Source organism: Zingiber officinale, chromosome 4B, assembly GCF_018446385.1.
Source record: "Zingiber officinale cultivar Zhangliang chromosome 4B, Zo_v1.1, whole genome shotgun sequence".
In the NCBI taxonomy this organism is placed as follows: Eukaryota; Viridiplantae; Streptophyta; class Magnoliopsida; order Zingiberales; family Zingiberaceae; genus Zingiber; species Zingiber officinale.
The window spans coordinates 120,881,158-120,953,246 of NC_055993.1; the positions used below are offsets into that span (position 1 = coordinate 120,881,158).

Here is a 72,089-nt window from a genome sequence, read left to right on the forward strand (position 1 = left end):
ATTCTTCTCCTCAATTCTAAACATGTCGTTCTTCAGAAGTTCTTCATGATTTTTTCCACTTCTCAACCCAACATCATCACACTTTTCATTGGATCTTGACTGTGTAGGAGGGGGATCTTCTTTAAACCATTTTGATACAATACTATCAAGCTTTGCCCCCAAATGTTTGAACTCCTCACTCTGTGACTTGTGAATTTCAACATTTTTAGGTGGTTGAATTCCATTTTGTTTGACAGGCTCTCTTACATTTATAGCTTGCACTCCTTGAATATCTGAGGGAAATTCCATCCAACTTTTGTTCGACCATTCATGGAGGTTCAATGTCACTTGATCAATTAACGAATAAGCTTCATCTACACTTTTGTCCATAAAAGAACCTTCAGCTGATGAATCCAATAAAGTCTTGTCTGAGAAAGAAATTCCCCCATAGAATATGTGCAAAATCAACCATTTTTCAAAACCATGATGAGGGCACTGTCTTTGAAGACTCTTGAATCTATCCCATGCTTCAAATAATGATTCTCCATATGCTTGAGAAAAATTTGTTATGCAATTCCTCATATACGCCGTTCTACTTGGAGGGAAAAAATGATTCAGAAATTGCTTCTCCAATTGTTCCCAACTTGTGATGCTTTGAGGACAGAGAGAATATAGCCAAGTCCTTGCTTTATCCTTGATACTGAAAGGAAATGTCATCAATCGAACTGCATTTGCTGATACTCCTTCACATTTCATCAAATCACAAATCTCTAAAAATGTTTCAAGATGCAGATAAGGACTTTCTGATACTTCTCCTCCAAATTTGTGACCTTGTATCATGAAAATTATCTCTGGGTCTAGTTGGAAACTTTCTACTTCAATTTGAGGTTGCACAATGGGAGATAAAAATCTTGCAGAAAAGGGTGTAGAAAAATTTCTCATGGTCCTGCTTGACATGTTAGTGCTCATGGATATTCAAGAAGAAAAAGAAAATTATCAAGAATCAAAAACAAGAAATAAAATGCAATGTGAAAAGCAAGAAAGCAAATGCAGAATTTAAATTGCAAGAAAGAAAGTGCATAATGAAAACAAGAAAGAAAAGATAAAAGAAAAAAGAAAAATGTCTAGAATAATTCATATGCTAAAAATTGCAAGATATGTTTACAAAAGAAAAGAAGAAAGAAACAAGATCAAAAGAGAAAACAGAGAAAAGTTAGATTAGAGTACTAGAAATCAAAAATGCAAAGTTAGAATTAGAATTAGAATTCCAACAAAAAGAGTTGTCAAGAATGTTATTCAAGAAAGGAAAAACTTACGAAAACAGAATTCTAACAATTAGTTATAACTATGCAAATCAAAAGAAAAAAAAATTATGTTTAGTCTAACTCAATTGATAATTCCTAATGTTATAGCGCAGTTCCCCGGTAACGGCGCCAAAAACTTGTTACGCTCCGCAAGTGTACGGAAATGTCGCAAGTAATATAAAAGATTATCGTATCCACAGGGACTGGAATAAGCACTAGAAATGTCTCAATGCGAATTAGCTAAACAACTATCCAATCGTTTCAAAAGCAAAGTAAAGGTAAGCAAATCTAATATTAAATATCAACAAACAAGAGTTTAGTGTTTTGGGTTATGATAAAGGGAGATTCTAGGAGTTTCGGTTTCTTTGTAAGATTTCTTGAATGTAAATGGTTCACCAATTCTTATTCCTCAATTACCAAACATGTAGAAAGTTGCCGGTTCCCTCTTGCAATAGACAACCGGCTAAGGACTGAGAAATGTATCTAAATAGGATTAATGAGACATGAACATACGTTGTCCTTACACAGAAGTGCACCTATTACTATACCTTCCTCGGATATCAACATAGAAGCCCACAACTTATTAATCTATAAAGATACAAGAAGCTAATCATAGAATCCATCCTACTCTCTTGAATATTCCTATTTCCCCTTCAAGATTATCTCTCAAACGTCCTTACACGGGCTTGCACCTGTCACATGGATCCCTCGGATGATCGAGTGAGAGTTTATCCTTACCAAGTCCATAAGAAATCCAAACAATCAATCAAGAATGAGAATTAAGCACAAACCACCATCAATCATTCAAGATCTAAATGATACAAGCAAGATAATGTCATTGAAACAAGAAAATGGCAAATCCATAAGAGATTACATCAATCCATCTTACAAATACTCCTTAATCCTAGAATACAAGATATACTCCATGAATCGAGGAAGAAAATCCGAAGAAATAGAGATTACAAGCATTCTTTGAGTCCCCAATCTAAGAAAACAAGAAGAGGGGGAAAGAGAAAACTTATCTACGAAGAAGCCTTGTTTTCGGATCCAATCCTCCCTCCCGTGTCGAAATCGTCGAGATCTCCCTTAGAATCGCCCAGAAATCCTCCCAAGAATGGGAGGAAACCACCAAATCTTGCTTTCTCCCAAAGGGGGAGAGATCCCCTTTCAATTCATGAAGAAGGGTTTAAATAGAGGAGGGAATCGGGCGCCACACGGCCCCGTGACACGGCCGTGTGAGATTCACACGACCATGTCCAGTTCCCTCTCTGCCAAACCTGCACGGTCGTGTGACTCCACACGGCCAGAACCCTTCTGCTCTCTGGAAATGCTACACGGCCATGTGGTGCACACGGCCACAGCCTGCTTGGTCTCTGGAAGTCTCACACGGCCGTGTAGATCCACACGGCCATGTAAGGCTTTTGCTCTGGTTGGCTTCAAATCTTGACACGGCCGTGTGAGGTTCACACGGCCATGTCATCTTTCTCTTCTGCTGGTGCCAAACCCCACACGGCCCGAGCTCCATACCAATGCAGGGCCGTGTGAGGTACACGGCCTGGTGCTTTCTCCCTTTGTTTCCTCCAAGGCTTGCCCAAAGATAAAAATTCTTCACCAAATCGACTCCTGCGTACAGTAAATGCACAAAAAGTAGATCTCCGAACCAAAAGAGTAAATATGCTAAAAGGAAAGCTGGAAGTATACAAATGCATAGATCAAGCATGCTCAAAGTATGTAAATGTGCATAAAAACATGCATAAAAGAGTATATAATCTACGCACATCACCCGCCCTTCTCGAGTAGGTGGTGAATGGCGTTGGAATTCCATTCTGTTTCAATTTCCCTGTACAAAAAAAATTATACAAGAACAGAACTTTTCCTAGCAACCTGCATGTTCGATCAAACACGTGTTTGATCAATCAAGCAAGTTATTGAATGATCAAAGCACACCTTGATCGAAATACCTGATCACTGGCCTCTTGTGTTGGTATTCCAAAAACGATACAAAGAAAACTAACTAATTATGCAGCGAAATTAAAGAACTAGTTGTACCTTTCCTTTGTAGTTAAAGATCTCTTAATCTTCTACCGTATTCCTCTCCTCTTCTTGGACGTTGTGTGGGCGACGATCTACCAAGACAACACCACCCTCCTTCTCTTCTCGATCGGTTTCCAAACCGCAGGCTACAAAAGGAGTCTCTAGGTAGGGGCACCTTCTAATCTTCTTCCTTCTCTTCTTCTTCCTCTTCTTTAAGTCGCTGCCCACCAAGGAGTAGAGGGGGCGCCGACCCTTAGTAAGGTGGAGGAGACCGCCGACCCTAGGTAAGGAGGAAGGGGCGCCGACCCTTGGTGGAGGTGGCGCCGACCCTAGGTGAAGAGGAGGTGGCGTCGGCCACAAGCAAGGGAAAAAGGAATTGTGGAAAATTAGGTTTTAGGAGGCACCACCTACTCCTTTTATAACCTTTGTCATCGGTTACAAAGAAAGAAAAATAACAAAATTCTATTTAGAAAAAAATCTTCCCTTCTATAACCAAGTTAAACCAAACTAAGTTAAACCAAACCAGTTTAAACCAAACCAAGTTATGGATGGGTGGATGCAAGGCTTTATATAGAGGCTACAACAAGGACCTAGAGGAGGAATTGGTTTAGGCCTCCTGATGGGCTTGGGCTTCCTGTGTTCGGCCCGAACACCCAACTCAAGTCCATCAATAATAACTCATACCACTAAAGGGTTATTATTGAACTACCGCACCAATCCCATATTACAATATGGGCTAGTTCCTTCTTATCATGAGTGTGTTAATCTCCCCATGTTTAAGATATTGTATGTCCATTAATTAATTGAGTTACTGACAACCCAATTAATTAACATCTGATTCCAAGAGTAGTACCTCTCAACTTTATTATCATGCCGGACTAAGTCCACCTGCAGGATTTACATGATAATCCTTATGAGCTCCTCAATGGGACATCATCAGCCTAAATAATTAGGACACAGATTCCTTCTATAATCAACAACACACTATATAAATAATACTATCTGCCAACTCATCGGGCCTATTGATTTAACGAATAAATCTCACCTATTGATAAGTTAAAGAAATAAATACTAACTATACGTGCTTATTATTATATAGGGATTAAGAGGATGCACATTCATAATAATAGAGGTTCTGTTATTTTATATAGTCAGTACAAATCAAACAGCCTCAAATGGTCCTGCTCAATACACACATATTGTACTAGTGTAATTTTATAGTTAAGACAGACTAATTACAAATTACACTATAATCATTTCAATGGTTTATCCCAATCCATCTTGGTTGCGAGCTACTATTTATAATTTATAAGGAACTGATAATATGATCTTCTGTGTGACACCACACACCATGTTATCTACAATATAAATTAAATGGACAACTGTATTGACATATATATAAATATAAAATGCAGACATTTGACCAAAGTAATTCTCATTTCAAAATATTTCAAGACAGATGTTCATACAAAAGCTAGGCTTATAGTATACATCCCAACAGGTGGTTGTCCCGATTCCTACTTTCGTGTCATCTGACCGGACACCTTCTCTGTCCAAGTTACCGTCGGGGACCATATTGTCGCCACCTGTCACGTATATCCCTCCTCACTCCTCCTTGCCGGCCGCAGAGGTATCTACTATCCGGCCATCCCCGATGCTCAAGTTCACAGGGCAAGTGACTTCCGAGCCTTCTGGTCTGAGCGGCTAGAGACACATAACAGCCATTATTCACTTGCCCACTGATGAGTGGCGCCACCCAGACGATGTCGAGCCCCATTCTCTAGAACACTGGATCATGATTCAAGGACCACTGGCACAAGTCTAGGTCGATGCTTAAGTCAGTGCGGTGACTATTTTCCCAGGGGAGCTCGCGGACAGTCATACTCAAAGGGCCACGGGAGTACATATATTTCTTTTATATTTACTTGCTTATTTCCCACTCGGCCCTTACTGACTTATTGCTACTGTAGTTCTGGGTCGAGCGTCTGACCATGTGCCAAAGGCTAGCTTTTTTAGAGCATGAAGTCCAACAGCTGCGCTCTCCGAGCGACTCATCAGAGGCTTCCAGGGCACATTTGGAGCAGCTGACTAGCGAGGTGGCTCAACTAAAGGCCAATCTGGAGAGGAGCTCTGAGAAGCTTCAAGTTGAATGGAATTAGAGTGCCGAGAAGGCGTCACGAATTGAGCAGCTCAACAAGCAGGCTAGCAACATTGAGTCAAAAATCAACTTTACCAATACCCAAAAGCTTCACGCCATAGAGGACTTAGAGATTAAAAATAAAGAGGTTGTGGTCTTGGTGAAAAATCTGAATGAGATTGAGGTTGCTCTAGTCATCGAGCGGGAGAGCCGATCAAAAGAGCAAGTGGTCTCTAAACTTCAGCTTGACGCCAAGGATATCGAGTTGGCTTCGATGAAAACCGAGTTGGAGGTGTCCCAAGCGGCCTTCAAAATTTACCAAGATGCAGAGCCAGGCTAGTTTAATGTTTTTAAGCGTGATTATCTCCGTTCGAACGCTTTCAATGACTGCTCACTAATCGAGTGCTTCGCCTCTTGAATTTTGCCATCAATGGAAGCCTCTAACAACTGAAGGATGACAGCTATCTCCCTCTCGCACTGACCAACAAGATCATAAACAGAGAAAAGCTGACCAAGTCATTGTCGAACGACGTAAGTGTTCCTCCATGCATCGTCGTTTAGCCCTATGGGGTTGTCTAGCGTCTTGACCACCTTATAGCGTTTTGTGAAACTTTTCTAAGTATGCATTCTTGTACTTTCGCTCGTCAATGTAAGTATTTGACGAGTCATCCGACCACCTATTTCAGTGTATGTCAAATGACCTCTTTGCTTTTGTGAGCGAGAATCTTTTTTGCTAGTCGGCGGTAGGATTAGTGTTCATAGTCTCCACATGACTTATCCCTACTTTTAATCTTAGATTTATAGCCGTCGCTCGGCTGTCATTGTCGACTTCTACATTTATAGTCGTCGTTCAGCTATTGTCGTAGTCCCCTGCGTTTATAGGTGTCGCTTGGCTGTGTCGTATACTCCTATGTTTATAGCCGTCGCTCGGCTATTGTCATAGACTCGAGAGTTTATAGTCATCGCTCGACTGTTGTTGTAGACTCAAGGGTTTATAGTCGTCGTTTGACTGTTGATTGCATAGACAAGGATTTATAATCGTTGCTCAACTGTTGATTGCGTGGACAAGGGTTTATAGTCACCGCTTGACTATTGATTGTGTAGACAAGGGTTTATAGTCGTCACTCAACTTTTGATTCGTTGACAGGGGTTTATAGTTGTCGCTCGACTGTTGATTGCGTAGACAAGGGTTTATAGTCGCCGCTTGACTATTGATTGTGTAGATAAGGGTTTATAGTCGTCGCTCAACTTTTGATTCGTCGGCAGAGGTTTATAGTCACCTATTGACTGTTGATTGTGTAAACAAGGGTTTATGGTCGTCACTTGACTGTTGATTGCGTAGACAATGGTTTATAGTCACCGCTCGACTGTTGATTCGTCGACAGGTGTTTATAGTTGCCACTCAACCTTTGATTCATTGAAAGGGGTTTATAGTCGCCACTCGACTGTTGATTTCGTAGACCAGGGTTTATAGTCGGTGTTAGAGTGTATACTAAAAGCCTAGCTTTTGTAAACATTTATTTTTAGAAATAAAAGAATCACATTGGTCAAATGTCTATATTTATTTGTTGAATATAGTTGTTCAATTAATTTATAAAGTAGATAACATGGTGTGTGGTGTCACACAGAAGATCATGTTATCAACTCTTTATAAATTATAAACAGTTGCTCACGACTAAGATGGAAAGGAACAAACCATTGGTATAGTCATAGTGTAATTAGGTATTAGTTTATCTTGACTAATAAATTACACTAATACACTTTAAGTGTATTGAGTAGGACCATTTTAGGTAAGTTCTTTTTATACTGACTTAATAAAAGAACTAGACCTTAGTTATTATGGAAGTGTGTTCTCTTAATCCTAATATAATAACAAGCATATATATTTAGTATCTATTTCTTTAACTTATCAAAGGGTGAGATTTAGCTTGATAAATCAATAGGCCCGATAAGTTGGGAAATGATATTACTTATAGTGTGTGTTGTCGATTATAGAAGGAAACTGTGTCCTAGTAATCTAGGTTGAGAATATCTCCAAGAGGAGCTCATAAGGATTGTCATGTTAAACCCTGCAGGTGGACTTAGTCCGACATGACAATGAGGCTGAGTGGTACTACTCTTGGACTTAGATATTAATTAAGTGAGTTGTCAGTAACTTACTTAATTAGTGGACATTCATTATCTTAAACACAGGGAGACTAACACACTCATGATAAGAAGGAGCCCATAAATGTAATTTGGAATTGGTGCGGTAGTGCAACAATAACTCTCTAGTGGAATGAGTTATTGTTGATGAACTTGAGTTGCGTGTTCGAGGCGAACACAGGATACTCAAGCTCATTGGAAGGTCAAAATTAATTTCTCCTCTAGGTCCCTATCGTAGCCTCATTAAAGTCTCAAGTCCATCCAAATAAAAGTCATTCTTGGTGTCTAAGAAAAGAGGTCAGCCCATTGCTTGGTGACCAAGCAATAGTCGGCCACCATCTCCTTAAGAGGGTCGGCCCTCTTGCTTGGTGACCAAGCAAGTAGGGGTCGACCATAATAAATTCAAATAGGAGGGGTGTTTTGAATTTTTAAAATCTTTAAAAAATAATTTTTAAAATTATAGTTTTAAAAATCTTTGTAGAAAACTATAAGAGAGATTTTAATTTTTTTTTTTTAAGAAAAGCTTTCCTTATTTGAATTAGGTCACATGGTTTAATAGAGTGTTTTAAAAGTTTTCAAACTTTCCTTTTTTAACCATTCTCATGGTTTTAGAAAAAAGGAAGAGAAGTTTTAAAATTAAAATTTTCTATTCATGTTAAAAAAGGAAATTTTTTGAAGATAAGTTTTAAATTTTAAAACATGGTTTTAATTTTTTAAAACTTTCCTTTTTTAACATCCATTTTTAGAAAGAGAGCTTGTAAAATTTTATAAAAGGTTTTCTTCTTTTATAAAACTTTATTAAAAATATTTTTTTCTTCCTCTTTAAGGGGTCGGCCACCCTTGCTTGGTGCCCAAGCAAGGGGTCAGCCAAATAAAAATAAAAATAAAATCAAACCAATCAATGATTGGTGATTGATTCAATCAAGAGGAAAGAAAAGGGAAAATAAAAAGGGAAAAGAAAAAATTAGAGGAAGATTTTAATTTTTGTAAAAATTCTTCCCTTATTTGCCTTGGGCAAGTAATATAAAAGAAGGGGCGATGAGGCCTCATGAGAATACAACTCTTATTCTCTTGGTGGAGACTCTCTTGGTGGTCGGCCCTCTCTCCCTCTCTTCTCCCTTTGCTCTCTTTTCTTTTGTGGTGGTGGTGGCTGAAAGTTTGATAAGGAGGAGGAGTTTTTGGGTGGTGTTCATCTTGGAGGATTGTCGCCCACACGATATCCAAGGCGAGGCGAGGAATACAGCAGAAGATCTTGAGGTCATTAGCTTACAAAGAAAATGTATAACTAGTAATATTTTCTTCCGCATCATACTAATTATTTTTCTTTGTTATAATTCCAAACACAAGAGACATTAGATTCTAGTTTTTCGGATTTGCTATTCGAATTTGTGTTTTTGTTTTTCGAATTTGTGATTCGATTGTTCTTTTTGGTTAAACCTAGAGTTATATAAAGAAATTAAATATTAGCTTTCCTTAAAAGACTTTATCTAGGAAGTGGTGGTTGCTCCCATATCCAAGAAGGTCTTGTGCCTCGTCATGTTTAACCTGAAATCCAATTTTAGAAATTAATATTTAATTGAATTTATAACGAAGGTGAATTTGGATCAATAGTGTTAAGTTCCGCTTGCGATCCAAGTCTAAATCATTAAGAACAGATAAGTTAAATTTGGAATCAATAATGTTAAGTTCCGTTTGTGATTCCTAATTTAACTTCTAAAGAACACAATAGGTTATTAAGGAAAGGTTCGACACTTGTACAAAAATTTTGTACAGTAGAACCGGTACGATCTTCCTAGGACTAACCAACAGTCGGCACTCGATTTTTGATTTATCAACAAGGGTTTACAGTCACCGCTCGACTTCTAACTTATCCAAATGACACAAGAGTCTGGAACACTTTGAATTTTTATTCATTGTCTCCTTGCACAGATAGGACATACATTCATACAAGTGCATCTAGATTTAACCACGCACCTCTCACCCAGCCCTATAGGGTTGGAGGTGGTTTGTGCTCCAGGGCCGCTCAAGGCTCCTCCCATCTTTGTCCTGCAGGTAGTAGACCCCTAAGCGAGGCTTCTGAATGACTCTGTAGGGTCCTCCCCATGGGGCTTCTAGCTTAGTGACGTCGCCGACCGGCTTCACTCTTTTCCACACCAAGTCGTCGATCTAGAAAGATCTCGAGATTACTCTCCAGTTGTAACTCTACTTCATTCACTGCCGGTATGCCATGAATTGGATGACGGCCTTATCCCGTGCTTCACCTACCAAGTCGAGTTCCATTAGTCTTTGTTTGGCGTTTTCATTGTCGTAGAGCCGCACACAGTCGGACTCTACTCCGACTTCACTGGAGCCACTGCTTCACCTCCATACACTAGATGGAATTGGGTGTGGTGCGATGGACCCATAGTATGCTGGGGAGTTCATCGACCCAGTTGCCTCCAGCATGGTCGAGCCGAGCTTGTAACCCTCTGAGGATTTCCCTGTTGGTGACTTCCATCTAACCATTGCTCTGGGGGTAGGCCAATGAAGTGAAAGCTTGTGCAATGTCATAGCCTTCCCACCACTCCTTAAGCTTCCATCCTGCGAACTGTCTTCTGTTATCCGAGATGAGCCGGCGAGAGATGTCGACCGACATAAGATATTTTGCCATATAAATTTAATAACCATATGCTCGATTATCTTGGTTAGTGACTTGGTCTTCACCCACTTTGAGAAATAATCTATTGTGACAAGTAGAAATCTTCGCTGACTGGTTGCCATTGGAAATGATCCAACGATATCTATGCTCCACTAGTTGAACAGACAAGACAACGTGGACGCATTTATCTCCCCAGTGGGTCGGTGCGGGATGGCATGATATTTTTGACACGATAAGCAATTGACTACTACCTGAGCGACGTCATCTTGCAAGGTGGGCCAAAAGTATCCAGCTAACAGGATCTTTGGGCCAGTGATCTGCCACCCGGGTGAGTTCTGCAGGAGCCCTGGTAAGCCTCTTGTAAAATGTATTCAACGCCCTTCTATCTAATGCACTTGAGCAGCGACTTTGAAAAAGCTCTTTTATATAGTTGATCCCCGATCATGGTGAACCACCCGACCCTCTTTTTCAATAGACGAACTTCCTCCTGATTAGCTAGTGTGATGCCTCGATCGGAGAAGCTCTATCAGCGGGGTCCTCCAGTCGCATGGGAATTCTATCCCTTCCATCCCATCGATGTGTGCCACTAGTGAGACTTGTTCGATCGGCTTATCTATGACGATTGGCGATAACAGACTGGCTAAATTAGCCAATTCGTCATCGGCCTGATTGTTAGACCAAGGGAACTTCTGTATAACCACTTCTTGGAAGCTTGTCTTCAACTTCTCGAAAGCTTCAGCATAAATAGCTTGAGTCGGGCATTACTTATCTCGAACGTGCCCAGTATCTGCTGAGCAACCAGCTGAGAATCTGAGTGGATGAGAACCCTTGTGGCTCTTATATGTTGAGCTGCTTGTAAGCCGACTATCAAGGCCTCATATTCAGCTTCATTATTTGTAGCCCGATAATCCAGCCGTATGGAAAACTACATCTTGTCCTCCCGAAGCAAAATCAAAAGGATGTCGATCTCGCTTCCTTGCCGGGTGGATAAGTCATCTACATAGATCTTCCAAGTCGCGTCAGTCTCAGCATTCTGGACATTGGTAACAAAATCAGCCAAGGCATGTCCTTTGATCGCCGTTCATGGTTGATCTTGTATGTCAAACTCGCTCAGCTCCGTGATTCATTTAGTTAGCCATCCAGATGCTTCTAGGTTAAGGAGGACTCTACCCAATGCGTTGTTGGTCATCACCATGATCACATGTGATAGAAAATATGGTCGGAGTCTCCGAGCGATGAGTATTAGCGCGCATGCCAATTTTTTGAGACTAGTGTAGTGGGATTCAACATCTTTTAATATATGACTTAGAAAATATATAGGTTGTTGCTCAGGATCATTTTGCCGCACCAACGTCGAATCAACCGCATGCTCTGTGGATGACAAATAAATCCAAAGCGGCTCGCCGACATTGGGTTTCACTAATATAGGTAAGGAGGTAAGGTACTCCTTAAGCTCCTTTAGCACTTTGCACACTCTACGTCCCACTAGAACTTCATCGCTTGGTGTAGTATTTTGAAGAACGGGTGACTCTGGTGGGATGATTTGGAGATAAATCTTGATAATGTGGTGATTCGTTCGGTCTTGATAATGTGGTGATTCGTTCGGTCAATCGTTAGGCCTTCTTCAAGTTGCCGGGTAGGGGCTTAAGTCATCAATTTAGGTTGAGCCCGTCAGGATGGCCTGCCCTGCCAAACAATTTAAGCGGGTTGGGTTGGAAGTTTATCAACCCAAGCCCGCCGCAGGCTGGCTCACCTAGGTTCGCAACCCGTGGGGGTCAACCCGTGCGCAATGTGCTTGGGTTGGTCCGCGGGTTGAGAAATACATGTAAGTTAAGTTTATACCAATTTATTATCTTTCTTTGTTATAATTTTAAAATAAAAATAGTACTTTTCATCCAACATAAGTACTCGCTTATATCTATTTATATTTAAAATACATGGTTATGAATATATTTTATTAATGAAACCTTTTTGAAGTAAAACGTTGAAGATATGAAATATTTTTAAAAAAATTTTGATAGACTCGTGGGTTGGCCCGCCAAACCAACAACCCGCCTTGGATTGGGTTGAATTAGAAATTTTCTAACCCTCCAAGTTGACGGGTCGGCCCGCCCCGCCAAATGATTGGCCCGCCACGGGCCGACTCACCCCGCCATAGGTTAACTCGTCTAACAGCTCTAGCAGGGGCATGTCCTGCAGTGCATTCTGTTGGTGCGAGAAGCATCCGACGATCGAACTAGAGTTTTGATAATGGCAAAGGATTCAAAGTTAAGGTTGTTTGTTATCTAATGTGTTGAATGAGCTTGCAGGAAAAGTCCTAAGGTATCTTAGGCAAAAGTCCTAGTTGCGGTTAGGCAGGCAGGAAAACCCTAGGGGGTGGTAACCCTAGGTCCTAGGGGGTGGTAACCCTAGGTCCTAGGGGGTAGTAACCCTAGGCGGAAAGAGTTGGCAAGTCAAGGTCTTCGGGTAAAAGTCCTAGAGTTGGGGACTTTAGGTGAAAAGACCTGGTGTCGCGAACCAGGTGAAAGTCTGGGTGGGTCATAGAGCGGACGTTCAGCGGAAAGACCTGAAGACTCAGGCGCTGAGCAAAAGTTCAATCAGTCTGAAGGATCGGATTGGCAACAGGTATACTCTCCTGAGTAGAGTAGGTGAGGACGCGTTCCCCACTGAGGGAACAGTATGCGTCGATTCAACCTAGAGTTTCCGGTCAGAAATTCGAAGTCAGAACCGGACATTCCGATGACTGTCAAACATCTTTTTATATTCATTATTATGTGCTAACTTTGTATTGCAAGATATTTTTGGGACTAACATATCTTGCAGGGACAAAGGAGCAAACTTTGCCTCGGATGAACAGTACCTGAGGCGCCCTCCATGGAGCTTGAAGGTGCCTCGAGTGTAAGGCAGAAGGAGCACGCGCAGCAGAGCCAGAGGCGCCCTCAAGGAGTGCTGAGACACCTTGGACGGCATTGGAGGCACCCTCAAGGGAGATGGAGGTGCCTTCAAGAGGATAGGCTGCGAAGGAGTCAAAGCTCATCCTCGCTGCGAATTTGCCGCTGATGGAGGCACCCTCAAGGGTGTTGAAGGCGCCCTCAACGGCCTTTATTAGGAGATCTCGACCCGTAGCTGGAGATATCAAGTTCCAAGCGATCGTACAACTGTTTGCTGCTAACGAGATGTTCTGGCTGAGCCATAACAAGACCCCGATGACCCGGAGCTGCGAATTTCAAATTCATGTTGTCGGTATAATTTTTTAGTGCATTTAAATTGTAATACTTGATTATACTATTTTTCGAAATTATAGTTGTTGCCCAAAGTAAACGCTCAACGAGCGTGGGCCTTGGAGTAGGAGTCGCCCTACACTCCGAACCAAGTAAATCTTGGCGTCTTCTCTGTGTGTGTTTTGTTTAAATTTCCGCTGCATTTACTCGATCGTTTCGAATACGAAAAGTAAAAGCCACGAGCACTATTCACCCCCCCCTCTAGCGCTTCTCGATCCAACAATTGGTATCAGGGTGGGGTTACTTCGATTTGGTGCAACCACTAGTCAAGCCTACTTTTCGAGGTGATTTTCAATTTTTTGGAGTCAATCAGAATCGATATTCTTGTCGCCCTTCGTTTTTTTTCGTAATCGAATTTTTCTTGAAGTTGGTGTAACACCACTCGAGATCGCGTGTTAGTTTTTTCTTTTAACCCACACTACTAATCCAGGCTCGAGTCCTGGGATAAGTCTCTTTTTATTTTTACTTATACAAGTTTCTATGGCTCTTCAAGAAGGCTACAGTACAGCCCGACCTCCGCTCTTCACCGGAGAAGACTTCGGCTACTGGAAGGGTCGAATGGAGTCATACCTTCAAACACACATTGAAGTCTGGATGATCGTCAAAACCATTCTGGAACTCCCAACTGACGACGTCAACAAGCCAATATCATACGAGAACTGGGACGTAACTCTGATAAAGAAAGTAGAAGCCAACGCCAAGGAGACCTGCACCCTCCAATGTGGACTGACGAAAGAGGAGTTTAACCGGGTCGGTCCGTTCTCGAGCACCAAAGAACTATGGGAGAAGTTGATTGAATTACATGAAGGAACATCCGACACTAAGGTAAGTAAGAGGGATCTCATTCTTAATAAATTATATAATATAAAGTTGCAGGAAGGTGAAACAACGAGCCAACTGCATGCACGCATCCAAGACCTCCTCAACGGTCTCCACACAATCGGATAAAAGATAAAAAATAGAGACATAATCAGGTATTCCCTAAATGCTTTCCCGAGGAATACCTTATGGGTATCAATGGTAGATGCGTACTAGGTATCCAAGGATCTCTCTTCAATTAAATTAGACGAATTTTTTGTTGAATTTGAATTACATGAACAAGTTAACGCTCGATCGACTGAGAAGGGTATAGCTTTGATTGCAGGTACAAGCAGAGCTCGTGAACCAAAAGCAAGACGCAGAACCGAACCAGAATCAAAAGAAGAACCAGATTTAGAAGATGACGACGATGTGCTCACAGCCAAACTCGTCAACTTGGTGAGAAAACTCTACAAAAAGAAGAAGGGCTTCAACAAGAAGGTAATCCAGTCCAAGGAAGCCCAACCAAGCTCAAAGATGAAGTTCGAAGTAATCTGCTACAGTTGCAATCAAAAGGCACATATGAAAGCAAATTGTCTGAATCAAAAGGATGAAAAGAAGCAGAGAAAGAAGAAAGCTTTGAAGGTGACTTGGGACAAGTCTTCTTCAGATGAGTCCGACGATGAAGAACTCAAACAGACGAGTTTCCTTGCAATGACGGCCTGGGACCAAGTCAACGAATCGGAAGCTGAGTCCGAGAGAAGCCATGGATCCATATCCGTTTCCGAAGGACCTAACCCCTCTGTAAGTACTTCTTGGTTATATAACTTAGTTAATTATCTGATGCATAAATTAGCAAAATCTAACATTCGAATCAAATCACTTCTAAAGGAGGTAACAACCCTTAAAATAGTGACTATCTCCGAATCCTTAACTGACCCAATTCAGACTAGAACCTCTACTCAAGTCCAAAAGCTTGAGGAAGAGAATTCCAATCTGAAAACTCAAGTCAAGAATTTAAAGATTGCGTTGGAACGGTTTACACTGGGTTCCAAGAATCTTGACTTGATTCTTGGAAAACAGAAGACCTTTTGGGTAGAGCCCAAGAGCAAAATCATGAGGGCTTAGGCCCAGAGTGGACAATATCATATCATTATGGAGATATCTAAATTCTTTTCGATCCTACACCTTCACCTTATTCAAATTCATCTCGATCCCCCATTCGGAGACGATATATCCTTGGAAGCGTCTACTCCTTGCTCCAAACATGCACTTATTTGGATTCAATTTGATTCCATGTGCCCTCAAAGTTTGGCAGGTTTCTTTGATATATGTGCAGAGGGTAGCGGTTCAGAGAGATTTATCAAGATGTCATCAACTATACCTCCATGTTACGGTCGATTTATTGTCGGAATACCTTATTCATCAATCTTTGATAGGTGGTGTCGACATTCTTCAATCTGAACGGCATGACGTTGTAACAGTAAGTCCCGTTAGCCATAATGAAGCTAACATTCTCTTAATCTTCCTAGGCGAGCGACACTTGATGGTATCCTTGGTATACGTCGAGCATACAGATCAACTCACAACCCGTCGTAGAGTCCAACATTTGGTCTATCTAGGGAAGGGGATAGAAGTCCTTTGGGCAGGCCTTATTTAGATCACGGAAGTCAATGCAGACTCGCCACTTGTTACTCGGCTTAGAGACCAGCACGACGTTGGTAAGCCAGCTCAGAAATTGTACTTCGCAAATCTGGCCCGCCTCCAGCAACTTTTCTATCTCCACTCAGATAATTTGATTCTGCTTCGAGCTAAAGTCCCTCTTCCTCTGTTTCACCGACTGAGCGTTCGATCGAACACGAAGTTCATGCTAAGCTACGCTTAGCAAGATGCCCGGGAGCTCATGTGTCGACCAAGCGAACACATCATGATTTCGCCTAAGGCAGACTACCAACTCTGCCTTCTTCTCATCTGTCAAGTCGGCAGCAACAAATGTAGTGGCTTCCGATCAGCTGGAATTGTCACGCCTCGTGGGTATACTTGGCCTCCAAAGTGGACGGTACCCCCTAGTGACAATATATGATATAAGTGATATCAAACCAATAAAAATCAACACAAGCATCGATGTAATATAAAATCACAACTCATAATGACATATGCGTATATGTATGCATGCACATGTAAATATATTAAATTAATCAAAAACATAACTAACGACATAAACATTCGATACAAAGAGGAAACACAAACTACAAGCAGCGGAAAAGTAACACTAATATAGAAATCCAAACTCAGAAATCCAGACTCGAGTGGGACTGGCAGCCAGGACCTTTGAGCGACATGCATCCTCTCTCTACTAACCTGGATGATCAAAGAAGAACAACGGGTAATGAGTATATAATAAAAATATACTCAGTGGATAGAAGAAAATAGTGCATAGATAGAATACTGACAGGAGATTAAAGATATAGTCTCGGGTAACATACTTACTAACTAATGCAGGTGTCCCAATGTAATCACCAGTTAACAAAAAAAAAGTATAATCAATAGCACTAACCTGCTCAACCAAAAATAACCAATAGATCGAGAGTACATATAGTACGCCCAAATCTGCACGAAACAAATACATGACCGACATATAGTAAGTATATAACAAACACTGACTACAAGAGAACGCTCTACCTTGGATGGTCCCGTGGGCAGTCAGGGTAAATGACTAGTCTCACTATCCACGAGAGAACGTTCTACCACGGATGGTCCCATAGGTGGACAGGGTAAATAACTGGTCTCTGTATGCGGGAGAACACTCTACCATGAATGGTCCCGTGGGCAGACAGGGTATATACCAATGGTCACTAACGACTCTTTCTCTCTCTCTCTCTCTCTCTCTCATGCATGGAAGATAGGATATACTAACAATCACTGACGACTCTCTCAACCACGAATGGGAGAAAATGATCGACAGGATATACCAACGATTACTAACGAGACTCTCTCAACCATGAATAGGAGATAATGGTCGACAAGATATAGCAACCAAGGGATCTAGTAGGATCCTCGAAATCCTACACTATGGTATAATTCTACTAACATATAGGCATGGGCCTATATAACAAAAAGGGTCTACTAGGGTATTCGATACCCCATATTATGATATCATCCTACTAATATATAGGCAGACAATAGCCAATCAAGTTCCCAAGTTACTAGTCATCTAGTATTAATATCTCAACCAATTCCATGGAATCATCGCAGATATAATAGACAACAGGATTAATATCAAGTAATCCTAAGGGTTGATTCGAAGGGGAAAGTCTCATGGAATACACTACCCTTCTGTTAGGAAATGATTTCTTTCAAGTGTAGGTCAGTATAATCTCACCCTCATATATGGCCTCGCACCAGTATCCAACTATACTACCTATAATATCAGTGCTCTACAGACACGAGCTTAACTATATAACCACAGTATAGTACAAATTCACGAACATAAGTTATAGACTTAATTAACAATAGGGGTCTATTATGATACTCAATATCCTACGCCCTAGTATGAACAAAACAAACAAAGGTTTAGCAAGATGCTCAACATCCTATACTATGGTATGATCATCCTAACAAAGTCAAACCATCTACTAAGGGGTCTAGCAGAATATCCAATGTCCTATGCTAGGGTCTAGAAATATCATACATACACATATAAAGACAATCATGAGTAGTAATCGAGACTACATAGCTATCAATCAATAGGTCAACATATAAGGATATAAGGACAATGATAAAGTATCAAATTCAGAAGCACTATAGGACAGGTTTAAAGTAGGCAAGTAACTGTAAACTCATCAGACATGGCAGTAAACAATCGTGCAATATAATCCAAACTATCAAAAACATAAGCAAGATCTACCCACCTGAAATGTAGATCGCCTAAATCGTCTTCAAGTCCGTGAAATCGTATCGAACTCAAATCCTACAAATATAGGATATAGGGAATCTAAGAGTCTATTAATCAATAATTAAATCCTATTGATTAATTAATCAATGCTTTAATTTATTTATTCCTTGATTAATCAATCAACTCTCTAATTAATTAATAATTCAATTAATCCAATGATCAGTAAAACTAATTTATCTATAATCACATCATATGTTAATCCATTAATCCACTTACCATTTGATTCACATTAATATATCCCTTATCAAATGATTCGTTAATCAACTTAACTTAATCAATATTAATCTATCCATGAATCACTAAATCAAACTTAATTAATTATCAACTATCTAATTATTAATTAAGTTAGACCGATTGATTATTTTCTCAATGAAATTGATTAAGCATATAAACCTCATTAATTAATTGAAGACCATTTAATAAATCAGACCACCTTTAATTAACAAGCTAATTAATTAAACATATTAACTACCTAATATTACCCAATTGAACAAACAAATCTTAATTAATTAACTAGTAACACTAGCTAAATCCATGAACTAATTATTAATCAGCCTAATGAAACAATAAATGGCTTTACTAGAAATTGGCCATGCTTGGAGGCAACGGTGGCAGTAACGCTAGGGCCGAGGCAGCGACTACACTGAGGTCGCAGATGTTGAGGGACATACGACGGAGGGTGTGAAATCACATCGTCGTCGTGAACGGACCAGTGTGGTTGGAACGGCTCGCGACTGTAACGTCAAGGGAAAACACCCAGCCACATCCGGGGGATGTTCATGGTGGCCGGCAGACCCGTGCGAGGGTTGCACACGCGCAGGGATGGCAGAGGTTGAACGGCGATGGTTGCTGCTCGGGGAAGACGATGTGGAGGGAAGAAAATAGACATTGCATGGCTCGGATCGATTGTGTGGTGTGGGCAGCGACGCATGGCTTCGAAGGCCGAAGGGGAGGCATGCATCGCGCATGGGGAAGGTACCGGCGATAGTGATCTGCGACGCCAAGCGACGACGTTGAGGAGGAGAGCCGGCAGTCGGGGAAAGAGTTGGACGGAGAGGACGCATCGACCAAAGGAGGTGGCAGCGAGCTCATGGGGGCGGCGACGATGGTTTGCGTCGCTTGCGTCGGCGTCGGGTGGGAGAACAGCAAGGAGACGAGACAACAAAAAGGAACTTAGGTTTCGATTAATTGAAACATAGGTTTATTCCAATCAACTCCTCATTTAATTAGGATATTTTTAAACCGACTTCATTTTAACCCCTTAAAACCTAAAATAATTCATTTAAATTCTGAAAAAAATCAAAAAATTCTATAAAATCTTATTTCCTGATATATTATCCACTAAAACTCATTTATTTCCCTTAAAATCATTTAATTATACTAACATTTACTTATTTTAAATCTTTGCTATATTTTTGGTATATTATAGGGATGGATCTGAACCTCCTCCTTTTTCTCATAGATCAATGTGGGAGATTCTTCCATGATGGTGTTCACTTCCAGACGCGGGCTCTTCCGCGCGGCCCTTGCTTCGGATTTGACCATCTCAACGTAGCACCATCGAACTGCCAATTGGTCACCTTGGACTTCCCCCACCTCGTTATCTATTGGAAACTTGATCTTCTGACAGAAGGTGGACACCATTGCTCGGAACTCATTTAGGGTTGATCGACCCAATATGATATTGTAGGCAGACGACGCATCCATCACAATGAAATTTGTTGTCCTAGTCCTCTTGAGGTTCTTCTCCGAGCGATATGGCCAGCTGAGCATGGTCGATCGACAATACTTCATTACATGTGAACTCGTAGAGCGGGATCGTTATGAGCTGCAGTTCGCTCTGGTCGTTATGAGCTGCAGCTACCTATATCCAAAAAATTTTGATGAATTGTATAGTTAGCTATTATCACCCAGATGTTCAAGGCGTCGGTCATGAGGGGTCTCCACTCCCTCTAAGTCTCGGGGGCCGAAATTGATCTCAGGTCCCTCGGCCTTCTCCTTGGTACATCCGACAACATGTATTTCTAGTCGTCAAGCGTGCAACTTCCTCTCTCGACTGGAATCATCGTTGGTCGGCCCGCCGACGATCATTCCGATTTCACCCCAAGAGGTGTTGTTTCAGTTCTCCTCCTCCCGAGTCAAGGGCCTAGTCCGTTCAGCAAAAGCTTGGATAAGACTAATGTTATTTCTTCTTTGAGGTTGACGATGACATTGTTCATTCGCCAGTCTGTCTTATTCTCTTCTCCCGTCCGACCGGCATCGATGTCATCCCTCATGAGTCAGTGAGCGACGAAAGTATCCTGGAGGAGTCAGTCGACTGGAAATCGACGTCAGGTCGTACTAGTCGCGCGTGTTGTACGTGCGTCGCCGACTGATGGAAGAAGCAAAACAACAGCATCCATGACTTGCCTTTCACAGCTTTCAGGCGACCTGCTGCTACATGCTGCATGGCATGTATTCTTGGCATCGGGTGTAACTGTGCCACTTCTGATCGAGGGCCCTTTGGTGGTTGATGATTGGTGGTCGGCCGCCATTCCGAGGGAGCAGTATGTTCGGCAAGTGCTTCCTTCCTTCACGCCGCCGGGCTTCCTCCACATTTATGTATTTAGTGGCCCGCCTGAGTAGATAGTTGAAGTCTTTTGGCGGCCTTCAAATGAGGGAGTGGAAGAATTTCCCTTCGGTAAGCCTTTGGACGAAGGCATTTACCAATATCTCTGAGGAAACCAATAGAATGTCCATGGCCACCTGGTTGAACCGCTTAATGCATGTAAGCTCTCAGTGCTTCCTTGGGCCCTTGCTTCAACGCGAACAGGTTAACACTTGTCTTCTGGTAGTGGCGACTGCTGGTAAAGTGGTGTAAGAATGCCACTCAGAAGTCTTTGAAGTTATGGATTGATCCGACTGACAATCATCTAAACCAGCGTTGCACTGATCCAGAAAGGGTGGTGAGGAAGACCCAGCATTTCACTCCGTCGGTGTACTGGTGGAGTGTGGCCGCGTTATTGAACTTGGCCAGGTGATCGTACGGATCAGTAATTTCGTTATATTCCCCGATCGTCAGTAGGGTGTAATGTCGGTGTAGGGGTTGTCCAGGATCCCCTGAGAGAACTATCGGTTGATCAACTCAGGAGAATCATCATTTCTTGGTGCTTTCCCTTTCCATGCATCCCGAACAGGCGCGTCGCCCAATGAGGATTCCAGTTCCCTGTCCGCTCGGCACTGCTCCTCTGATGGAGTCTGGAACAGTGTGCGATGAAAGGGGATCGACACATTGGGTGCACCCCCATAAGTGCTGGTCAGTTTCTTATTCTGTTCCGAAATGGATACATGTTTCGCTCGATCTCTATACCCGGCCTGCTGCCCCTCTGCTAATGCCATAGGTTCTTGTACCTAGCGCTCGGCCAACGCCTGCTGCTATTGTTATTCCGTCATTTTTACTGCTCGAGCTTGTATCAGCATATCTAGTTCCTCTTTTCTCAATGTCAATATCATGAGTCGTCCAGCATCATCCATCTCCACGTCTCGGATGCAGGCTACGTTCCTACAGACGACACCAATATGATCATGTCCGAAAATCATAAAGAAAGTTGGCTGGGGATGTGGCTTCTAGGTTGATTGCTTGTAGACCTTGCTCCGCTCTACAACGCAAGAAACATCAGTGTCAAGATAGGAAAAGGGTTCTCACGACACCAATATGATCCTGTCCGAAAATCATGAAGAAAGCTGGCTGGGGATGTGGCTTCTAGGTTGATTGCTTGTAGACCTTGCTCCGCTCTACAATGCAAGAAACATCAGTGTCAAGACAGGAAAAGGGTCCTCAGCATGGACCCTCCAACACTCAAGTCAGTTACCAGAAAAATAGAAGGAATCGGAGCAACAATAAGCACATGCATGAATAATGAATAGCGTCTATCTCTGCCGGTGCATGGACCCTCCTTTATATAGCGCCCTAGTGGGCAATGTGTGCATGCCTCAAGGCATGGGTACACTTTCCTAACCATCCTATAAAAGGATATGTCAGGAAAGTGTCTCTGACATCATACCTTAATATGGCATGCAAATCCCTAATTCGACAGTAGAAGCTTCTAAAGTACGATCTGCCTGTTGATCATATCTTGTCAGCAGCATTATCTCCCAAAGATATATAAAAGGGGTCCCACTGTTTGGCCAGGAGCCGATCGGCTGGGGATCCTGCCCAGTCGACCTTAGCCGATCTTCTCCATCATCCTTTAGCCCAGCTGATTGTTTCTACCCGATTGGACCAGCGCTTTGATTGCCTTAGCGTTCCTCCATTTTGTGATGAGCATCTGATGTTCTGGCCATAGTGTTCTTGGTTGTCCGAGCGTTCAGCTCGGACAAGCCACTCGCTCGATCGACAACTGCAACAAACCTCCGCTCGACCACGTTTCGTGAGCCCGTTGGTTCTCTGGCGTTGACCGCCTTGACTTTGACCTCCACATTGGCTACTATCTTCGCACTTGACCCACACTCAATGGGCCACCCTTTATCACCGCATCAATGACCTTGTTATTTTTTGCTTCAACACACGTCTTACACTTGCATTCTGAGTCAAGGTAGAAAGTAGGTATGTTGTGCATGTTACTTAATCTACGTAATACATCATAGTTCACATATCCTAGTCTATCATGCCATAAACAGGAAGACTCAAGTATATATATAAAAGAGTTTTCGACTTTATTTATCTTAGGTTGAATGACCATTGCATTGAGCTTAAATATCCCATCATTTACATTGTCTCTTACTATACACATTCCATATTTGGATAGCACAACCTTGTCTAATTTAAACACAATCCGAAATCCATGCTTGCAGAGAAGCGATCGAGATACTAGATTCTTTCGAATATCTGGCATATACAATACCTTGTTCAGAGTTAGCTCCTTGTCAGAGGTCATCTTTAGCACCACTTTCCCTTGGTCCTGAATGTCTGAGGTTACTAAATTGCCCATGAATAGAATGCCCCCTTCTTTAATTTCTTCAAAGTTATGGAATAGCTCCTTATTGTAGCAAATATGTGTGGTGCACCAGTATCGATCCATCATTGTCATGGGTTAAACCCTATCAAGTTCACTTTAGAGACTATTACACAGAGGTTCATGTCTGGTTTGTCATTCAGGTTGACCTCCTGCTTCTTCTTCGACTTTTTAGACTCCGAAGATTTGTGACCAACTCAATTATAGTTGTAGCATTTCCTAGAGAATTTTTTCTTGAAACTGTCTCCTCTAGATGTCATCTTGGAAGATTTGGGATTCTTCCATTTTGAGTTTTGACTATACTCGATCACGTTGGTTTTTATAATAACCTAAGAGAACAGTTTTCTCTATGAACTCTTATTGTCTTTCTCAATTCGAAGTCTTACAACGAGTTCTTTTATAGTCATCAACTTCCTCTTATGCTTCAACTAATTCTTAAAGTCCTTTCGGTCAAAAGATTTTGACAGCTTCTCAATGATTGTTGTTACTTGGAAGGTTTCACTCAATGGCATACCTTCTAAGTAAATCTCTTGCAAGATCATCTAAAACTCCTAAACTTGGCTGATTGTTGACTTGGAGTCAACCATCTTGTAGTCTAGGAAGCGATCAACAATGAACTTTTTGACCCCAACATCGTTCGATTTGTATTTCTTGTCTAAGGACTCCCACAACTCCTTTGCAATTTTATTTTCATAGCACACAACATACAGCAAATCAGCAAGACTGTTGTGGATGTAATTTCGACATAGAAATTCAGACTCGTTCCATTTGTCGATTACAGTGATGGTAGTGATAGTTTTCACATCATTTACACCCTCAGCAAATTTGGGAGGTTTCTTAGTCAGTATCTATATCATGTTCAGTGTTATCAAGTAGAAAAACATCTTCTGCTGTCATCGTTTGAAGTTTAACCCGATGAACTTCTCTGACTTTTTTCCATGATTGATTGAAACAGTTCTAATAAGAGCGGAGGAGGTTGGCACCTGTTGAGTCCGTTGCATCTCAACATCTTCTGTCGCCATTTCAATAGAACGAATCTGTTTTAAGTTTGTTGGATGTTTATCCACAAGCTGCTGGAAGGACAGTACTTACTTATCTGTCAAAATGACTTGAGCTAATAATCTCAAACTGTAAGTCTGGCTGAGTAGGACGATCGCCAAGTTGTTGCGTTAGCGAGTGCTCCGAGTGCCGAGTCAAGGATGTTGATGCTGACGGGTTGAGACGAAAGCCGAACAAATACCAAACCTATGTCCGAGTTGCGTGAAGAGCATCGACCGAAGAACAAAGAAGTTGAATTCTACAGCGAGACAATCTCTTTAAACAAATCCATTCCCTCTGACGATAGTAAGAGGTCACATTTGAATATCTATTTCCTAATCCATTCCCTCCTACTATAGTAAGAGGTCACATTTGAATACCTATTTCCTAAGATAAAATGATACGACCATGACCCAACTTCGAACAAGTTAATGTGGCGAACTAAATATATACTTGAATGCTATCACAAATATCTGCCGATCAAAGAATTACACGGCAGAATGAAAAGAGAACGAAATGAGAAGAATATGATCTCTCTGTTTTTTCCAAATTCTTCACAGAATTCTTTCGCTCTTTTGCTCTCTGCAGTGTTCAAATTCTTCTCAGAATTCACTCTCTATCTTTGAACATGATCACATCCTCGTATTTATAGAAATGTCTTAACCCACATGCAACGACAATCCTCATATTTATAGAAATGTCTTAACCGACATGTAACGGCATGTGGCAATGGATGCAGTGGTGGCAAACTCATACAAAGCATTTGCAGGCTCATGCAAGCAGGTGGCGAGCCCATGCATGAGCATGTGGCAAACGAGCAAAACTTGTGTCATGTTCATGCTGAGACACATGACACCTGGCTGTGCATTTCAAAGCAAGAACGTATTTTTCTTGCAACAAAGACACCTGGATTACGACACGTGGAGTAAGAAGAAGCATGCAAGATAGGCCACATTTGAGCACGTAACATGTGACGCGCGCTTGGCTAAGCAACACGGGCTTAGCTTGCACATTTTGAGCACGTAACATGTGACGCGCGCTTGGCTAAGCAACACGGGCTCAGCTTGCACATATGTGGGCAACACTATGCTCCGGTCTGTTAAGTAATAGTGTTTACATGATGATGATGATGAATTTTGGAATGATATAATCCAAGCTATGGATTCACACCTCATATTTTCATTCACATTTTTCCAATTTATACTCAAGGCAAAGCTCATCCATTTAACAAATTCACTTCTCCTTGCTAGTTCACCACGGGAACCCTACCCTGCTTCTAATCGAGTCTTACTCAACCACGCAACCCTACACATGTTCCTGGGTACATCATCTGCTGGCCCAACATCAGTCTCAACTACAACTTCGTCCGAGTTTGTGGGAGAGGGCATCGTGTTCAACTCTAATCCACATCCAACTCTTTGATTCATCACCCGATACCAGTCTCAACCACAACTTCGACAGAATTTGTGAGAGACAACATCCAGATCATTTATATTATGGTTCCTTCCTGCTTGCTGATCACCTCACGGCCAACTTGTCATCTGATTTCCGGCAACATTTGTCACCCAACACCAGTCTGAACCACAACTTCTACCGAGTTCATGGGGATAGACCTCCAGCTCCAGCAACACTCACAACCACAAGGAATAATACTCAATTGCAATGATAACGTGTGTGAAGATTCATCAATAATGAAACACTTGCTCATACTAATCCAAGCATGGAACAAATAAACAAACATTAGGATAAAAAAAAATACTCAAATCATTTCTCAACATGTTCTAGTATAAAGTCGAGTAAATTACAGAATCGTCGAAAAGGTTGAACTTGACAAAGAGGTCAAATGCCAATCTATCAAGGTTCAAGAAGCAGATCGAGTATTAGTAATAGTTGCATGATTTTTTTTTCTTTTCTCTTTCCTCTTGCTTTCCAGTTTGAAACATGAATCTGAGTACAGAGAACTCAGCAAAAATTTACGTTAATGGGAATAAAAAATGACAACCTTTTATCAAATCCATGAAAAGATCTCCACAACTTTAATCAGAGAACAATCTTCAGCGTCTTGTTGGGCAGCTTTTCCATCTCACCAGTAGTTCCTTCAATTAAACAAAAAAAAAGCATATTAATATTTGGGTAATGAATCCAATAACGAACTTTGTTTTTCTTGATCATGTCAAAATTCTCATTACAATGTTCAATAGAACTAACTCTACATGAAGGTTGTGGATTTGTGATAGCAACTACATGGACCTTTGTGATGATACTGAGAAAAATACGACAAATTGGACTTACTATCGCCGGGAGATCATGTTGGACCCAGAGGACCTGATACAATATCAATAGTCAGAAGCATTAGACACAACGTGATTGACAAGAAGCAATGCACAGTTAGATTCATCTAAGCTAAATATTAATGGTACCTTCCCAGCTGCTTCCCTCCCAAGCTGTGTCTTCCATTGCCAGTCCCTTTGTTTTGCCAAGATAAATTGGTTCTATCGAGATTTGATGTATTTCCAACCGCAGAGTGCACAAATACATTGCCAAGTTTGGCTCCAGAAGGCAAGGCATTAGCTTCTTGGACGTTCTTTAACTTATTAGATATTGTTACATTGGATAGGCCCTGAATAAGATTAGATCTGGCGTCATTTGGTCGGGGATCCTGTCTTGTTAAAATCTGAGTGGGTGTGTCACTTTGGACTCCTGCATTGGCCATGGCCACAGCATCTGCCAAGGGCACAGAGATTGCAGCTTTTGATTCAATTGATTGTGTCACTTTTTGACGATTGACTTGGGCAACTGGAGTGACGGCAACAGAAGACAACAGAGATGTGTAAGGAGCAGAAGATGCCGAAGCAGCAGCAGCAACTTTCGCAAAAGCTGCAGTTGCAGATATGATTTGTTGTGCTCCTTCACGGAGGTGGATAAAATCCCCTTCAATAACAAATAACTGAAATTGCAACAATAAAACGCAATTAACATGAGCTCAGAGTACAAAATAAGCACCAAGGAGTAAAGCTTACCTCAGGGTGATGAGCAAGAAATTCATCAAGCTTTCCATAACACTTCTTGTAATCATGCCAATGCAGAGGTGCAAGCATTTTGCCAAGTCTGTTTGGTAGCTAAACAAAAAAAAATGGTAAGATTAATTTGAAGGGTAAAATATGGGTCAAATGTAACTCACTGTTGTACTGATTCTGATTTTTCCATCTGATCCAGCAGGAATTGCACGAACAATGCAAACTAACAGTGATCGTTCATCAAGAAGTTTGGGCTCTAACGGTGGGTTACTAGGCATTAAAGTATTTGAAACCGGTGCAGCAAAGATAGTTGACTCTGCAGTACCATTTGAACTGACAGAGATTTGCCTAGTTGATATTGTGACACTTGAAGCAGGCCACTCCTGTCCAGATTTTAGCCCTTCCTCCAGTGATTTGTTCTCTGATGGTAAAACGTCCTCAGCCTGGAAACCAAAGAAGAAATGCGCATAAGAAATATGGTTGTAGATTGATTTATTATACTTTTCAATGAGGACATTATGCCTATTATACTTTTCAACGAGGGAATCAGATTTATCAAAGATAAGCAGCCACATTCAGGGTATAAAGTGACACAAACCTTGATTTCTGTCTTCTTATCTGATGGGTAGTATTCGCTAGCAGAATCCAAATGCGGAGGTGCATCAAGTGTACCTTGAGATTGTTGGGTAACTGAGGACTGTTTAATATTAGATCTGAGCACCTGGAACCCAGAAGCTAGCATAAGTCTAACATTCATCATAAAGAGAATTACAGGATAATAGTTAATATTTCTTAACCTGTACTTCTTCGCTTGAACCATTGCCTGAATGGCTAGGCACTTGTTTGTCGCCGTGGCTGCTAAGATGCTCCTGGTGGACTGCCCCTAATTCACCAGGTAGATTGAAGCTATAATGGGTATCTGATCCTAAAAGACCATGCTGTGTTTGAGTTAACGGATGCTTGCTCTCATTAGGTATCTGAGAGACATCCGAGAGGGCCTAAAGAAAGGGGGGAAAGTTTTTTTAAAAAATTGAAAAATAATAGGCACTAGTCAACCAAAAAGCCAGAAAGTCTACAGTACCAGTACTCGCTGATTTTGCCATTGTTGATGATTTGGAATTATAGGAATTGATTGATAAGGATCCATGTGAGATTGGGGAATGTGCAAATTGGTGGATGTTGCTGGGTGAGGAACACTCAGTGGATTCAACATGTAGGGATGCAGCGAAGCTATCTGTCCTGGAGGAATGAAGCTATTCATTCCCATTAGGGTGGAGGGTACTAGAGGAACATCAGGAACATGCTCAGGCTGCTAAAAGGAAGAAATTTAGAAATGCAAACTCTAATCGTGCATGGTATAGATATTTATATTTAATTTGCAAGGAAAATAAATAAATAAGCTCAGGTTAGGAATTTATTAAATATGTATACTGCAGGAGAATGCAATATCTTATAACAATTAGAAAACATCATATCTAAGTGAGAAGATTTAAGTTGGATTCTTGAATGTCATAATCTGATCAATATTTCACTTAAGCTAAATGATAAAACATCATCAAACAAAACTCACTTCCCTTTCAACTATTCACATTTTAATGTATTAATGATATCTTCATCAGTGTCTTGCTGTTGTAAATTATATTCAAGATATCAAAAGTTCTTAGAAAAAATTGAAATTCATCCAACTTAATTATTCTCTGAGACTCTTTTGACAATTATATGGATTGAGTTAATATAATTCAGAGTAAATTCCAACAGCAATCAAAAAGTACTTTTGTCTTCCAACACATAACAGATATAAGACTGAAGTCACCAACCTTCCATATCTGAAGAGATCATAACTGTTTGATTCTAGCATGAAAAGCAAAAAATTAGAAAACTAACACCTTTTCTTACCTTAGAAGAGGGATTGGAAGTTGAAACATAGGCTGAAGTCCCATCTACACTTCCATTAGATGAGAAACCCAGCTGAGCGTTTGATTTTCCACCATCTATCACATTAATCTGGCTTGCATTAGAATTAGATGAATCCACTGAGTTCTCCCGGGCAACTTGTGACCCATCTTTATGTTTCCCATTATTTCCCCTTGCTTCAGCCAACTCCAGCTGAAGTTGTTGTATAGCTTGCATATGATGGTGTTCCATTTCAAGAAACTAGCAAAGTATCGAAAAATTAAACAGAAATATACTAACAGACAATACAAAAAAATTGTGAGTTCAAATTAATAGGGGATTGGCTACAACCATCTTGCAAGTTGAATATAATAATCTATCATAAATTTATCACAAACAAAAAGGGTTATGCTTTCAATTTCTTTTGTCATTGAAATTACAAAGCATTAACAATCTAACCTGCCGTTGAATACTGATCCAATATTGGTTAACGTGCTCAATACGTTCTCGTAGCTCAACTTGCAAGGACTGGTTGGTGGATGACTGCAGAGCATCCATTTCTTGAACACGTGCAATCCATGTGTGTGCCTCTCTCAACTGTTCCTCCTTGAAATGAATAGTTTCTTGTGCAACTCGATGCTGAGAGAATATGATCAGTTTGTTTAGAATAAGGAAACAAAAGGATATGCTACAGTTGGAGACTGCAGACAACTAGACAAAACTTCAAATCAATGTGTTAGATTACAAAAGGTGAATAAACTATTAAAACAATAATCAATTTCAGTTAGCATATCCAGTCCAAACCAGGCAGTTTTGTCAAAATATCTAGCAAATAATTAGATCAAACAAAAAATATTCAAGCAGGTATGTGGTTTTTCCTGGACAATATTTGTCTGATCTGTATTGGAATCCTCCAGCAACTTCAGAGGAGCTTTTAGATAGCCTTAATTTATGTGTCTGTTCTCACCTTTCTCATGTTATGGGATAATCCAATTTCACAAACCAGATAACTCTCTTGATTATAATAACAGTGACTATCTAGCATCTTTACCATAAAGCTGGATACATCCTTTGCGGAATTCCATTGAAGCCCATCTTCAGAAGCTTAAGAAATTGCAGTGAGATCAGCTAACAAACAATGTTGTTCCCACTAAGGCTTAAATCCATAATCTATTATAGGTTGATACAATCACACAAGTTATGTCAGCTTCTTTAGAGAATTTTGGATTCCCAAAAATATCGCTAATCTGAAGATGAGAATATTGTACATCCACTGATGCATAGAACTCTAGGCAACAAGCAAAACCAACAAAAGTACAGATCATATATCTGAGAAATGATTGTGTTTTACAAAGAAAACGTCAACCTGAAGCTCCCAGAAAGTGTAGGGGGAAAACACTGCTTACCAAGAAGAGCATTTCTACAAACTTTTTCAATCTATATGATACATTTAAACTATCATACTGACAGATCTGAAAACGAAGCTTCAAGTTTCCGATGGTGTTGAAACATGTAAATGAGCATTTCTTACATGTAGCCCTTCGCTCTTAGTCCAGTGAGTTGCACTTGATAGAAACAGAAGATAATGAGTGACATGGAAACATCCTAATCTGATCGTGACCAAAAAATAAGCAAATATACATTCAAGCCACTGGCTTACTGGTCAAAATGTGGGTAGTTGAACCACAATTTTTTTAAAAAATAATAATAATAAATGATATACAGTAGAAATATAAATAATATTAATAGTAGAGTAGAGTCATAAGAACTGAAACTTCAGAAAATGCATTAAGAAAATCAATCAGATCAAACCTAGCTTCTGTGCATCAACTTTGAGGGTTAAACACAACTAGCTGGGCATACAGTTTGAAGATTACAGTTAATAACCAAAACAGTTTAACCTGATTTCTAAGTATGCTATGATCGAATGAAGCTCAAGATTTAACTGTTTTCAAATTGATCAATGACCAATTAATTAATCAAATCCATAAAAACTTAGTGCTCCACAAAATCCACATATAAATGTCACCCTTGAAATCCATTGTGAACTTTGAATATATTAGTAGGTTCACCTGCTTGAAAAATAAGAAAGAAAAGAAATGCATGGATCATCCTATCCAAAAACCAAATAACTAGAATGTAGGTGGCACTAGATCATTATCAATTGGCATGTACATGACATTAAGTAGTTGATAAAAAAAACAGACAACCCACTGCACGAATCTCTCGCTGCATGGGGTCCAGGGAAGGATCTATTGTACGCATCCGTACCCTGCTTTTTGCAAGAGGTTGTTTTCAGGATTCGAACTTGTGACCTTTTGGTCACAAAGCAACAACTTTACCGTTGCGCCAAGGCTTCCCTTCATGACATCAAGTAGTTGATGTGGTTCAAAATATGGGGCTAAACTGCAAGGTTCATTTCAAAATTTTAAGGTATTAAATTTGCTTACAAGTTTGTTATGTTTTGAAAAGTTGTATAAGTTCTTAAAAAAAGATATATTTTTAGGGTGAGTTAGACATCTTAAGAGAATCGGGTTTTTGGTTTACATGTAATTTGTTCTTGATTCATGAAACTTTTCCTTCTTTCTCTATGACAGATTTTGCTTGTGTTGCCTCAAGTGGTATCAGTTCATCCCACTGCCACATCAGTAATATTTCTAAGAAACGATCCACAAGACAAAATGTTAACTAATGCTTAAAATGAAACTTAAGGTCCCAAGAGGCAAGAGTTCATCAGCTTAGGTTTCAACTACAGGGAGAAGAAGCTCATTCTGAAATGAAAGTATATAAATAAAGAAAGCTTCAGGGCAACCTGCTCTTGCAATGCAAGGATTTGACCCTCTTTATCTTGAATGAGTTCTTGGAAATCATGAATTTGACTCAGGTGCTGTGCTCTTTCAGCTTCAGAGTTATCACGCTCCCTTCTGCATAAAATCGCTATTAGGCTTATGAAGCTTCACTCTAGTAGAATTGTTTTAAATATTCACAAAATCATTCAGTAAACTAAATAAAAATAGAATTCCATATAAAACACAAAAACAGTTAATGAAAGAGAACAGGATGAGCCCTTGGCATAATTGTTTTATTATAAAGCAAGCAACATAACGTTCAACATAACCCCAACCTACTGTTTACTATATTCAAGAAACAAATGCACAGTGAGTGCACCCAATACTGCTACCAAACAAAGTAACAGATTGCTGTATAAATAGTCATCAATCATTCCAACAAGGGAACCAAAAGTATGCACCCAATACTGCTACCAAACAAAGTAACAGATTGCTGTATAAATAGTCATCAATCATTCCAACACGGGAACCAAAAGTGTATAAATGTTCTTGATACACTTGTGCTAACAATATTAACAAATTTTACAGAAAAAAAAGGCTGATGGGAATAGCGCTAGGGTAATTTGTGGGACACAAGATATACATACAAAACTAAATTTCAGGGACCAGTACATACTCTTAGAATTGGCTAAATAGAATTTCCAAAATTAAGATAAAGGGAATGATACCTGATTAATTCAAGATAACAGTTTCAAGGGAAAACTAATAACGAAATCTGGAGCATTTAACAAATTTTAGAGGAAACTCATATACCTATAGTTGGCTAACTCTTTATTTTGCTCCCTAAGAAGATCTTCTTTAGCCCATGCCTAACAAAAAATGTAAACCCTCAAATAAAACTCAAGCTTCCAATTAAAACAGCAAAAGAAAATAGAGGCAAGCGAAACAAACTGCTTCACTGTCAATTTTCATAGTATGTAGCTCCCTCTCTTTCTCTTCCACTTTCCTCTCAAGTTCAAGTAAACGTTTTTCCCTTTCGCGAAGTTGCTCCTGTTCAAATAGTAGGATGAATTAGGAGAAAAAGTCACATGAATCAAATATTCGATCCAAGTGAAGTAACTGCAAATAAACTCACAAGAGTAGAAGAATGGAGAATGTACAGACTTAAGAACATAGGTATTTAACTTGCTTAGAGACATCAAGAACCAAAGTCAAAGCCTTGAGCAAATATAGGTAGACAAACAAAAACACTATTCAAAGCATTGAAGAAGATAAGATGAGTGCAAAACTAACCTTATAAGTCAGAATAGCAAAAATTCAGCTGTTGAGCAAACAACAAGAAAGATGGAATCACATATTAAAGTAGCATACAAAAGATTTTGGCACTAACATATAACTTTAACTAAAAAAATTCAGGTAAACCAACAATTTTGAAGTGGAAAAAAGGGCAAAATATCATTTTCACTAGGGCTTTTTTATTTTTTAAAACCAGTCATAAACAATTATTATAAGAGGAAATTAAAGTACACATGGTAATAATGACGTAGTAGCCATTCTTTGATGGAAACTTAAAACTGGGTGTTAAAGGCAAATACAAATAATATGCACTGTATCAGATTGTTAATATATTTGTATTTAAATATGTAGCCAAGAACACATGTGAATAATAATAGCTGAAATCCAAAGCCACAACAATTATTAAAGAGAAACACCAGCAATTTTAATAAATCAAGCAAACCACCCTCTTATAGAGGAAGAGTAAAGTGCATGTGTTAGATGCCTTGAGATTGTTGTTGATGTCAATCTGCTCCTTGAGCTTTACTTCATAAGTATTTTGCATTTCTAGCACCTCAGACCTAGCAATTGTCCTAGCAAGTTCAATCTCCATTTGCTGAAGTTGTTCTCTCAGCCTTGAGATCTCTTGCAGCTTCCTTTGCAACATATCGTCAGTTATTTGACTACCAACATCAATCGTAAGTGAACAGAATTCCACGTCCTGGCGTCCCGAACCAACCTGCACCTTATCACCAAAACGTCATCCGTAAACGTCAGGTCTTCACCAAAATCGTTTCCTAACTGAAAGTGTGGGGAAAAAACGAGATTCACTTATCAGAGAGAACCTATCAGAACATACACACCTCATGTATTGTCCTCTCAGCTGATTGGTTCACATTAAGATGCTCTCTCTCCTGCGAAGCAGTAAACAAACACATTTCAGACAAGAAAGAACAAGAAGAAAGGGGCAAAAAACTTCAAAAGCCTCACCTCGCCTCCATTGCTCCGATAAGAGTGGTCCGGCATGGCGCGCCACTCCTTTCTCGCCGCCTGGGAGGCAGACACGGGAATGGTTCCATTGAGGCCCACGGGAGCCTCCATGGCGTCAGACAGGTAAAAAGGGTGAGATTCTTCTCACCCACGACCCTCCGAAATGGAATCGATCGGAGGCGAGAACGATTTCTAGGGTTCCGGGAGGAAACCCTAATTCCTGGATCGATCTGCGCCCGCTGGGATAACGGGCATTGCGGAGGGGGGATCCGAGGGCGATCGGCGGAGGAGGCGGTGGACGTGAAGAGATCGGCGGGGTGGAGGAATTTGGGGGGAGACGAAGCGAGGGAGAAACAGCGAGAGCGTCTTGTCCCTTCGCGATTCAATTTATAGGGATTTGGGGACGACGGCGTCGGCGAAGCTGCTTATTAAGCAGAGACCCTTTTTACAGGTCTGCAAAGGGTGTCGCGTAAGTCGTGACTTGCGTTGTTGCTGAGTTGGGTTGGGTAAGACTATAAGCTTGGGCTGGGCCGGACCATGAGCTTTTTCTTGAACGGGTCCAAGAGGTTAGGGCACCTCAGAAGTGACCGCACTCTGGAGCAATCGACACAAGATAGTTCGAGAATGGCTAACATCGTTGGCATAGTCGAGGGACAGCAGTGTTCGACACGCTCACTAGTTGAAAGTAGATAAAATGATCTATAAATTCTTTCCCCCTCGTGCGATACGTGTTCATTTAACATTTGAGTTTAAGAGAAATAAAATCCATGTCTTTTTGAATTTAGATAGATCATTAGTTGAATCAATTTCCTTTACTTCTAGACAGTGCCGAGTCCAATCTCATTTCGTGTTCTTTCTTGAACGGGATGAACTTTTCTTTCCTTACTCATCAACCCCCGCAACTTTGCTCGAATCTCTCTCTCGCAACAACACCACAAAACCTCTGTGAGGTTGCTTGCAGCCACGAGGGTTCCCCAAGGCAATCACAAGTTGCCGCAAACTCATCGGAGTTAAACAATAATCAAAACTGCTACATATTCTTGCTACATATTCTAACAGATATGATTGAAAGTGTTATACCGCACTTGCTACAACAATGTTGAAATAAAAATATCCTAAAGTGCTACACTTTTTTTTCCCCTCGAGTCCAAATAAACATCAATCAAAATATGCATCATAACACTAGTGATTTTGTCTCACATAGAGGTGAATATTGCAATTAATTAGAGGTTAATAGGGATTTATTTTATTAATCATTGCTAATAGTTTTTAAAAAATTGAATTGAGTTAGAACCATAAACGGCCCCATAAAGTACTTGATTATGATGTAGGTTTAAGTACAACCATCATTAGAGTCTTCATTTCTTCTCCATTTGATGATTCAACAATGTCAAATTGATGACTACCAAGATGCAAAACCCCTAGACAAGTATTAGGACACAGTATAGCAAAGCAACTGCCTACCTGACTCTTAGTAAGGGCGGTAGCGGCGCCCGCGGTTACCATCTATGTCCCGACTTCCCCTATCGCTTGATCCACTGCTGCGGTCACCGCGACGAGGTGGCGGCGGCGGAGGGGGCTGTGTGCCAGGCTGTTGCCTGAAAGGTGCAAATGCGAAGTATGGGTGATTGAAACAATGAGGCCAAAGTAGATGGTTTTAGTTCGCTAATACGAGTGTGCTACTCACAAGACATAACCAAGGCGACCATCAGGTAGCATCATTGGCACCATTCTCATGCCGGCAGGCATTGGTCCTCGGCCATATATCATTGGCTGTGTTTAAACAAGTCGAAAGAATTGATCAATCAAAAGCATAAAACTAAAGCTTTTAACAGCTTACACTGTAATCTCTGTGTCGAAAACCAACCTGACCGAGTCCTCCTGCACCGTATCCTCCAGCACCATAAGACCCTGGATAGCCATAAGGGGGGTATGGCGGGAAATTCGGAAGAAGTCCGGGTTTCGAACTGTGATCATTTTTCTTGTCTGTCTGAGGCTTGGCAAGGGAGATCTCTAATGTATGCCCTTTGGTTTAACAATAAGCAGAAAGGAAAGGCTAAGAAAATATGAAACTGCATAGCAAGATACGAGACGGCAAAAAAAAATTACTATGTTTTGAGTTTAATTTTGAAATTTTGATTTTGTAGACAATTTGGATAGCATGGAAATCAAATTGTAACGTAGTTACCGTCAATCTCATATTTTTCAGTTCCTTTAACGGCTTTTAGAGCACTAGACCTCTCTGCGAAATGAATGAATCCAAAGTCCCTCTTGCTCTGCCCAGCTTTAGCTGGCGGCAAAACGACTTTTGTGATCTCTCCATTACTTTCGAAAAGTTCCTTCAGTTGCTCAGAGGTGACAGTCTCCGGCAAATTTTTCACATAGATAGCCTTCACCTGCAACAATTTAAACAATCATTGTAGTGCTTGAAAAAAAAGGTGCTTCTGGATGATTAGCATTAGTGAAGAATCATAATCGGAAGTATAACGACTAAATCAGAAACAACTTATCAAATATGTAAAATTATACATATTTTCCAATAAAATAACTGAATGTTGGACTCGACATGAACATTAAAATTTTAAATCCAGTCCAACTCAAATATTTGCAATGTGTTCCACTACCTGGTGGTTCAGCTATCAATACTAGAGGCTTCTCGCGAATAGAAAAGTAAATGAAAACGGAAACAGATAGGCAATCACAGACAAGGTTGGGATCTGATCCACTAAAAACACGAACCTTCAAACCCTGTATCGGGAGCAATGACTGAGCAATCCTACCACCTAGATCAACACATGTTATTCAAACTTGCTATCTACGGTACAATAATAACAACCAAGTTTTTATCCCACTAAATGAGATTATATGGATGTTTTTTATGTCATTGAACTTGATCCCTTACTATATCCTCATCTATATTTAAATGAACTTTATCTTGTATTATCGTTGCTAATCAAGTTTTTTTTAATCCCTTTTCCTAGATTAATGTGTATTTGTCATGCGCTCACTCACCTAATTGTGGTGTATTTATTGATCACCCAATTACATATCCATACCATTTTAAATGCGTCTCCTAGAGTTTTCCCTCAATAGGTGAACCTGACTTTATCTCTAATGTTCTCATTTTTTATTTCTTATTTCTTATCGGGTTCTCGTAAGTAACATACGGTGTCAAAATTAAATTTGAGCAATAATTCAGACCATTAAAAAATTAAGATTGAACATCCAGATTCTTGACATGCCAAAACAGAAACGCAACAGAATGTCAATCACTATCACTCACAAGCTTTATTGTCCATCGAATGTCACAACTGTTCAAATAATTTCTTCCACTTCCCTTGCCTCTGATAAGCCTGGCAAGTCTTGCTGCAGCTCACATAAAGCCATGAGATTTGCAGCTACCGAGCTGCATGCATGTCGTCCAGTCGGAATAGACTTTTTTAAGTCCATCTAGAAATTCTATCCTATTCTTGAATTACTTATAAAAATGGGAATTGGTAACATAAATAAACGCCAAATAAATTGTTCCAAAAAAATCAATGATTAAATGAAAATCTTGTTGCCCTATAATCCAAACCAACATTCATGTCCAAAACATTATCCCATGTTAGGTTGATGGAATGAAATTGCCAACAAATTGAATACAAATTCCTAGGAAATGGAACAGGTTTTGTTCATTCTAATCCCTAAAGAAGTTGTAAAGAATGTACAAGATATAGAATGCATGATGCAAACATAGTAAAATATACCTATAAGAAATATTCCAACACCACCCTTATCCCACTTGTTTAAGGGCCCATCTCACAATCTGCCTAACACACTCATCCAGTTTGATCTATTTAACCCCCATAGTTTACTAATCCTACTTAACTTGTTTGGCTCACTCAGACTATCCGCTTCACTTGGGCTACCTAATTCATCCATCCAGCCCGATTTATGGTAGCTAGCATATGTAGAAAACCAACTCATCTACCAGAACCATCATGATTAGAAACCAAAGTCTAATTACTGAGCATTTATTTTAGTTTTGTGGATGCATAGTGACAATGGCGCTTTTTTACCAAAAGAGTTACCTTTTTTTTATTGCTTGTGAACTAATAAGTTTAATTGTGAGATTTTAGTCATCCCATCTCCCATTCTCTATTGCTATTAGGATTTGGGGGCTTATTTTACTTGACTTGGAGAACCCTTTGCTATTTCTATGTCTGATGTTCAATTATTTTTCATCAGTATTACACATCCACTTGAATAAGGTATTCAACACCGAGGTCATCTAATCTCTCTCTATATTTCAGTTGAACGAGGAAAACTAAGCCACTTTTCTTGAGAAGACACACTACACAGTGGGGGACGAAATAAAACAATATAGCACTCCTAAAGTTGAAACATAGATATCAAATCATGCCAAGTTTGTTGCATAATTTTACAAAATAAGCATCGGCAAGTTGGTCGTTAGTTACATGCATGAAGTGTCGCGACATTTTGTCATGAATGAAATGGCAGCTCCTCTCTGTATGCTTAGTGCACTCAAGGAAAGGAGACTATGATTGGAGCCAATTGCATTGTAATCATAGGGTATACCCATATGAGCCAAAATAGAAATATGTCAAACTTCTAATCAAGTGATAATAGTCCTACAACAAAAGTGCAATATTCGTCCAAATGTAGAACTTCAGTCAAGAATAAAACCAAGTCACCAAATTAGTATGCATCGATACAGTCCTTGACTGATATGATTCATGTCTCTTTGAATTTCATTTTTCTATTTTAATATTCTAAAGAATGCTCAACACAATCATTTAGTGATTCTTTTTTAACTCTAGGTTTACCATCAACTCCATTTTCAAATGCTAATTATGGTAATAATAACATATATTGACTCTCCTATTAAACATAGATAGCAAGTAGACAGTGATCAATCACCATCTTTCTGCAAAAATGATAGAGAATCTATGAAGTATCAGTTTGTTTGCGCCTTATCAATTGAGTCTCCTCAATTAAATCATTTAAATAGATTAGTTCAGTTGTATACTTCCTTAAGCGTAAAATACTAAAATGGCATGCTTCCTCAAGTAAATCAGTATCCACTAACTGCCAATACCATAACTCTAAATGCAGCATGTCTAATGAAAATTGAATTATAGTTGTGATTTCTCCAGAAGCTTACACACAGTTAAATCCTACCGAACAATATAACCTGATCTGGAGCTTGTTTAACATAAACAAGTCCAAGAAAGAGAGCTAAAGAGAATGGTATTGGCAACATCCATCTGATCCATATGTTAGTCTTGAATGACAACCACCAATAGGAGAATATAAATGAGTTATCACATTGCTGATGAAGTAATCAAGTATATAGTAGTCGGAAAGTGTGGTATATGAATGAATTAAAGGTGTCTATAAATGAATGAACCACTCATAGGAAGCAAAAAGTCAAGCACTCCTCTGGGAAAGCAACTTGCCTGAGAAGCAGCAGAGGAATCTGCTGAGTTTTTAGGATCAGCCCAGCTGATAGTGGGATTAGTTCCATCCAACTTAAAGTTTGGAGTCGTCATTTTCTGTCTTGCATATTCAGCACAGGCATGGTTGTAGTACTCAACAAAAAGGAAACCTCGGTTACGTGTTGGATTTTGTGGATCCTGTGAAACATCAAGATGAAAAAAGGAATGCAAATGAGGAGATTGAAAGATTGCCACTGACTTAATTTCACAGAATGAAACCAACCTTAAAAATTTCAACATTTTCAACCCCTGGACCACTTTCCTCAAGGATATTCCTCAGCTCTTCTTCTGTCAAGCTCTTAGGCACATTTCCAACAAATAATCTGTGCTTAGCTTGTGATAAGGAACATCTCAGTTTTCGTCCCTGAAAGCAAAATGAGAAACACTTAGATGTACATCATAGTATAGCAGGAGAATGATTCCCATGCAACAATCTGACAATGTTACCTTGAATTCTTTCTCATGAATCCCTTCAATGGCTTTATGAGCTGCATCACCGTTTGTAAACATTATGAAAGCAAAACCCTTACTTTCTTTTGTATCCTTGTCCTTCATTATCCTTACCTGACACCCATCACAAACATTTACAATCCAAGGCGATATAAGCACATTTGCACAAACAAAAAAAAGTATGATTTTTTACCTCAAAAATATCTCCAAATGGTTCAGCGAGATCTCTAAGGTCCTCCTCAGAGGCATCACGTGGCAGCCCACCAATGAAAACCTCTGAGCCATGAGGGGGAAGAGAGAGCAATTCAGCACGCTTCCTACTCTCCTCGTCATCCTCAGTTTCAACTTGCTTCTCAGCTTCTTCTTCCTCTTCAACACCTCCTTGCATAGATTCTGGCGCATCATCAGTAACACTTGCCAAAGTTGAAACTTTTTCACGCCTTCCGGTTCTACCAGCTTCTCCATCTCCATCTTCATCATTGCCACTGCCCACTCCGTAGCCACGTCCCTCAACATCCTCCCCGCCGGACTCCTCCCCGACATTTGAGTACACATTTTCCTCCTCCAAAGGGTCCTCCTCATCCATCATGTCCTCCTCCTCTTCGATGTCGTTATCCCCATCAAGGTCAATCTGCTCCTCGGGCTCCGACGACTGCTGCCTCTCCGACATGACTCCCCGATCTGCGCCCCGCCCCCATTTTCACATTTTTCAATCAGCATCGCAATCAAATCCATAAGCAACCAGTCAAAATCGCTCAAAATAAATAGCACAAACCCAATAACAATCAAAGTACCGTCTAATTGGCGAATAATCGCAAAACCCTAGCGACGCGAAGTGGGAGAAGCGGCGAGGGCCAACCCTAAGTGGCAAAACAACAACAGGACAAAACAGAAGAGATAGCAACACATTGCACATGAATCGATCCATCCTAGAGACGGGAAGAACACGAATAGAGCGAAGAGAAGAGATGCGAAGGCGATCGAGCTTACTGCGTTTGTGTTGGTGTGGGATTGGTTTTGGTTCGGCGTTGGATCGCTCTCCTTGGCCAGGAGACGCCAGGGTGCTGCTGCCGCCTGCCTTATAGGCTAATATGAGCGAATAATCGCGTCCTAGACGTCCGATCAGAATCCTACGGTTGTGATTGGAAAAGCATGTCGAGTGGAAGGACGCTGCTCGACGCTGCCAGGAACGACCGAGAAATGCGAACCCAACAGTGCCACGACGTCATCATCGCGTCAGGAGGAATTTGAAACCTCACTGTTTGTCCACGTGTTTTCTATATATTGGGGAAACATGGTGAATGGAGAGCAATGAAGTGACAGCGGATTGGTGGATTAATTTTGCTTCGGTTAATTTAAATTGGACTTCGGTCAAGTCCGAGGTCTATGCCATGGCAGACTATGGAATGTTTACTCGAAATTATTTGATTTCCATTTTTAGAAAAAAAAATCCTGATAAAAAAAATTAAAATAATATTTAAAAATTAGATTAAAAAAATCAAAGACGATTCTGGTTATTTATATCTTTAAAAAACTTATCAAAATAATAATAGACGAAGAGTGTTATCGTCCATGAATAATCACAAGGAGCAAAATAATTTCGTAATTAATAGGATGTATTTAGTTCAGGATTATTTTTGATAATCTTGATTATTCATCTAAAGTTATCAACGAAAATTTTATTTGATTTAGGTAATCGATTATTCCTGATTAATATTCTATGTCAGATACGTCAACAAAAGAGATATACAATTTGGAATCAGGAAACTGAAGTTTTTCATGATTCTAGGATTAACGAAATTTTTTTACTCAAAATAACTTCAAATAAGAGGACACATGGTAAAAAAAAAAGAAAAATGTAAAGAAAAAATAAAAAATATATAAAAAAAACTTTTAAAAAAAAAATTTAAAAAACATTAAAAATTTTAAAAAATAGAAAAAAAAAAATAATAATTAAAAATTAAAAAAACATAAAAATTTAAAAAAAACGTAAAAAATATATTGAAAAAATAGAAAAAATTTAAAAAATAATAATAATAAAAAATAGAAATAAAATGTAAAAAAAAAACTTTAAAAATACACATAAAAGTAAAAAAAATGTGAAAAAATATAAAAAAAACGTAGAGTTTAAAAATAATAATAATAATATATGGTTGGTTTTGCAACTAAGTATAATATAGTAAAATATTATATTAAGTTATTCATTAAAACCTTCAAATAAAAAAAAAATTGCATTACCTATGTTGCACCAAATAACATTTGGTTATGTTTTATTCCTCATAATTTTGGTTATGTGATTACTTGGTAATCACATAACCAATTTATACATGATAACTTGAACCAAACGCAGTTATAGTCCAGTGGAATATCACTTGCTAAGTGTATTATCACCTCAAGAAGTCAACCGCATCAGAAAATACTCCTCAGCCAAAGAACTATGGGAAAAATTCCTTAAGTTCCATGAAGGTACATCCGAAGTAAAGCTTACACGACGAGACATTTTTTAAAATAAATTGACAAACCTCCGTCTGAAAAATGATGAGACGGTAGCTCAACTACACGTGAAGATCAAGGAGTTGATCACTGAATTGATCAATCTCGGTGAAACGGTGACCAACCGGAACTTAGTCCGCTATGCACTCGACGTCTTTTCAAAAACTCTAGAGTGCTCCTTGATCATAGACGCATACTATATATCAAAAGACCTAGAGGTAAGTACGCTAGAAGGTCTCTTTTCGACATTAGAATTATACGAATCTAGATGTGCAGGTGCAAGAAAAGACTCAAGCCAGAACTTGACACTAAGAGCCAACCAGAAGGGCAAACCTGAGTCAAACTCAGATCTTGATAGAGACCAAGAAACGTATATGGTAAGGAAGTTTTTAAAAAAAATAAATCTAATAAATTTAAAGAGATGCAGATCAGGAAAAATCCAACAAGCAAAAGAAAGATTCGATACTATAATTATCAAAAAGAATGACACGTAAAAGATGATTGCCCAGAGCTCAAAATGGAGAAAGACAAAGAGCCAAGGCGAAACAAGCACAAGAATCTCAAGGTCACTTGGGATAAAAGTTCTTCATCCGAATCTGAGATAGAAGTCTATGCTAAACTAGCACTGATGGCTAATCACGAAGAACCAAGCAATTCGGAAGTTAGCATCAATGAAGGAGGAGCCACATCAGATGAATGCAGCGATGCAGGAGGAGAATCCACTTTCAGATCCGATGTGATAAGTAAGGTATGTCTCTTACCTCCTGATCAATTATATTTAGGAATAAAGTCTATGTCCAAATATTTATATAAGCTTAAAATTAAGAATATAAATTTGAAAAAGGAAAATATGAATTTGAAAACAATTTTAGCTAAAGTATGCTCACTAAAAGAATTTGATAAACTTAAAATTGAAAATAAAAATTAAAAGAACAAATAGAAATTTTTAAAAATTTTGCATGTTCAAATCTTACTATCTCAAATTTAGAAAATTATTAAGGGTCGATGTGGTGATGATGAGGGGCCCCATCCTGTTGCCACGGTGGAGGTCAAAGGAGGTCAAAGTCAAGGTGGTCAATGCGTATAAGGCATCGGCCGGTCAAGCAAGGCATGCCCCGATCGAGGAGAAGGATCTGATCCACCATCACCTTCGACACGGGGAGCATTCAAACAATTGACGCTCAAGGAAGAACGATGTGTAGGAGCCGAGCCGAGCAGCTGCCCCACTCGGCCAGACAGCAAAGCCTGACATCGACAAAGTTCAACTTCGGCCGAACGGCTACCCCGCTTGGTCTGACAGCATGACTCGGCAGTGGAAGAGTGGGACTTCGTTCAAGCAGACGAGTATCGAAGTTCCGGCGGACCGGACGGGGCACTAGAGCAGCGAATAGACGGCCAAGCGGCCAACCAGCTCAGCCTGGTGGTACAGTACTTTGATATCCCTCAACATCCTTTTAAGAATTGGTGTCGCCGACACCGGGCATGGGTTGCCAGAATATCGTACGGTGAAAGGTTCCACTGTCACTTCAGAGATATGCTCGACCTATTAAAGTACTGTGTCAGGGACACTTTACTAACAAATCTTTTCAGAGAAAGCTTTGAGATGCATGCTCGCCTTGGGAAGCATGCACGCGCGCTACCGAAGCTCTATATAAAAGGCAGTCCAAGCATCAACGGAGGTATGCGATATTAACTATTTACGCTACAATAGTCTTCTTGTTGCCCCGCTTTGCGCTTCATCGCTAGTGACTGACTTGAGCGTCGGAGGGCTAACTTCGGGGACCCCTTCCCTGGCTCGGCACTGATGTAGGCTCAGCACTGATGTAGTCTGTGTTGCAGATTCGCGCGGAGTCTACAGGAGGTCAGCGTGAGCGCCACATCCCTAGCTTTCTGTCTCTTCGACTTTCGGACAGGATCACATTTGGCGTCGTCTATGGGAACATCACCTGCATCCGAGCCGAGAAGATGGAGGACGTTGGACGACTCACCACCGTGACACTCACCCAAGAAGAGCTCGAGATGCTCGTTCAAGCCCGAGCGGTGAAGATGATCGAGTAGCAGCAACAACAGGCGTTAGTCGATCAGTAAGCGACACAACCTGCAATATCGGCAGCCAGTAGACGAACGGGGCCCGAAGATCAAGCGCAACAAATCTTCATGTGGGGCCAAAACCGAAGGCCGACTGGCACACAGGGGGAAGCGTCGCCCGCGCCGATCCCCTTCCATCAAGCTTTGTTCCAAAATCCCTCGGAGATATCTCAGGCGTATCAAGAACGAGGATCGTCTTCGAATGATGCTCCTGTCCGGGATGCACGGAAAGGCAAGGCACCCCGAAGCAATGCATCTCCCGAATGGATCAACCGGCAGTTCTCAGAGGAGATCTTACAAGATCCTCTGCCCAGGCACAACACCCCACTGGCGACTGATCCAGATGACCATCTAGATCGGTTCGATAACGAAGCCACGCTGCACCAATATACCAATGGAGTGAAGTGCCGAGTCTTCCTCACGACTCTCTCCGAATCGGTGCAGCGCTGGTTCAGAAGACTGTCAGACGGCTAAATACGGAGCTTCAAAAACTTCCGAGCCACTTTCCAGCACCATTTCGCCAGCAGCCGACGCTACCAGAAGATGAACGTCAACCTCTTTGCCCTAAAGCAAGGGCCCAAGGAAGCTCTCCGAGCGTACATTCAGCGCTTCAACCAAGTGCCCATGGATATCCCTTCGGTCTCGTCCGAGACAATGATGAACGCCTTCACTTAGGGGCTCACCGAAGGAGATTTTTTCTGGTCGCTCATCAGAAAGCCGCCCAGGACTTCGACCACATGCTCAAGAAGGCCAACGAATATATCAATGTGGAAGAATCCTAGGCGGCCAGAAGAAAGGAGGTGTCGATCGAACATTCGACGCCGACCGAGCGCCAACCGTTAAGCAGCCATTAGTCGCCCAAGGGGCCGAGGGCTGAAGGAGCGTGGCCGCACCAAGAGATCAGGACACATGCCGTATAGCATATGGCTTCCGATCGACTGAAGGCGTCAAAGGGAAACGTATGGATGCCGATGTTTTGTTTGTTCCACCAGTCGACGACTCACAACACACGGGATTACCGCGACTGACACCAATCGTCAGTCGAACAACCCCAAGAGGATGCCGCCGACGATCGCCTTCTCCCGATCGGCAACAAAGACATCGCTCTGTGGAGCGATGAGAAGACGACAGAAGGGCGCCCTAGCGACACCACCAACATCAGCAAAGCGATGACACCAACCCCTCCCAAGCCCCGGCCAAGTGAAATAGACCAACCGCTTAGGAATAGGAAAGTAAAAATAATGCTTACCGAGGAGGGATAGACATGATAGTCGGAGGACCGACCGGCGGTGACTCCAATAGAGTAAAGAAGTCGTATGCTTGGCGGTTGGAGACTGATGCTGTAGGATGTAACAAGGAGAAGGTCGAAGGACCCTAGATCAACTTTGGCCCCAGCAACTTGGAGGGGGTGGAGATCCCCCACGATGACGTGCTGATTATCTGAGCGGTAATCGCTAACTACACAATTCATCAAACTTTTCTTGATACAAGGAGTACGATGAATATTATTTTCAAGAAGGCGTTCGATCAGTTACAAATTGATTGAAGTGAGCTGCTACCCATGACGACCCCGCTGTATGGGTTCACAGGGAATGAGGTACTATCGCTCGGACAAGCCCGTCTGGCCATCTCGCTCGGAGACGAGCTGCTGAGGAGAACCAGGACCACCAACATCATCATAGTGGACGCGTCATTGGCCTACAACATCATATTGGGCCGACCGACCCTCAACGAGTTTCGGGCGGTAGTATCTACCTACTGCCAGAAAATCAAGTTCCCGGTAGATGACCGGGTGGGCGAGGTCAAGGGTGATTAGCTGGGTGCTCGCCGATGCTACATCGAGATGGTCAAGTCTGAGGCTATGAGCGCTCGGAAGACTCCACGATTGGAGGTAAACGCAATCATTGAAAAAAACCCCTACCTTAGTATACCAAAGGTACTAGTGGTACTAGTGGTAGTTGTCAATTTCTAGGATCCTCTCTAGTAAGTTGGTCAAGTAGAAAATAACATTGTGTAGCACTCTCCACAACCGAAGCGGAATATAGTGCCATGGGAGAGTGTGTATCACAATTATTGTGGATGACTCATACTCTAGAGTACAAGCATTAGCTAAGAGTTAAAGGATGGAAAGCAAAATATATTTAAGGAGAAGGTAGAAGTACAAGTATTAGGTGAAATATTCGATTACTCTAATACAACATGGGATAAGATGATATCAAAGTTGAAAATAGTAGCTAAAAGTGCACTCGGTGAGTCAAAGGGACATGCACCACTAAGTAAAGAATCTTGATGGTGGAATGAGAAAGTACAAGAGAAAGTGAAGAAAAAACGAATAGCTTATAAGGAATTATATATTTGTAAGAATAAAGAAAACTTAAAAAAATATACAATAGCCAAGAAAGAAGCTAAGAAAGTAGTGAGTGAAGAAAAAAATGAAACTTTTGAACAGTTATATCAAAAATTGGATACAAAAGAAGGGGAAAGAGACATTTATAGAATAGCTAAAGTGAGATAAAGGAAAACAAGAGATATTAGCCAAATAAAATGTATTAAAGATGAATGTAATAGGGTATTAGTAAACGATGGAGAAATAAAAGAGCGGTGGAAGAGGTATTTTCATCAACTTTTTAATGAAGGTTTAGGTGATCAACTTAACTTAGGTAATTTAAGTAGGTCAAATGAGCATATAAATTTTAATTTTTATCGTAGAATTCAAATTTCAGAAGTAAAACAAACTTTAAACGAGATGTACATTGGAAAAGCTGTTGGACCAAATGATATTCCGATAGAGGTATGGAAGTACTTAGGGAAACAAGGTATTGAATGATTTACAAAATTATTTAACATGATATTGAAAACGAAAAAAATGTCTGATCAATGGAGGATAAATACTCTAGTTCCCTTATATAAGAACAAGGGAGACATACAAAATTGTGCAAACTATTGAGGTATTAAACTAATGAGTCATACTATGAAACTTTGGGAAAAAGTAATAGAAAAAAGATTAAGGAAGGAGACCACAGTGACAGAAAATCAATTTGGGTTCATGCCTGGAAGGTCAACAATAGAAGCTATACATCTCCTTAGACAATTAATTGAAAAATATCGAGAGCAAAAACAAGATCTACACATGATATTCATTGACTTAGAAAAAGCTTATGATAGAGTCCCAAGAGAAATTATATGTAGAATTTTAGAAAAGAGACCTGTTAGCGTAGCATATATTGAACTAATTAAGGATATGTATGAGGATGTAATGACCAGAGTAAAGACTTTAGGCAGAGTAACTGAAGCATTTCCAATAAAGATAGGGTTGCATCAAGGATCAACTCTAAGTCCCTATCTTTTTACACTAATTATGGGCGAACTCACTGCACACATTCAAAACACAGTACCATGGTGCATGTTGTTTGCTGATAATATTATTTTGGTAGATGAAACACGTGAAGGAGTAAATACTAAATTAGAATCTTGGAGGGAAACACTAGAAGGGAAATGTTTTAAGCTTAGTAGATTAAAGACAGAATATATGGAATTTAAGTTTAGCAATATTAGAAGTAATGAAACAATTGTTAAGATATGAGAGGACGAGTTGCCCGGAACCGAGAGATTTAAATATTTATGATCATTTTTGCAAAATGATGGAGGGATTGAGAGAGATGTCTTACATAGAATACAAGCAGGATGGGTGAAGTGGAGGGGAGCGTCGAGTGTTTTATGTGACCGTAAAGCACCTCTTAAACTTAAAGGTAAGTTCTATAAAACCGTAGTTAGACCTACTATGTTATATGGAGCTGAATGTTGGGCTATGACTTAAGCACATGAGCAGAAGATGAGAGTTACAAAGATGAGAATGTTAAGGTATATATGTGGGCATACGAGGATGGACAAAATAAGAAATGAGAGCATTAGAGAGAAAGTCAGAGTTGCATCTATTGAGAAAAAACTCCGAGAGACACGTTTAAGATAGTACGGACATGTACTTAGACGATCAATAAATGCTCTAGTTAGGCGATGTGAAATTATGATAAACAAACATATCAAATGAGGAAGAGGAATACCAAAAAAGACTTGGTTAACAATAATAAACAAGATAAAATTTATTTAAAAATAGATGATGATATAATAGGAGATAGAGCTCAATGGCGTAAAATGATTCATATAACCGACCCCACCTAGTGGAAAAGGGCTTGGTTGTTGATGTTGTTGTTTTAGTTAAGTTTAATTTAAATTTTAACTTTAAGTCTTAAGTTTATTTTAATTTGATTTTTAAGATTAATTTCTTAATTTGATTTTTTTAAGTTAATTTTTAAATTAATTATTTTTAAGTAAATTTTAAGTTAAGTAATTGAAATAATTTTAAAACAAGTTTTTTAAAAATAATTTTTAATTTTAAAAAGTTTTTAAAGTAAGTTTTAACTTAAAATAGATTTTAAAATAATTTTTAAGTTAAAATTATTTTTAAAAAAATTTTAAAGTTAAAATAATTTTTAAAACAATTTTTAAATTAAAATATTTTTTAAAATAATTTTAAAGTCAAAACATTTTTTAAAAGAATTTTAAAGTTAAAATAATTTTCAAAAGAATTATTAAGTTAAAATAATTTTTTAAAGAATTTTTAAGTTAAAATAATTTTTAAATTAAAAGAATTTTAAAGTTAAAATATTTTTTTAAAAGAATTTTTAAGTTAAAATTATTTTTTTTTAAAAAATAGGTTAAAATAATTTTTAAAATAATTTTTAAAGTTAAAATAATTTTTATATAATATTTTTTTAAAAAAATATTTTTTAAAGTTAAAATAATTTTTTAAATAATTATTTTAAATTAAAATAATTTTTAAGTTAAAATCATTTTTAAGTTAAAATAATCTTTAAAATAATTTTTTTAATTAAAATAATTTTCAATTTAAAATAACTTTTTTTAAAATAATTTTTCTAAGTTAAAATACATTTTTAAGATAAAATAAATTTTAAAATATTTTTTAAATAATAAATTTTTAAAATAATGTTTAAATTAAAATAATTTTTAAAGTTAAAATAATTTTTTAAAATACTTTTCAAATAATTTTTTAAATTAAAATAATTTTTAAATTATAATAATTTTTTAAATTAAAATATTTTTTAAATTATAATAATTTTTAAGTTAAAATAATTTTTAGATAATAATTTTTTAGAATAATTTTTAAATTAAAATATTTTTTAAAATTAAAATAATTTTTAAAATTAAAATAATTTTTAAGTTAAAATAATTTATAAAATAATTTTTTAAATTTAAATAAATTTTTAGTTAAAATAATTTTTAAATAATAATTTTTTAAAAAATAATTTTTTAAAAAATAATTTTTTAATTAAAATAATTTTTAAGTTAAAATAATTTTTAAATAATAATTGTTTTAAAAATAATTTTTAAATAAAAAAATTTTAAATTTAAAAAAAAATTTTTAAAAATAAATTTTTAAAAATTAGAATAATTTTAAAATACTTTTTAATTAAAATTATATTTTAGTTAAAATGATTCTTAAAATAATTTTTTTATTAAAATAGTTTTTAAAATAATTTTTAAGTTAAAATAATTTTTAAAATAATTTTTAAATAATATAATTTTTAAATAATAATTATTTTTAAATTAAATTAATTTTTTAGTTAAAATTATTTTTAAAAATAATTTTTAAAATCATTTTAAAGTCAAAATATTTTTTTTTAAGTTAAATATTTTTTTAAAAAACTACTCTTTTAAGTTAAAATATTTTTTTTAAATAAATACTTTGAAATTGAATTTTTAATTTAGTTTTAAATTTAATTTAATTTGAATTTTTAAGTCATCATTATCATTTGAATTTTCTGATTTATTTAAGTTTAAATTTGAAATTTTAATATTTAACTTTTATGAATTTGTTAATTTATTTAAATTTTTGTGTAAAGTAATATTTTTAATATTATTAGTTGAATTTTTCTTAGAGGTGGAGTCATTCAAATTTATTTGATTATCATTTGAATTTTTAGAGTTATTAATTATTTTTTGATTTTTTGAATTTTCTAAATTAATTAGATTTATTTTATCAGGCAATATACTAGGGGTATTTTTGCATGTATTATCAAATACACTATTTCACGTATATTTTCAGAAATATCCAAATTAACATGGATATTTTTTAAACTACTATTAGCAAGGGTATTTTGGTAAATATTACTAACCTTGAGCCCAACCCCTAATTCAGTAGGCTTTTCGATTGGATTTGACTCGAGTTCAGATTTGATTTTGACTTAATCCTCTAGCTTTAAAATCTCCTCGTGTAGCTTGATTAACTGGGTCCAAAGCTCATATGCATTCTTGTACTTTTCTAATCTGCATAAAACATTGTTAGGTAGAATATTACAAATAACTTTAGTTACATTTTCATTCAATTCTGAGTCCCGAGAAGATTTTCTCAATATCAGTACATTATCGAAATTTAGGCTTTCTAAGAATCATTTCATTCCTCGCCTCCAGTAGTTGAAATCTTCTTGATTGTATGGTGGTGGTTCATGGATGCTCCGTCCTTCTTGAATAGACATTGCTATATTTGTAAAAAATAGATAAAAAACAATTTCCAAGACTTTATGTTGGGGTAAGCAATGCGGGAGATAAAGAAATATGCGTGAACAAATATATTTTTTTAAAAATTAATAAAACATTAATAAAAAATATTATTATAAATTTTATTAAACGCGATATTTTGTCAACACTAATCAACTATGAACAAATGAAAATGAATTTTTCAAAAATACTTTTGGTGGGGAAAAATGATATCTAATTTTTCTTTAAAAAAGACTTCCTTTGCATGATTGGTGGTTGCACCAATTCAGAGCGGTACCTGCTCTGATATCACTTGTTGGATTGTGAAAGTCGATAGGGGGTGAATATCGATCAAAAAATTCGTAGCGAGTACGCAGCGGAAAAGAAAGAGAATAATGCTAACAAGAACCGATTTACTTGATTCAGAGCCTTGGTCAACTCCTACTCCAAGGCCCGCACTCGTCGAGTGCTTTCGTTGGGCAATCACTAATAGTTCGTAAAAATATTACAAATGAAAATACAAGAACTTTAAAGAAGAAATATCGATAATAATAAAGAAAGAAAAAGCAGCACGTTGTCGGAGAGGCTTCGCAGCGTCCAGGGGCACATCGCAGTAGAGAAGATGTTGTCGTCGTCGTTGTTGTTTGCTTCAGGCTCACCCTCCTTATATAGGAGGCTCCAAGCACCCGAATCCCTTCCAAGTGCCTAGACTGTGACGTAGCTTAGCCAGCCAGCGAGCTCCACGTTGTGACGACTTGCGGGGATAAAATTTACCTTCTAGGCGCCCGGATCCCTTCCGGACGCCCATACCACCTTTCTCAAGAAAGTCCTTCTTCTGCAAGAAAGAGTTAGTCTAAGACAAAATAATAGCTAAACTACCCTGCAAAACAGAAGTTAGCACAATTATAGTAGAATAGAGTAGTAATTAGATTTCGTCTCTTCGAGACCGGAATCTAGTCACGATCTCAACTCATTTAACTCTCGACATCCCAATGTCTCTAGCTAGTGAGAAATGATTGCTTGGTTATACCAAGGAGTATAACCTGTGCTACTCTATCAGAATTGATGATGTCTGAACTCATAAATTCATCGACTAGGGAATATTCCAATATATTCATAATTGTACATGTAGAGATACTGACAAGTTGTGATCCAATCACAAGTTCTCTCATGCTATGAATCATATCGCAGACATTCAGTATATGCGTTTAAGATCCAATCATACACATAGAGAATGTGCACCCAAATAGTGAATCTATATTTATCAAATAAATAGTAAAAACTATAAGATGATGCCTTAGGGCATCCCTCAAAAACTAACAAGAGCTTAGGAACACAAAAGGTTAAGCGAAAGACACAACTCGCGAGAAGAATGGCATGGGAAGGGAGTTGACAGGCTCGGTGCATCTGATGGACAAGGTGCTGCAGAAGAGTACGCTGGCAGACGAGAAGGAAGTATTAAATCGAGACTCACATGAGAAAGGGGTGAATCACATGGTTTTCAAAAATCTTATCTTTTAGGTTTTGAAATCAAAGTATGCAGCGGAAAGTTCAACACAAAAATAGAAACAGAAAGGCAAGAGCCATAGTTCGGAGCCTTCGGTGACTCTTACTCCAAGACTCAGGTCCCACGGACCTATTGACTGATAATCCATTAAAACACCTCTTCCAGAACCGCTAGAAGAGGGGATCAAGTACAAGAGAAAGAATAGGACAACATGCTTCACTTTCCTTTTGCAATAATTAAGTACAAAATCATAATTCGTTACCCAACACCTTCGAAAATTATCTGATCAAGCTTGATATTGGACAACTCCTGAGTAGTAGTAGGGCATAGCAATATCGTAGCAGAGTAGCTGTAGGAAGCTAGAGCAGTCGGAGATCCAATCGAACTCTTAGAAGCTCGTATGTAAGTTGTGTGTGAAGCTTTGGTCGAGACACCCATTTAAAGGGTGTGGAAGGCACCTTCCATAATCTTAAAGGTGCCTTCCATAGCTTTGAAGGCGCCTCCAACCTGTAAAATCTGATCCTAAGCTCATTGCTTCTTATCTGCAATGAAGTCTGAATTTTATCCCTTGAAAGACGCCTTCCATAGCACCGAAGGCACCTTCCATGAATAATACGAAGGCACCTTCCAATGCTTAAAGGCACCTCGGGTACTATTCACCGGAGGCCTTTTTGTTCCTTCTGCCCTGCAAGTTAAGTTAGTCCAACACGATAATATCTAACCTGTAAAATAAAGTTAACACAGTAAAAATATGATTAATTTATGGCTTAGATCCTGTCGTCCAGACCAAGATTTAGTCAAGATCTCAATTTAAGTTTATGAAATGAACCTAAATTAGACCTACGTCTACTGTCCCCTCAACCGTGGTGTGTCCTCATATAGTCACTCTCCTCTAGTGACTTACCTCCACTTACCTGTCAAATATTTGATCCTCCAGATATGTTTGAATTTTCTTTGGTCTTGTTTAGTATCTGACCAAGCTGATCTACTAAGACTTACTTGTAATATTGAGTTAACACAATAAATAAAATAGTAAAGTAAAATAATGTTAATAGATTTCAAGATTCGCTGGTCTGGTCAATCGTACGTGGTCGACCGAAAACCAGTCAGTCACATATAACCTAGGGCTGCCTCCCTCTAGAGTTGCCCAACTTCACTCACTAGGACTTCCATTTTCTAGCTTCACTCATAAGAACTTCTACCACCTAACTTCACTCACTAGGACCCAGCTTTACTCACCAGAACTTCCACTACTATCTTCACTCACTTGGACCCGGCTTCACTTATCGGGACTTCCACCACCTACCTTCACTCACAAGGGACCGACTTCACTTACCAGGACTTCCCATTACCTAACCTCCAATTAGGACTGATCACTCAGTAGACTTCTCACCTGCCTATCCTTCGGTTAAGACTTATCATTGCTAGTTATCTAGTCCTGATTAGACTTCTCTCTTCTAAATATCAAGTCCTGTTTGGATCAACCCTTGGGCAAACTAACTAGACTTAGGTACATTGCCAAACATCAAAATCTTAGAGGTCGATTACACCAACAATCTCCCCTATTTTTGATGTTTAATAATTTTCTTAAGTTTAGCTTGGGTCTTTAAGGGTTCTATCTTAAAGTTTGAGAGATTAGAAAAGTTTAGGAGATTTAGAAATATTTTAACTTTCCGAACTTAAGATTAACTTTTCTAACTTAAGATCACTCCTTCCCTTTGACACATATCAAAAATATATAAACTAGATGTTACCCTCTATTGGGGTTCAATCAAAGTCCTACATTGAAAATATTTAGAAAAGATCATGGGTTTAAATGAATGTAGGATATCTCCATGGGTATGAGGCATTTTGGGAAGAGCTCAAGAGTAAAGTTATGAGAGCCTAGGCCCAAAGTGGATAATATCATGTCATTGTGAAGATATGTGGACATCCTTGAGCCTAACAAATAGTATCAGAGTCATGGTTCAGACCGGATGCAATGTGGGGTGACCTTGAACGAAGTTGAGGGTGGGCCCGGGTAGGTCAGGTTGACCAGATGCTTGCAGGGAGGCAAGTAGGTCTGGGTGACCGGATGCTCGCAAGGAGGCTTGAAGCAGGTCAAGGTGACCGAATGTTCGTAGGGATACCCAAAGTAGGTCAGGCTGACCGGATGTTCGCGGGGAGGCCCAGAGCAGGTCAAGATGACTGGATACTTGTGGAGAGGCCTTGAGCAGGTCAAGGTGACCGGATACTTGCGGGGAGGTGAGTAGGTCAGGGTGACCGGATGCTCGCGGGGAGGCACAAAGCAGGTCAAGAGTGACCGGATGCAGATGCTTGCGGGGAGGCCCAGAGTAGGTTAGGGTGACCAGATGTTCATGGAGAGGCCTGGACCATGAGAGTAATTGTGGTTCTTTGTTTGAGGGGAGGATTGTTGGGGTTCAATTAAAGTCCCACATTGAAAAGATTTGGGAAAGATCATGAATTTAAAAGGATGTAGGATATCTCCATTAACATGAGGCCTTTTAGAGAAAGTCCAAAAGTAAAGTCATGAGGGCCTAGGTCCAAAGTGGACAATATCATGTGATTGTGGAGATATGTGGACATCCTTGAACACAACACCCTTCATTTAGATTTTGTACCAACAATACCATTTGAAAGACATAATTAAGTGTTTGAAAAAAAATATTTTTAAAGAATAATTTTCCAGAGTAGTTGTTAAAGGGAACTTTCAAGATAAGTTTTTAAAGTTAGTTTTTGAGACAACTTTTAACCGTTAGTTTTCAAAATATATTTTTTTTTCAAAAAATTTTTCAAGTATTTTTCAAAGACATGTTGCAAATGTTTTTCATAAAATTTTAAAAGAAAATTTTCAAAGTAATATTCTAAATAATTTTTTAAACTAAGAGTTTTACAACAAAGTATTTCTTAAAAGATTTTAAAAGTAATTTTCAAAAATAATTTTTCAAACACAGTTTCAAAGATTTGCCAAAGTGTTTTTTGAATAAATTTTAAAAATTATATTTAATCTTTCAATCAAGACTCCACCTCAACTTGACATATTCTTAGGAATCCTTGTTAACTACAAGGAACACTTCCTATGTATCTTGGGGGTTGATTCAAATCAAAAGAATACTTAAACTATTTTCAAAATATTTTTAAAAATAATTTCAAACATTTTTGTTAAAGAATTTTCAAAAGGAAGTTTTTACAAGAATTTTGGAAAACTCATGTTAAAATTATAAAAGTTTGAAGGTGAATTTTTAAAATATTTTCAAAGTATTTTTTAACTATTTTATGTGATTAAATTTGTCTTTCAAATAAATCTCCCTTTTAACCTGACACTTCCTTAAGAAACTTTTATTAACCACCTATGTGTTTGGGGTCTACAAGTTTACAGTTGACTTTAAAGGATCAGGACACTAAGTGTTGGTCAACAATCATTTTAAAGTGTATACTTTTAAACCTATATAAGTAATTGTAGTCACGACTCATTTTCTTTTCTTAACATATCAACCATTCTAGATTTTCGAACATGGTGAACTTATGTGTTTAGAGAGATTCTTTAATATGTATTTGTTGACGGGTGGCTCATATTTGGATGAGGGCAATGCGATAGATGTTATGAAAGAAAATTTTATTAAGATTTTTCATAATAAAATTCTGTTACGATTTTATATAATAAAATTTTGTTATGATTTTTCATAACAGAATTCTGTTACGATTTTTCATAATAAAATTCTGTTATGATTTTACTGAGTCTAGGTTTGTGCATTATTTATAGGGGTTATTGTAAATCTATTGTACAACAACAAACACAAGAATCATTAGATGTGATTCTCTTGTGTAGAGAAAATTCTAATAAAGCTTCGGTCATTTTGTGGAGTAGGCAGGCCATCGAACCACGGTAACTCATTTTCTTTCTCTTCTTCTCCTTCCTCGTGTTTGCTCTCCTTTTGTGTGTCTTTGTCTTGTTGCTCCACGCGATCTTTTTTCTCTCTTCCTCTTCTTTCGCGTTTTAAAGGTTAAGAGGTGTTGCCCTCTCTTTGCACAATAATTGGTATCAGAGCTGCAACTTTTTGGCGGATTTCTTCAACATGTCGAGGATGACTTCTGCGAAGTTTGATATGGTGAAGTTTGACAGAACCAAAAACTTTGGATTATGGCAGAGAAGAGTCAAGGACTTGTTGGTGCAACAAGGCATGGTGAAGGCGCTAGGAGAAAGAAAGTCGGAAAGAATGGAGAGATCAGATTGGGAAGAATTTCAGGCGAAGACAGTAGCAACAATCAGGCTTTGTCTTACGAATGACGTGATGTACGATGTTATGGACGAGAAGTTATCGGTGGTAGTTTGGCAAAAGCTGAAAAGTCGGTACATGTTAAAGTCATTAACAAACAAGCTGTATTTCAAGCATAAATTATTTGAGCTGAAGATGACAGAAGGAACCGATCTGAGCCAGCACATCAACGTATTCAACCAAATTGTAAGTGATTTGAAGCGGGTTGATGTGAAGATCGAAGATGAAGACAAGGCGATAATGTTGTTGAATTCTCTACATTCATCTCATACGTACGAGAATTTGTTTACTATTTTGATGTGGGTAAGGAAACTCTCAAATTGGAGGAGATTACAAGTGCGCTGCTAGGTTTTCACCAAAGGAAGAAAACAAGCGATGAAGTTTCTCAAGGAGAAGGGCTTGTGGTAAATTGCAACCAAGAGCGTGGTAGGAGTAAATCTCGACATGGATCGGGTAACAGCAACAAGGCTCGTTCTAAATCGAGAAGGAAGAAGGTGATCACGCGCTACAAATGTGGAGGCAAAGGTCATATCAAGAGAGATTGTCCAAAAATAAATAAATATATTACAGAGAATAAAGGTAGTTTGATAAAGTCTGCAAACATAGTTGAAGAAGAAAATTCAGAGAGCGGTGATGGAGATATGCTATCAGTTATGTCGAGTTTGGAGAAGCTGATGGATGCAGGGATTTTAAACTCTGCATGTTCATATCACAAGACTCCAAACAAAGATTGGTTTGATACCTATAGGGCAGTGGATTCTGGTTCAGTGTTAATGGGAAACAATGCATCATGCAAAGTTATCGACATAGGGAACATCCCCGAACCCGAACTATCGATGATCAAATTCCCATCCCCGCTTTCATCCCTAACTTAATTTAATAATATTATTATTTTACTATTATTAATAATATTAATATTAATATCAGTATTAATAATAATTTTATTATTAATATTTTAAAAATTTTTAATATTAATATTAATATTATTATCAATATTATTATTAATATTTTAAAAATATTATTAATATAATAATAATAATATTATTATTATTATTATTTTCGGAGCGGGTTCAGGGATAGGGACAATATCCCCATACCCATCCCATCCCCGAAAAAAATCCCCGAACACATCCCTATCCTCGAATAAATCGGGGATCCCCGCCCCCATTTCGAGTTTTCCCTGCGGGGCCCCAAACCCACGGAAAAATTATCATCCCTAATTTAAAGCATATTATATGATCTTTAATTTTTAAATTTACTAATTTACCTTTTGAATCCTCATTAGGATTCTCCTTGTCCATTGTCGTTTCAGATTCAGATTCTAACTTTTGTTCTGACTCATATTCAGATCCTACTGCCTCCTCCTTAGCCATTAATGCCATGAAGCTGGTCTGATCTGAGTCTCCTAATTCTGATTCTGAGTATGACTCTTAGGATGACTCTGGGAATTCGAACTCAGATCTAAGTTTGAGTTCGACTTGATCTTCTAGTTATGACATATCTTGTGAAGTTCGTTCAGCCAGGTCCAAAAGTCGTAGGCATATTTGAATTCTTTGATTTTACACACCACTTTACTAGGTAATAATTCTAAAATAAAGTTTATTATCTTTTGGCTTACTTCTGAATTTTGGGTGAGTCTTTTCAAAGCTATTCCACAGTCAAAGTCACCCATCATGATGAAGCACTCTATCTGATACTTTCATATTTTGAAGTAATCAGTTTCATATGGTGGAGGTTTGTAAATGCTTCGTCCTTCGCCTTGAGCTATTTATTACTGAAATAGAAAACTAGAAAGAGATACCATGACTTGGTCTTGGATTAGTAGTGCTAAGAAAAAATGTCAACGACTTGAGTGGTGTTACACCAACTTTGTGTAAAAATCAAATGAGAAATAATTATATGAAGAGATAAATTTTACCAATTCAAATAAGATACGAAAAATCAAAATCCAAAAAAAAATAATTCCCCCGGCTTGATTGGTAGTTGCACCAATTTAGAGCAGAACCTGCTATGATACCACTTGTTGGATCGAGACATGCGTGAGAGGAGGGTGAATCACGTGGTTTTCAAAAATCCTATCTTTTGGGTTTTGAAATCAAAGTACGCAGTGGAAAGTTCAACACAAAAATAGGAACAGAAAAGCAAGAGGCACAGCTTGATTTTACTTGATTTGGAGCCTTCGGCGACTCCTACTCCAAGACTCAGGTCCCGCGGACCAATTGATGGGCAACCCACTAAAACACCTCTTTCGGAACTACCTGAAAAGAGGATCGAGTACAAGAGAAAGAATAGGACAAGTGTAACATGCTACACTTTCCTTTTACAATAATTAAGTATAAAATCGTAAATTTGTTACCCAACACCTTCTAAGATTATCGGATCAAGCTCGGTTGGATGGCTCCTCAGCAGTAGTCGAGCACAACAGCGTCATAGCAGAATAGCAGCAGGAAGCTAGAGTAGTCAGAGAGCCAATCGAATGCTTAGAAACTCGTATGGAAGTTGTGTGTGAAGCTTTGGTCAAGACACCCATTTAAAGGGTGTCAAAGATGCCTTCCATAGCCTTGAAGGCGCCTCTAACGTGTAAAATCTGATCCCGAACTCATTGCTCCTTATTTATAACAAAATCTAAATTTTATCTGTTGGAAGGCGCCTTCCATAGCACCAAAGGCGCCTTCCATGAACAATATGAAGACACCTTTCAATGTTTGAAAGTGCCTTGGGTACTGTTCATTAATGGCCTTTTTGTTCTTTTTGCCCTGCAAGTTAGGTTAGTCAAACACGACAATATCTAACCTGTAAAACAAGGTTAACACGATAAAAATATGATTAATTTATGACTTAGACCCTATCGTCCAGACTAGGATCTAGTCAAGGTCTCAATTTAGATTTCTGAAATGAACCTAAATTAGATCGACATCTACTGTCCCCTCAACCAGAATGTGTCCTCACTTAGTCACTCTCCTTCAGTGACTTACCTCCACTTACCTACTAAACATCTAGTCCTTTATACCTGTTTGAACTTTCTCTGGTCTTGTTTAGTATCTGACCAAGCTGATCTACTGAGACTTACCTGTAATACTGAGTTAACACAATAAATAAAATAGTAAAGTAAAACAGTATTAACAGATATCAGGATTCGCTAGTCCGATTGACCGTGGGTTACCTCCCTTTAGGATTACCCAACTTCACTCACTAGGACTTCCATTACCTAACTTCACTCACTATGACTTCCACCACTTAGCTTCACTGATTATGGCCCAACTTCACTCACGAGGACTTCCACTACCTAGCTTCACTCACTAGAGTCCAACTTCACTCACCGGGACTTTCATCACCTACCTTCACTCACTATGGCTCGATTTCACTTACCAGGACTTCCCTTTGCCTAACCTCTAGTTAGAATTAGTCACTCAGTAGACTTCTAACTTGCCTATCCTTTGGTTAGGGCTTACCCTTGCTAGTCATCTAGTCTTGACCAGACTTTTCTCTTCCAAACATTAAGTCATGTTTAGATCAACACTTAGTTAAACTAATATGACTTAGGTACATTATTAAGCATTGAAACCTTAAAGGTCTATTGCACTAACACGAAGCGCGCGGTATTTCCAAATGATGAGAAGCCAGAGCGGAAGACTGCTTGAGGAGAAGGCCAAAGTTGGGTTAAGGTGAGCTTAACTCTGGAAGGCCGGAGGATCACCCAAGTGACCAGAGATGAAGCTAGGATCGGAGAAGGCATTGGACGAGTCAGCAAAAGGCTAACTGTTCCGAGTGCCCAAACTAGGGATGGTAATGGGTCAAGGTGGGGACGGGTTTGCCATCCCCATCCCCGCCCTCAAATTCATCCCCGTCTCCATCCCTACCCTTATCCCCACTTTTTCGGGTTTGGGGAATCCCCGAACTTGAATCATCGGGGATCAAATGTCACGCCCTGGAGGAGTCTTTGTCCGAAGAAATTTCGACAGCATCTCCCCTGTACGGCGGACAATCTGAAGCACTATACACCTCAGCCACATGCGGCTGGAATAATAACACAAATTAAAACAAATACCACGCAGTTTATAAAGATATTCAGCCTCTGGCTGTCACAACCACGCAGTTAATAATAGTAATCAATAACAATAGAACTCTGACTCGAAATCCACCCTACTCCACTACACTCGTAAAGCTCAAATCCAACGAACTCACCTCTTCTGTCGTCCAGGCAGGCACGTAGTAGAATGAAATCCAATATCATATCAAAAATCCATCAAAAGGTATCACTCCATACAATATCCATAGGAAAAATCCAAAGACAATACTAAAACAAAGTCTGATATAGAAAAAGGCCAAATAAAAACAAATAACGAACTAGTAGAGAACTGGCTCTACGTGCAGATGGGGGGCCAACGACTGGAACTGCTCCGGACAGCCTCAACCTGAAAATATCAACAATGGAGACGGGGTGATGCCAACACTCAGCAGGTACAACTGATATGCATAATAAAACAAATAACAGACAACACTAATCATGCGTACAGTCTCCTGAATACGAGAAGGAATAAATGCAACTGAAACGAAATCAGGAGATAACTGTACTAACCGGAATCAAGGTACAAAGGTAACAGGTCGTCAGACCGAAGAAATCATAATCCTGTATGCATGTCAATCAAATGCATCCATACAAATGCAGCATATAAGTGCAGCAATCACAACAATAAAATGCAATAAATGCATATGGTGACCGTGCACTCGGACATCACTGCTCCTGACAGTGACTGAGTGGACGGAATGCTGTTGAAGTACTCATTCCTCGCCCCAAATCATAAATGGGGAGCTCAATGCTCTCATCTCCGTGTGATAGCCAGAGGAGGAAACTCTGCCAGCTACCACGCTGCGTCATGCTACCCATGAGTCCACCAGTGGAGCACTGACAGAGCTAAATGCCTCACACCCTGCTTGATAAGTCACTAACCCAGCGGAGCCAAACAACAGAACCGCCACACACCGCGATATACCACTAATCCATGGGTGGTGTGTGCAGTACATATAACTGGCGATGGGCTCAACCATAGTGGAGCTGACAATCGCACAGCATGCAAACATGATGCATGATACTAAGCATGGCAATCTCATGAATAGCATAGCAAGATCCATACATAAATAAAAGGTGTACCACAAGTCAATGTATCGGATGGAAGGTACACAAACAGATAGGGTATCATATAAACCCTAGGTCCTGAACATGATGTATCACATGGTTGGGTCACTACCGAAAGCATGTATGGTCAGATAAATAATAACATGCAATGCATAATAAATAAACAAACAACATGTAACAGATCATGTAGTGACCAACCGAATCAAATGGAAACACAATTCTTGCTATATGTTAGACACTTTATCATGTATATCAAAAGACATAAGTCAAAGTACCCGCCTCCAATAAAGTGGTCCAATCCGGTAATCAAGATACTCGTCGAGATACCGTCTCGCGTCAAAATCCTGTGTCATAATATTTAGTTTAGTTAATTCTATCATGCATTCATTAACTAAACTAAATCCTAATCCATTGATCAATTAGGGTTAATGAAATTAACCCTAATCGTTCCACCTTCTAATTAGGACTTACTATAACATAATCCATCACAGATTCAACACAAAAACATATCTAAATCTGTACTTACCCACTGCTAGGGAAGGCTGCTGCCGGACCAAGAACACTCCACAGTAAAACAAACCCTATAACTCTTCGGTGGCAATACAACAGCGTGATCACCGCCCAAAAACCCTAGCAGCAGTGTTTCTTCCCTGCTCCAACAGTAAGACAACAAAATCAGTGACTTACCAAAATGAATCGTAAATCGGTTCATCACAGGAGCCCAAATCAAAATCCTACAGTGAACAACCCTACCCAAAATCTGCCTTACCTAATTCGGAGTTAGGCCACAGAAGGGAGGATTCCAATTAGGGCAGAGGGATCTGTGGTGTGTCTGTGCTGCTCCGTGCAACGACGATCTAGGGCAGAAGAGTTTGGTCGGTTGTCGACGCTCAACAAATCAGAAGGCCGACGGTAGGGCTGAGGAAGAGGTGATCGGCTTCGGGCAGAGAAGGCGTCGGGAAGGAGTTGGGTAGGGCTCGCAGTAGCAAGCAATCTGCGTCGGCGCGCAGGAAAGGAGGAGCCAGCGGTGGTGGCTTCGGTGTCGCGGCAGGGGAGAAGTGGTGCTCTGCCGTGGGGAGGAAGGGAGGCTCGGTCGTCGACACAGAGAATCGGAGAGGTGCGGTGGCGCTAGGTTAAACCTAGTGGCCGGCGAGGTCTCGGGAAGAAGAAAGGAGGCGGCTAGGGTCGGCGCGGAGGAGATTAGGGCAAGGAGAGGCGCGGCGGTTTCGTGGAGAAGAAATGGAGGAAAACGGCGGAAAATAAAGGAAAATAATAAGAAAAAGAAAAGGAAAAAGGAAAAGAAAATAAATCTTTTCCTCATTAAAACAGGGTAACCTAAACAGGCTTTTCCGGACCCTGTTTTTATCCCCGTCAACTCGTCCGTACGAGCTCCGAAAAATTCCCGAAAAATCTCCAAAAATTCCGGAAAATTCCCTTATTAATATTCGCCTATTTTCTGGTATTTTACATTCTCCCCCACTAATAAAAATTTGGTCCCCAAATTTCGTTATCTACCATCAGCAAGTACTAATAACAGATATAAAGTATAAATGCTGAACGGTAAATTAAATCACATACCTCAAGTGAAAAGATGGGGATATCGAGCTCGAATAGTATCCTCGAGCTCCCAAGTAGCCTCCTCGTCCGAATGATGCTGCCATCCGACTTTAACCAGTCGGATAGTCTTGTTCCGCAACTGACGCTCTTTCCGGTCCAGAATCCGTACCGGAATCTCCTCATAAGTAATGTCAGGCTGAACTGGAACTGGAATATCTGCCAGCACATGCGTCGGGTCGGGCACGTATCTCCTCAGCATAGATACGTGAAATACATCGTGGACGCCTGACAGGGACGGTGGTAGTGCCAGTCGGTAAGCTACTGCTCCGATCCTCTCCAAAATCTTGAAAGGACCAATGTACCGCGGAGCTAGCTTACCTCTGAGGCCAAATCTCTTCACCCCTTTCGTGGGTGAAACCCGCAGAAATACATGATCGCCAACATAAAACTCTAGTGGTCTGCGTCTCCGATCAGCATAACTCTTCTGACGGTCCTGCGCCTCTGACATCCTCCGTCTGATAGTACGGACCAACTCTGCATCCTGCTGAACTCTATGAGGTCCCAACAACTGGGCCTCTCCAACCTCATCCCAAAGGACGGGTGTCCGACAAGGTCTACCATACAACGCTTCAAACGGTGCCATCTGGATAGCCGAATGAAAGCTATTGTTGTAGGCAAACTCTACCAACGGCAGATGGTCCTCCCAACTGCCTCCAAAATCCATAACACACGACCTCAGCAGGTCCTCTAGAGTCTGAATGGTCCGCTCTGACTGTCCATCTGTCTGTGGATGGAAGGCTGTACTGAAACGGAGCTGTGTACCCAAGGCCTGCTGCAGACTCTGCCAGAAACGAGACGTGAACCATGGATCTCTATCCGAAATGATACTCAACGGAACACCATGTAGTCTGATGATCTCCCGACAATACAGATCTGCCAATCGATCCAGGGGATCAGTCCTCCGGATTGCTAAGAAATGCGCGGATTTGGTTAATTGATCAACGATTACCCAAATCGCGTCATGGCCTCGTCGTGTCCTCGGCAATCCTACCACAAAGTCCATGGTAATGTGATCCCACTTCCACTCAGGAATAGGAATCCGCTGAAGTAATCCTGCAGGTCTCTGATGCTCAGCCTTCACCTGCTGACAGACAAGACATCTAGCTACGAAATCCGCGATGTCTTTCTTCATGCGATTCCACCAGTAGGAACGTCTCAAGTCTCGATACATACAGGTCCCGCCTGGATGGATCGCAAATCGAGATCGGTGAGCCTCCTGAAGTAGCTCCTGTAAGACTAGATGAGACTGAGGTACGCATAATCTGGCTCGGAAGTGTATAACACCCTCCTCGTCTCGTGTAAACTCGGTCTGCTGCCCGGAAGTTATCTGACTGCCAATGAACTGACAATGCTGATCACCAGCCTGTGCCTCTCGGATCTTCGTCCTGATCGACGACTGAGCAACCATAGTAACCAAAATACCCTGCTCTGTAGATCCCTGCTCCTCTAAGTCTAACTCAGAGAAACTCTGAATCAAGTCTGTGACTGAAGTCCGGTGGCAAGCCAAAGTCGCTCTGGACTTCCTGCTAAGTGCATCGACAACCACATTAGCTTTCCTTGGGTGGTAGCTAATGGTACAATCGTAGTCCTTCAGGAACTCCATCCATCTCCTCTGTCGGAGATTAAGCTCCTTCTGAGTGAAAATATATTTGAGACTCTTATGATCAGTGAGAATCTCAAATGTGATACCGTATAAATGATGTCGCCAAAGCTTCAGAGAAAAAATGATGGCAGCTAACTCCAAGTCATGAACTGGGTAGTTCTTCTCATGCTCCTTCAGCTGACGAGAAGCATAAGAGACTACTCTGCCGTGCTGCATCAGAACAGCGCCCAAACCCTAAAGAGATGCGTCGGTGTAAAGTACAAATCCATCCTCTCCAGAAGGTAAAACCAAAAGTAGAGCCGACACTAATCTCCGCTTCAGCTCCTGAAAGCTGATCTCGCAATCCTCGATCCACGTAAACTTCATGCCTTTCCTGGTAAGGCGTGTCAGCGGCATAGCAATACGCGAGAAACCCTCGACAAAACGTCGGTAATATCCGGCCAATCCCAGAAAACTGCGGATCTCCTGAACTGACTTCGGCTGCTCCCAACTGGTGACAGCCTCGATCTTCTGAGGATCAACTGAAATACCTCTACTAGAAACCACGTGTCCCAGAAAACCGACTGAGGATAGCCAGAACGCACACTTGCTGAACTTCGCGTACAGCTGATGTCGTCAAAGAATCTCCAAAACTGTGCGAAGATGTTGTACGTGCTCCTCATCGGAATGAGAGTAGACCAATATGTCATCAATGAAAACGATAACAAACTGATCCAAATACTCCAGAAAAATGGGGTTCATCAAGTCCATAAACACCGCTGGAGCATTGGTAAGCCCAAATGACATTACCAAAAACTCATAATGACCGTATCGAGTACGGAAAGCTGTCTTCTGAATATCTGAGTCTCTGACTCTCAGCTGATGATATCCGGATCGCAGATCAATCTTAGAATACACTGATGTACCTCTGAGATGATCAAACAAATCCTCGATCCGTGGTAAGGGATATTTATTTCTAACGGTCACTGCATTCAGCTGTCTGTAGTCAATACATAATCTCATGGTGCCGTCCTTTTTCTTGACAAATAACACAGGAGAACCCCATGGAGAAACACTAGGGCGAATGAATCCCCTATCCAAAAGCTCCTGGAGTTGAACCTTCAGCTCGTTCAACTCCTTTGGTGCCATACGATAAGGAGCTTTCGATGCCGGTGCGGTTCCCGAAATCAACTCAATAGCGAACTCCACTGGCCTTCTGGGAGGCAAACCTAGCAGCTCCTTTGGAAATACATCTGGGTACTCCCGGACTACAGGAACGTCGGAGAGCTGCGAAATGCTGCTGTCCTCAGTACTGATCAAAGATAACAGAAAACCCTGATAGCCATGTGACAGCAACCTCTGAGCCTGTATCGCCGAAATGATCCATAAGCCGTCGTCTCTGATGCCAGTGAAATCCCACGAGGGTTGGTTCGGAGGCCGGAATGTGACCACCCTCGTCTGGCAATCAACTGTGGCATGATATGCTGACAAACAGTCCATGCCAAGAATAATATCAAAATCGACCATTTCTAATACTAAAAGATCCACTGTAAGTATTAGGTTGCCAAAATCTAACGGGCAACCTCTGACCTCCTGGGTGACGTCCAATGAATCACCGGACGGTAGGGAGACGGTCAATCGCTGGGGTCTGAAAGTGGGTAATCTACCAACCTCCCGCATAAAAGTGCGAGATATAAATGAATGCGAGCTACCAGTATCTATCAGTATATCTGCAGATAAGGCATAAATAGAAATCATACCGCGGAAAACGGATCCGTCGGCTCGCTGCGCATCCTCTCTGGTCATCGCATGAACTCGTCCAGTCTCTGGCGGAGGAGGAGGTAACGCTGCCAGCGGCTGGGCAGAAGCCGGCCACTGAGGCGGTGCTGGATACTGCACCAGAGAAGACTGAGAGGACGGCGATTGATACTGTGCAGCTGGCTGGGACTGAGTCTAGTACTGACCTATAGGCTGAGGCTGCATCTGATACTGCCCCTGCGTCGGATAATAAAGTCCCGGAACAGAACTCTGGGGTGCTATGGAAGCACTGGAGTACTCCTATCCAAGCATGCCAAATGCCGCAGCTGCATGTGAAGCACTCGGCTGCTGGCCAGGCAAAGGTTGGGCTCTATGCCCTCCTCGATAAGTACCGGACTGACTGGACTGTCCTCCATGATCCGTCCCTCCGGAAGTCATATGCTGAGTCTTCTGCGGACAATCTCGGCTCTGGTGCCCAGGCAGTTTGCAATGAAAGCAAAGTGACTGTCCCAGAGAACAGACTGAAGTGAACATGATCTCTGGACCCACATCTGAAACAGCGAATGTTGCTGGCGGGTTGTTTCCGGTTCTGCTGGGAAGACCGGAAACGTCCTGAAGAAGACTGCCCTGATTTCTGAGGTTTACGTGATACCCCAGATGTACCCTGATCTGATCGACAATGCCTGCTCTGCTGTGATGCAGCCTGAGGCTGCTGGATTTGTCCAGATGTCTGACTCGGCTGCTTCCTTTTCCTATCCGGAAAAACTCTCTGCTGAGCTGACTCAATAATGAGGGCTCTGTCCAACATCTCCGCATAAGATGTGATACCAAGACCGACAAGTCTTAGTTGCAAATGTCCATCCAGCCCCTGAATGAACTGCTGCATACGTGAACTGTCCTCAACAACTAGCTCTGGACAAAATCTGGCCAATCTGTCAAATCCTGCCGACGAGCCATCTGATAAGCTCGTGGAAAGAAACGGCTCTCAAAAGCCTCTCTGAATCTGGCCCAAGTGATGTTCTGCTCACCGATGATAGAACGCTAGGTAAGCCACTAAGTGTCGGCCGCGTCCCGTAAGTGAAAAGCAGCCAGCTCTGCTTTCTCCCACTCGGAGCAAGCAATATAAAAGAAAGTCCGCTCCATAGTCTCAATCCAAGACAAGGCCACACTCGGATCTCTGTCTCCTCGGAAGAGTGTGAATCGACTCTTCATCGATTCTGCCAACACTGGAATCCTAGCTCGTGCCGCGGCAAAGTCAGTGAGGTGTGTCGGAACGGCTGTCGGGACGGGCGGAAACACTGGAGCTGGTGCTACCGGTGGTACCGCTGCATAAGCTGGAGGAGGTACTCCCGGTGCTGCTGGGTAACCGGGAGCATATGCTGTCGGTGGCACTATAGGGTGAATGTAGGTGGTCGCGGCTGGAGGTACAGTAGGCACTGGTACCGGATGTGAAGCAACCGGTATCCCTAATGCCGGAGCTGCTGGGTACACGATAGGTACCGGGGGCACAGGCGCCGCTGATGCCGGGTACACTGTAGGCCCAGGTGGCGGTGGTGCCGAGTACGCAATAGACTGAGCTGGAGCTGGTGTCGGATATGCTAATGGTATCCCTGGTGGTACCGGAAATACAGGAGCAGTGGATACTGTCGGTGCAGCTGAGGTAGGCACCTCTAAGGGAGCCATCGGAGTCTGAAGGCCCGCCGCACTCGCAGTATGCTGAGTCTGTCCCTGACCGACAGGCTCAGCCTCGGTAGGCATCTCTGGTATATCCAGAGATCCTGCAGTCCTCGCACGTGCTCGTCCAGCACCACGTCTCGCAGCAATACGCGTAGATCGCCTCATATCTGTTAATTATATTACAGATATTACTACAGGTATAAACAATTACCAAAATGACACCATACCTAATTGCTGTCTGGAGATGTTCCGTCGCTGTCCAGCCCCCAAATTGACCTCGGAATTCCGTACGAGAAAAACAACACTGGAAATCCATATAAATCAATAACGGAAGTCCATAATAAAATCGAAACGGAAAATCTGTGCAACCCAAAATAACTGCCCAGACTAATCTGTCTCGCAACTAGGGCTAGTATAAAAATGTCCAAAATACCAAACGCAGGTATCACACCCTGCTCTGATACCAATGAATTGGTATCAGATAAATCCCGAAAATCCAACCCACGGAAATCAAATAAATATCGCCAAACTTTGGCGCGCTGATACCCAATAAACTAATATCAGATTATTCAAAGTATCCATAATACGAAAACAAAGATCGAATAAATCCAGAACACACAACGAGTATCGTAACCTGGCTCTGATACCACTAAATTGTCATGCCCCGGAGGAGTCTCTATCCGAAGAAATTTCGGCAGCATCTCCCCTGTACGGCGGACAATCTGAAGCACTATACACCTCAGCCACATGCGGCTGGAATAATAACACAAATTAAAATAAATACCACGCAGTTTATAAAGATATTCAGCCTCTGGCTGTCACAACCACGCAGTTAATAATAGTAATCAATAACAATAGGACCCTGACTCGAAATCCACCCTACTCCACTACACTCGTAAAGCTCAAATCCAACGAACTCACCTCTTCTGCCGTCCAGGCAGGCACGTAGTAGAATGAAATCCAATATCATATCAAAAATCCATCAAAAGGTATCACTCCATACAATATCCATAGTAAAAATCCAAAGACAATACTAAAACAAAGTCTGATATAGAAAAAGGCCAAATAAAAACAAATAACGAACTAGTAGAGAACTGGCTCTACGTGCAGATGGGGGGCCAACGACTGGACAGCCTCAACCCGAAAATATCAACAATGGAGCGGGGTGATGCCAACACTCGCAGGTACAACCGATATGCATAATAAAACAAATAACGACAACACTAATCATGCGTACGGTCTCACGAATACGAAGGAATAAATGCAATCAAACGAAATCGGAGATAAGCATTAACCTAGGAATCAAGGTACAAAGGTAGCAGGTCGTCGATCGAAGAAATCATCTGTATGCATGTCAATCAAATGCATCCATACAAATGCGATATAAGTGCAGCAATCACAACAATAAAATGCAATAAATGCATATGGTGACCGTGCACTCGGACATCACCGCTCCCGACAGTGACCGAGTGGACGGAATGCTGTCTCTGTCCTCTGGCCCCAAATCATAAATGGGGAGCTCAATGCTCTCATCTCCGACACAATGACGGGAGGAAAAATCTCTCACGGCTACCACGCCGAGTCTCGACCAACCGAGCCAAGCGAGTCCACCATCTCACGGCTACCATTGCTACACTAAATGCCAACGGAGCCAAACAGAGGAACTGTCAGCCGGCTACCACGCTGCAACACTAAACCAACGAAGCCGCCACACACCTGCCGATATACCACTAATCCATGGGTGGTGGTGGTGTGTCAATACATGTAATGGCGATGGGCTCAACCATAGTGGAGCCGATAATCACATGCAAACATGATGCATGATACTAAGCATGACAATCTCATGAATAGCATAGCAAGATCCATACATAAATAAAAGGTGTACCACAAGTCAATGTATCAGATGGAAGGTACACAAACAGATAGGGTATCATATAAACCCTAGGTCCTGAACATGATGTATCACATGGTTGGGTCACTACCGAAAGCATGTATGGTCAGATAAATAATAACATGCAATGCATAATAAATAAACAAACAACATGTAACAGATCATGTAGTGACCAACCGAATCAAATGGAAACACAATTCTTGCTATATGTTAGACACTTTATCATGCATATCAAAAGACATAAGTCAAAGTACCCGCCTCCAATAAAGTGGTCCAATCCGGTAATCAAGATACTCGTCGAGATACCGTCTCACGTCAAAATCCTGTGTCATAATATTTAGTTTAGTTAATTCTATCATGCATTCATTAACTAAACTAAATCATAATCCATTGATCAATTAGGGTTAATGAAATTAACCCTAATCGTTCCACCTTCTAATTAGGACTTACTATAACATAATCCATCACAGATTCAACACAAAAACACATCTAAATCTGTACTTACCCACTGCTAGGGAAGGCTGCTGCCGGACCAAGAACACTCCACAGTAAAACAAACCCTATAACTCTTCGGTGGCAATACAACAGCGTGATCACCGCCCAAAAACCCTAGCAGCAGTGTTTCTTCCCTGCTCCAACAGTAAGACAACAAAATCAGTGACTTACCAAAATGAATCGTAAATCGGTTCATCACAGGAGCCCAAATCAAAATCCTACAGTGAACAACCCTACCCAAAATCTGCCTTACCTAATTCGGAGTTAGGCCACAGAAGGGAGGATTCCAACTAGGGCAGAGGGATCTGTGGTGTGTCTGTGCTGCTCCGTGCAACGACGATCTAGGGCAGAAGAGTTTGGTCGGTTGTCGACGCTCAACAAATCAGAAGGCCGACGGTAGGGCTGAGGAAGAGGTGATCGGCTTCGGGCAGAGAAGGCGTCGGGAAGGAGTTGGGTAGGGCTCGCAGTAGCAAGCAATCTGCGTCGGCGCGCAGGAAAGGAGGAGCCAGCGGTGGTGGCTTCGGTGTCGCGACAGGGGAGAAGTGGTGCTCTGCCGTGGGGAGGAAGGGAGGCTCGGTCGCCGACACAGAGAATCGGAGAGGTGCGGTGGCGCTAGGTTAAACCTAGTGGCCGGCGAGGTCTCGGGAAGAAGAAAGGAAGCGGCTAGGGTTAGCGTAGAGGAGATTAGGGCAAGGAGAGGCGCGGCGGTTTCGTGGAGAAGAAATGGAGGAAAACGGCGGAAAATAAAGAAAAATAATAAGAAAAAGAAAAGGAAAAAGGAAAAGAAAATAAAT

General features: G+C 40.2%; 2 protein-coding genes and 1 non-coding gene across 7 annotated transcripts; 1 reads left to right on the plus strand and 2 right to left on the minus strand.

The window, feature by feature from the left end:
• The first annotated feature begins 457 nt into the window (after nt 1-457).
• Nucleotides 458-563, plus strand: LOC121978803. Its single transcript, XR_006111148.1, has one exon. It is a non-coding gene; the product is annotated as a small nucleolar RNA R71 (small nucleolar RNA).
• Nucleotides 564-26,050: 25,487 nt separating this feature from the next.
• Nucleotides 26,051-34,679, minus strand: LOC121976306 (stress response protein NST1-like). 4 transcript variants are annotated; one of them, XM_042528418.1, is made up of 16 exons: nt 34,268-34,679; nt 34,141-34,191; nt 33,783-34,022; nt 32,954-33,052; nt 32,816-32,871; nt 32,026-32,134; nt 29,673-29,852; nt 29,217-29,474; nt 28,402-28,632; nt 28,118-28,318; nt 27,919-28,041; nt 27,485-27,763; nt 27,324-27,422; nt 26,724-27,250; nt 26,596-26,628; nt 26,051-26,399 (listed from the first exon to the last, which is right to left on the minus strand). In XM_042528418.1, coding segments are annotated over exons 1-16 (2,598 nt in total). In that variant the 5' UTR covers nt 34,379-34,679; the 3' UTR covers nt 26,051-26,398. The 4 variants fall into 4 exon arrangements, with proteins under 4 accessions (XP_042384352.1, XP_042384350.1, XP_042384353.1 ...); XM_042528416.1 differs by having other exon boundaries at nt 32,026-32,137; XM_042528419.1 differs by having other exon boundaries at nt 32,026-32,137; nt 33,783-34,016; nt 34,268-34,678.
• An 870-nt stretch (nt 34,680-35,549) lies between these two features.
• Nucleotides 35,550-41,329, minus strand: LOC121976307 (heterogeneous nuclear ribonucleoprotein Q-like). Of its 2 annotated transcripts, XM_042528421.1 has the most exons (10): nt 41,209-41,329; nt 41,013-41,078; nt 40,412-40,899; nt 40,216-40,332; nt 39,992-40,132; nt 39,730-39,906; nt 36,456-36,663; nt 36,135-36,292; nt 35,955-36,040; nt 35,550-35,865 (listed from the first exon to the last, which is right to left on the minus strand). In XM_042528421.1, exons 3-10 carry the CDS (start codon nt 40,886-40,888, stop codon nt 35,739-35,741), a joined length of 1,491 nt encoding a protein of 496 aa, XP_042384355.1. In that variant the 5' UTR covers nt 40,889-40,899; nt 41,013-41,078; nt 41,209-41,329; the 3' UTR covers nt 35,550-35,738. The 2 variants fall into 2 exon arrangements, with proteins under 2 accessions (XP_042384355.1, XP_042384356.1); XM_042528422.1 differs by lacking the exon at nt 41,013-41,078 and having other exon boundaries at nt 41,209-41,277.
• Nucleotides 41,330-72,089: the final 30,760 nt, after the last annotated feature.

What these genes read in the sequence shown, in the direction of transcription:
- LOC121976306 (XM_042528416.1), bottom strand. Translation starts at nt 34,378, where the DNA reads ATGGAGGCTCCCGTGGGCCTCAATGGAACCATTCCCGTGTCTGCCTCC. An exon ending in ACATCAACAACAATCTCAAG is followed by an intron (nt 33,053 to 33,782) that starts GCATCTAACACA and finishes CTATTTGAACAG; the next exon opens with GAGCAACTTCGCGAAAGGGA. An exon ending in TGAAAATTGACAGTGAAGCA is followed by an intron (nt 32,872 to 32,953) that starts GTTTGTTTCGCT and finishes ATTTTTTGTTAG; the next exon opens with GCATGGGCTAAAGAAGATCT.
- LOC121976307 (XM_042528421.1), bottom strand. Translation starts at nt 40,888, where the DNA reads ATGTCGGAGAGGCAGCAGTCGTCGGAGCCCGAGGAGCAGATTGACCTT. An exon ending in CATTTGGAGATATTTTTGAG is followed by an intron (nt 40,333 to 40,411) that starts GTAAAAAATCAT and finishes GATGGGTGTCAG; the next exon opens with GTAAGGATAATGAAGGACAA. An exon ending in ATTCCTCTGCTGCTTCTCAG is followed by an intron (nt 36,664 to 39,729) that starts GCAAGTTGCTTT and finishes AAATTGTTGCAG; the next exon opens with GTGAAGGCTATCTATGTGAA.